General features: G+C 40.1%; 1 protein-coding gene across 5 annotated transcripts; it reads right to left on the bottom strand.

Annotated features, from left to right (window-relative positions):
* Window positions 1-5819: 5819 nt before the first annotated feature.
* LOC119788472 (activating transcription factor 7 interacting protein) lies at window positions 5820-35833 on the bottom strand. Of its 5 annotated transcripts, none has more exons than XM_038292819.1 (15): window positions 35294-35832; window positions 15925-15977; window positions 15251-15385; window positions 14587-15093; window positions 14045-14441; window positions 13298-13476; window positions 13064-13201; window positions 12901-12972; window positions 11966-12045; window positions 10542-10606; window positions 9006-9683; window positions 8813-8920; window positions 8616-8693; window positions 6938-7020; window positions 5820-6759 (listed from the first exon to the last, which is right to left on the bottom strand). In XM_038292819.1, the coding sequence occupies exons 3-15, from the start codon at window positions 15362-15364 to the stop codon at window positions 6301-6303; spliced, it is 2958 nt and encodes a 985-aa protein (XP_038148747.1). In that variant the 5' UTR covers window positions 15365-15385; window positions 15925-15977; window positions 35294-35832; the 3' UTR covers window positions 5820-6300. The 5 variants fall into 5 exon arrangements, with proteins under 5 accessions (XP_038148747.1, XP_038148748.1, XP_038148749.1 ...); XM_038292820.1 differs by lacking the exon at window positions 35294-35832 and adding an exon at window positions 19780-19841; XM_038292823.1 differs by having other exon boundaries at window positions 6363-6759; window positions 8616-8718; window positions 35294-35833.
* Between the last annotated feature and the right edge of the window lie 30561 nt (window positions 35834-66394).

Raw genomic sequence — 66394 nt, 5'->3', positions numbered from 1 at the left:
TCATGTTCAGATTGGACTCCTTTGATAAGATGACTGGAGTCTGGTGTGCTATTACTTGGTTGGAAAGAAAACCTGCAGCCACACGGCCCTTTCTGGAACCACTTTGACATCCCTGCATTAGAGCAATGGTCATGTAGCTAGGGGCCTCCCAATAGAAAAAAAGAGAGGGCTCAGCGAGTGTGCTTCTCAGCGGCAGGAGATTGGTACTGAACACATCTCTGTCCGTTCTCCTCTTGAGTAAAAATAATCAAACATCTGTTATCTCTTCTTCCCTTGGTTATTTGATAAGCATATGGGTGTTTAAACCTAACGTTATAACTAAAAAAAACGAACATTGGTTGTCCCGTTTGCAAATCACCTAACGCCAATTATGGGGAAAAATAAATAAAATATGTAAACTGCACCTGTTGGGTGAGTCAACAAGTGAAGGTTCTTGGGAAGTGGTGGCATCTGTTATAACACTGAAAACTTCCAACATTAATCCAGATCAATTCAGAATTGAGGATTTTAGTCTGAGTTAGCTAAACCTGCTATGTTAAACAGGCCTCAGGGCTAAGAGAAAATATTTTCTTTTTTCTTTCAAAGCTAACGCAATGTTTCTGTTCTTTAGGAATCTATAAGTGTTTTATAACTAATTTTTTAGGGAAAAGATTAAGGAGCGTATGTTCAGCCAGAATTTCTTATTTTGCAACTACTTTTTTATATTTTTGTTAATTTTAGTCTTTATAATACCAGCATTTCCACATAGCTCTACTGTATCTTTTTGTCCCATCAGATTATTTTGTAAAAGATAATTCTTCTGCTTTAAATGGTTTCTTAGTACTTGAGTAGCCTTTGTACGTTTTATACTATTAATTGTAACATAACGTTTTCTACTATTAATTGAGCAATTCATTGATTGGCTTTTTATGTTTACTTTGGGAAAAATATGATAATTTTGGTATTGTTACATTTATTTTTGTACCACCTTGACTTCCTCTGGTGGATGGTCATTAGAATGACTATGGTACTTATAGTGTCTTGCTTTGTGTTAATGCAACTTAGACTTAGACAGATTTATTCTGTCATTTTGTATACACGATTGTAAACAAAAAGAAATTTTGTTTAGAACAGCTCTAGACAATTTCATATTTTAAAGTGCAGCCTTGAAAACAGTAATAAACACAAAATAGTAATACAGACATATGACTGTTTATTTACAGTTCTAACATTCTTTTTTTTTTTAATAAATAAAAAAAACAATTTTACTCAACACTCAGAAGTCTAATAGCAGTGGGGAAGAAACTGTTATGGAATCTGCTGGACCTGCATCGAATGATTGGAAGCCTCTTCGATGAGGGCAGCAGGGAGAACAGTCCATGGTGGGGGTGTGAGGGGTCATTGATGATGTCACGGGCTCGGGACACTCAGCGCTGGGATGAAATGTATTTTATGAAGGGAAGAGGAGCCCCGATTATCTTCTCTGCTGTTCTTTCTACTCTTCTCTCCTTCTCTCAGTCTGAGATGCTGCAGCCTCCACACCACAGTGAGACAGCTGATCAGAACGCTCTCTATGGTGCTTCTGGAGAAGGTGGGGAGGATGGGTGGGGACAAGTGGGCTCTCCTCATCCTCCGCAGGAAGTAGAAGTGCTTCTGTGCCCTTTTGATCAGTGAGGTGGTGTTTACATTCCAGGTGTGGGTGTCTGTGATGTGAACCCCCACAAAATTGGTGCTTTTGACCACCTCTACAGCTGAGCTGTTGATGACCAGTGGAGTGTGGTTAGGCCGGTTCTGATATCTTTGCACCAGTCCACCAGCTGCTCCACCTCCACTCTGTAGTCCAGGTCGTTGTCGTCTCTGATGAGGCCCACCACCGTGGTGTCGTCTGCAAACTTCATCATGTGATTGGTGGTGAACCTGGGGACGCAGTCATGTGTCATCAGGGTGAACAGCAGGATGCAGCCCTGAGGGGAGCCTGGACTTAGGGTGATGACATCCGAGGTGTTATGTCCGACCCGGACTGACTGAGGTCTGTTGGTGAAAAAGTCTAGTAGCCAATTGTGGAGGGGTGTATTGAAGTCCAGCAGTTTCAGTTTTCCCATCAGATGCTTTGGGATGATGGTGTTGAAAGCTGAACACAGCAAACAATAACATGCTAAAAGGCATGCAGCTGTTCATTAGTTTGTCTGTGCTCAGCATTGTCATGGCATGGTGTTATGCAGCCTTAGACACAGCTGGGTTTTGATAGATGATGCACACCTCAATGACACAGGCTGCTTTGCAGCACAGGCGCAGCAGAAGCGGAGAAGAAACAGCACGCAGAGTTGCAGCATCTACATCCACGCGGTTTGGCGAGTGCCTTCAGATGGCACTCCTCACACTGAGGTCAGAGTTTGTAAAGAAAATGATATTTGGGATGGTTATGCTCTGTTATCTTCAAAAATAGTATTGAAGGGATTTGCTTTAAAACATAAAATAAATATTTTGTTTTAAAAAAAGCAACACAGTTTATATAGTGCCAATTAAGATTAACTGAAGGGACTTTAAAAAAAACTCCAATCATGCAGATTTTAATTCCAAACTGTTCATATCAGTGCAGTCAAGTTCAGCTTTATATAAAAATCAGATTCAGTCTTCTAAGAAAACCCAGCAAATTCGATCCAAGTCCTCCCCTGCTACCTTTGTGAGCTCCACAGAGGACGCCATCAACTCAGCTCTGCACCCAGCCATCACTCACCTGTAGAAAAAAGACTCATATGTGAGAATGCTGTTCATTGCCTTCAGCTCAGCAGTCAATACAATCATACCCCAACAGCTGATATGGAAACTGGACAAACTGGGCCTCAGCACCTCCCTCTGTAACTGGCTGCTGGACTTCCTGTGCCAGAGACCGCAAGCAGAGCGCGTCGGCAACAACACCTCGGCCACTATCACGCTGAGCACAGGAGCTCCACAAGGGTGCGTGCTAAGCCCTCTGCTCTTCACCCTACTCACACACGACTGCAAAACAACCCACAGCACCAACCACCTGGTGAAGTTTGCAGACGATACGACCCTGGTGGGACTCATCTCCAACGGCGACGAGACACACCACAGGACAGAGATGGACCACCTAGCCTGCAGTGACAACAACCTCCTACTGAATGTCAGCAACACAAAGGAGATTGTTGTCAACTTCCAGAAAGGTCCCCGCCGACTCCTGCCACTGACCATCGATGGCGCTGCTGTAAAGAGGGTGAGCAGCACTAAATTCCTAGGAGTGCACATCAGCGACGACCTCTCCTGGACCACCAACACTGCATCACTGGTCTAGAAAGCCCAACAACGCCTCTACTTCCTGCGGAAGCTGAATCATGCCAGTGCCCCACCAGCCATCATGACCTCCTATCACAGAGGAATCACTGAAAGCATCATCACCAGCTGTATCACTGGACTGACTACAATGGGAAAGCCCTGCAACCAGTGGCGGCTGGTGAAAAATATTTTTGGTGGGGCTGATATAGCCTAGTGTATGTCTCCAACTAATCCGGAATAAGAATTCAAATAAACAATTGGACAATACATACAATTTAACAGTAATGATTTAATTTACTAAATAATAACAGTAACAGTGATGATTTGGGTCACTGTGACGGGGTTCTTTGGCCTCCAAGAATCCAGTCTCAGTCGGATTACCGGTGTTGGTGATTTATTGAGCTCAAAAACTCAAAACAGGGTGCAAAAGAAACTAAACATGTACAAGATACTCTGGGCCTCAGCCTCCCTCCAGTTACCAGCAATGTAACAAAGAAACAGAAAACAAAAATTGCCGCTTTTCTTCCCACAGCCCTCATTAAATAGTTTAAGCCCCTACCCTCAGGCTCTCTTATTTCTGATTCCTTCTCATAAATCAGTTTTGTCCATATATTACCTCCACAAACAATTGATGTACAAAAACAAGTAATTTTTACAACTTAATTCTTTTACACAGATTCATTGACTTATTCAATTACACCAAACTGGGTTTGAACCCAGCAAAGACGCAGCCAGACTGAAGATGACAAGTCCCCATAGAATAAACACGTACACCCCCCCCCCCCCCCCACACACACACACACGGCTAACCCCACTGAAATATTAAGTGTGCACCCTCAATATGCCAGCAGGTAACCAGGAACAGCTTGTGTGTTTTAAGTTCATGGAGCTACTGGGCTCAGCGCGAGTGTATTGGTCCTCACAAACATAGTATAACAGGAATGTGTGTGTGGCGCGCAAAGTTAGAGAGGTTGTTTTAAGCGACGAGGTGGATTCGTCACAGTCACAATAACCATGACATGAAATGTTCATATCCTACAACAGGGTTGTTCTCCTGGCAAACGGGTAGATAAATAAGGATCTCACCGAATTTGGTGGAAGCTGCATCTCGTTCGTTACATTCGCCATCTTCCCTCTAATTGTCTGCACCTGCGCTTGGGTTCAGAAGCCTGTTAAAGCAGTATTTTCAGCGCCCCAATACCATAAAGTTCCGAGACGCTGATTGGCCATTAAATTCACCTAGCAATAGTACATGATTGACAGATTCTCTGCAAATGTGGGTCAGTCTGACCAGCGCCCCCAGAACAGAGACGGTAGGAGTCTGTCTGTGGAAATCCACAAATGAATGACAGTAGATAGGGAAATGTAGTTTATATAATTTGTTTTGCTTATAGGTACACAGTCTAGAGAGTAAAACTGACATTTGTGAGTTAATTTCTAAAAATATATTTTACGTTTCTCTCTTCTTATCAGGGAGGGCAGTGCCCCAGCGCCCCCTATGGGCCGGCCGCCACTGCCTGCAACGTATAGTGAACACAGCTGGGAGGATCATCAAGGCACCTCTCCCCTCCCTGCAAGACATCTACTCCAGCCGCCTCACCCACAAAGCCCTCACAATTTTGAAGGATGACACCCACCCAGCACACAACCTGATCTGTCTCCTGCCCTCCGGAAAGAGGTACGGGAGCCTACGGTCAAGAACCACCAGGCAATCAGAATGCTGAACTCCCTCCACCCCCTCCCCACACGGTCTGCTCCAGCCACCAGGCAGACAGGAAGTTAAGACTCCCCCCCCCCCCTCTCTCTCTCTCACACACACACATACACTGTACCAAGGACTGCACCTTACCTGCACTACCTCAGCCTGGAATACACATTGCTGCTTTTATTGCTTTTATTGTAATGTCTATACTCTATATCTATCTTATCTTCTTTTACATGTTCAATGTTAAACATTGAATGTTAAATGTCATATGTTCTTTGTACTGTATTTATTATTGACCACTTATTGATACCAGTCTATCACTGTTACCTGTCATGTCCCACACTTTATGTCAGTCTGTAAAATGTCAGTCTTGTATATGTCTTGTCCTGGCATGGTATAGAGAGAAAACGTCATTTCATTTCCGTTGTCTTGTGCATATGAAGAAAGTGACAATAAAAGCTGACTTGAACCATTCTGTTGCCTCAACTGTTGCTCCTCTACCTTCCTGCTGCCTCAGCTGTTCTTCATTTTTGCTTGATAGCTGCTACCTACAATTATTTTTTTCGACCTCTTTATATGCTCTGGATTTAACTATTCACCATTGGATTATTCCTTTGCTATTCCTGTTGCTTTAGTTTGACCAGACCCCCTGTCCGTAATCCATGTTTCATTTCTATAATACTACAAATCTGGCCTAGCACGACATAGATTTACTTGTTCAACAGGGGTAATTTAGATTAATTCAGACTTTGAAATATTTATGTTATTTAACCATATCCAGTATCTCCACAGAGAAATGGGACTTATAAATAATAATAATAAAAATCACAGGAAAACAAGCTTTAATAAAACCTTTTATTACACTTTTCAAAGTCTGGTTGCCAGACAAAACTTAAAAAAAAGTCAAACTGTTTCTACCACACAAGTATACATATTTGTGCAATCGAGTTTAGATGAATAATCCGGTCACCGGTCATCAACAAAAGGAAAAACAAAACAAGAACAGTCTTGGTCTAACTTACAGGAGTGAAAAAACATAAATATCTGACCTGGTAGAGGGGCAAAAAATAATGGGTCATTTACACAACAGCTTAGGTCACAAAAGAATACATCACGTACAGGAAACCAGACAAAGCCAGGACTTTGCTGGTTTATTTACCAAGTCCAGGTTTTAGCGTAGACATATTTACAGATAGTGTATCTGTTCAGCATACAATATTTGAGATTTTAAAATGTAACGGAGAAAAAATACAAATAAAATAAGTCAAAAGTAAAGGATATTTCAGAATGGGGAAAAAGAACTGTCTTTATTTTGTAATGTTTTAGCTTGAGCTGGAACTGATAACATTTGTGCATTGAGGTTCACAGAAAGAACCAAAGCGGCCGTAAATGTCTTTGGCTCGAACAGCGAAATAGTACGTGGATCCGGACTGGAACTGGGTCAGCGTGCAGGCCATGGGCAGAGGAAGGGCGTTCACTTCTCCTATTTTTTTCCAGTGCTGCTGCGCCGTACCGCTGCTAGAGTTGTCTTGATGGAAGGCATAGAGGTGATAGCTGTCCACAGTGGCGCAGCTTCGATCGGTTTCCGCCACGCTCCAGGACAGCACGATGCCGGATTGACCTGGCACCAGCTTCAGCTGGAGCTGCTGGGGGGGTGAGGTCTGCTCCGCCTCCGGGGGCAAACGCTGCGGCACAGGAGCGATGGGGAGAGGGGGGAGCGCTGTGCTGGAGCTGCGGGAGGGTGTAGTAGTGGTTACAGTGCGGGGCTTCGATGATGATTCCTGCAAAAGAAAGCAACGCTATGATTGGTTGGAACATACAAGGGAAAACAGTTTCTTTCATGCTAGTAAAAAAAATAAAAAAGTGAACTAAAGCATTTCTAATGGATCAAACTATTATACATAATAACTATCTTCATTTGTAATAAAGGCAGCTGTTAATGCAGTGTCTTATATTCACCTGTGGGGGGCGGTGATGCACTGTTATCTGTGGATTGCTTGCAGAGTTCTGATTGGCTTTTGGGGATGATCTGGTTCCTGCGGCTGTGAAAGTAAAAAAACATGTTACCGTATAATCAAGGCATGAGTTGGATACGACACAAAGCTTCAACAAGGAATCATATTCTAAATGTTCGAATCAGCACATCTTTAACTATTAATATAAAGCACCGCTGTAGTTACTGGCACACCTGGTAAAGAAGTGGTACTGCAGCAGCATAATCTAAGACTAAAAGCTCAAAAAATAATAATTTGAGGAATTTTATTCACAAGAATTAAAAAGTTTTTTAAAACAAACAGTTTTTAACATAATGATATATATAGCAAAGCATGCCCATTCTTTTTTTTTTTTTAAGATTTATTTTTGGCATACTCCTCCATGTGAGTTCCACGCGCACATTTTCCACCCAACTCTGAAAATTTGTAACTAAGGGACAGCTTCGCACGGGGAAAAAATGATGAGTAACAGCTCCTACAGGTGAGCGACATCTTGTGAATTTAGTCCATCATGTCACCACAAACAACAACAGATTGCAAAAAACTCTTGGTAAGAAATATCTGTAACACTTTAATGATATAAAGAAGCTATGAAGCCCCCCTGGGGTTGGCCAGAATATTAGATAGAGGGGGACAAGCTGCACTCATTTTGTCTCATTCCCGTGCGGAACGTATGTGCATCAAGCCTATCTGAGCCTTAAGGCCTCCCTACATGTACCACCTGTTCAAACTCAGCTCTACTGCGCAGCCAGAGCATGCTCATTCTAAAGCACGGTGGAGGACATACAATGATGTGGGAAACCTTGTGAGAGTCCATTTCAATGTCAAATGCCAGCGGAGAGCGCTGCCAACATTTTTTCTTTTTTTTTTTTAAAACAGACTCATGATTTCTGTCTTTTAGCAGAATAAAACTATCAGAGCAGAACTAGAACCAAACATGGAAAAGCAGCATTTAGTTCCTATGCACAGCTTATCTGGAACAAACATCCAGAAGACTGTAAAAGTCCTGGAAGCCCAATTTCTTTTAAGCCAAAGTTAAAACTGTTAAACTGTTAGCGGAGGTTTCATTAGTTTAGGTTTGTGGTCAAACTGTTTTATTTGTTTTATCAACTGCTGTTATGCTTTTATCTCTACTTCCAAATATTCCACTTTCATTTTCCTGTTTAAGCACTTTGAATTTAATGGTTTTATACAGATAAACACACCTTGCCTTGTATATATGGGTGAATGAAAAGCAAACCAAAGACTGCTTGCTTCCAAATAAATAATTTTAACTATTTCATTACTAGTATTGTTCTCAATTCTAACACAGAGACAACCTTTTAGTTTTAGCCAAGATCAGAAAGCAACAGATCAGTAAAGGATACTTCCTCTCTCGGAGCACCGCACTTAATTTATGTAAACTGTATGAAGTTTAACCAGAGAAGCAGACAATAGGGTAAAAAAAAACAAACGCTTTGACAACACAGTAAACATACTCAGATTAACGGTCGGATATCTTTTAGATGTTGTGAAAGAAAGATGGATTTGATTTAGGGGTTTTTGTTCCATTTTTTAGTGGAAAAAATCAAAGAGGTCAGCTCTGAACACAGAGGCAAATAGAGAATCATTCGCTGAAGCGGATTATAATTTGTTGTTCTTACTGCTGGGAATGCTGATGACTTGGTTGGATCGGGGGGCAGCTGAGGGGGTCGCACCGCTGGCGTTCTTCACTCCCGTCACTAAACAACACAGGAAGCAGGAGAGCTATTAAAGAACGTTCTGGATGCATCACAGAGAACACAAAACCCAGGATTCTGAAGGAGTTTTAAGCAAAGAAGACTGCAAATCTCCTTTGTACCTTGAACATCGTCGTCGTCCTCCGTGAGGTCGATGACCGAACCTTTGGGCCGTGATGGAGGTGGAGGTGCAGCCGCTTTAGATGGAGTGGCTGCAGAGGCCTGGTTGTCTAAGAAGCAAAGGACAAGGTTAGTAACGGTGTTTTAACGGGAGAAGAAGAGAGCATCGTCTCGCTAATCTCACTACTTCCTCACCAGTCTTGGATGTAAGAGATGTGCCTTGTGGCGTTCCTGGTGCGGTAGAACCCGTCGCTGCAGGTCCTGAAGTTGCAGGTGAGGAGGCGGAAGAGACAGCGCCAGCCACAGACACAGACTGAGCTGGAGCTCTAACTGTGGTCACAGATACCCCGGCGTTGGGCGTGGTTATTCTTCCCGCGCCGCCTTGGTAAACGGCTCTGGCCAGAGAGATCTGCGTTGGGGCTACCTGACCGGAGGACGCCTGCAGAGTGGGGAGGGTAGCGGCGGTGGAGGTGGGGGCTGGTGCTGTGTTGGCTGCAGGAGAAGGCTTGAGGATGAAGGTGGTGGTGGTGGGAGTGGTTTTGGCCTTGTTCAGAGAGGTGGCCGCTGCCAAAGAGGAGACGGGGAAGTTGACGAGCGTTCCCGTTTGGCCGTTCATCGACAGAGGCAGCTGGATGACGAGCGGCTGGCCCGCAGCCACCATGCCGCTCCCGGGCGTTGTTTTCAGCACCAGCGTGCCCGTTTGGCTCTGGGTGGTGATGGCAGTGGCCAAAGTGGAGGCGGCGTTAGAGCTGGAGGTGATCAGCTGCAGGATGGAGCCCTGTGGGACTATGGTGGTGGCGGAGGTGGAAGATGGGGCAGAGGAAGAAGCTGGGGACGCAGTCGAGGCTGGTACAGGAGCTGCAACTGGAACTACTGGGATGAAAAATAAGAAGATCGTCAATATCATTTAGAAAGAATCTTTCATCAGATTATTCTGTTCATGAGCAAAAACAGAACTAAAAACCTTTAGTCATTTCCTATAAACGTTTCCACATTTTGTCACCTAAACAACCACAAGCATGAATGTTTAAAATGCCAGAAAAGAACAGAGTTATAAAGCTTTAAATGTCTTTCTGCATTGTTTATACTGAACCCCTTTTTCCACAGATCGGGTTATTTCTGGTCTAGTGGATTTTCAGAACATCCCATCATAATGTGGCCAAAGCACAGCAAGCTGCACTGATCAGGTGAGGCTCATGTCCTCCCAGTGACATTAAAGCACCATAGTGATGGGAGCTAACAAGGTGCACCATGGCTGCTGGTTGTTCTAATTAGACAATTTTGAGCATTTTCTTCGTCTCGGGTATCTAACCTACCAAGTCCTTTAGTCAATGCTACAATCTTATCCTCAGTGAACTGCACTGCAATGGGATGTGACCATTTCACATCACTGCTGACCTACCCATCCATCTAAAATGACAAGTAATGCTACGACAGGATTCATCAGAGGCAGCTAAGAGGGTGAGGGTAACTCTAGGGGAGCTAAGAAGACCTGCAGCTCAGGTGCAATGTGGCAAGTTTAGCTAAACCTTAGAAGGAAAGCCATTAATCCACCCAGTCTGCAGCGTTTCACTAACTGGAGGAAGCTGCTCTGGTCAGATGACCACAGTCGGCCATCATCCCAAACAAAAACAGGTGAATCCTTTAACTTTGTGGTTATGACTCAACAAAACGATAAAAAGGTTAAGTTAAACAATATTGAGAGGCACTCTAGGGAATGCTGCTACTTACCAGCTGTGCTGGAGGAGGCAACAGTTGCTGGCGTCTGCTTTACTTCAACAGAGGTCCGGACCGGCCTGTTCAGAAAGATTGCTTATGCTTAGGGTTACTGAAGCCATGTAGGTCCATGACAGGATGATTGGGATGGGGGGGGGACATATAAAAAACATCTTGCAGACTCCAGCTCACAGTCAAAGTTCAGGTTTAACTCTACATCAGTTTTTTTTTTTCTTTTTGCTGTGTTTAAAAGCCAGCAGAAGTCTTTGTAAACATGTTAGTGGTTTCTCTAAATAAAGGACTTGATAAACTCTAAGCGGTCACTTCAGGGATATCTCGGCGTCAAAAGAACAAGGTGCGGCTCTCGTCGTATTCTCGGAAAAAATCCGGTCTCCTCTTCACTCGGAGGATTTCGTTGATGGCGTCACGGATCTCTCTCCATCTGTCGGTGGACAGGAACGGAAAGCGACGGTCGATGTACATCTTTATTGTCTGCCTCAAGTTTCTGGGCAGCGCCTCCTTCCCCATCAGTCCCACATAATTGACCTTTGTGACCCACTCGCAGTAGACGTCATAAGGGACCAAGTAGCGGAATATGTAGGACGCGTAGCGATCAGCCCTGGGATTCCCTGAGCTTCTCTGGCAGTTGTGATAAAGCACTTTCTCCAGCTGAGATGAAATAGTGCGGAGCTTCACGTCCGCTCTGCATCTCCCTTCACTGTATTCTGCCAGCTTTCTTGCCATGGCCGTATGGCGTGCTATGTCCGACTCCTTCTCCTCCCCAGTTTCCAGCTCTTCGTCCTCCTCCTTCTTGACAGGCAGTGCAGGAGTCTTGCCAAGAGAGGGCGCCCCTCCCTCTATGGGCACCTCAGGTTGCGGCTCTACTTTCTGCCAACGGAGCACGCTGTTGGGAGGAGAGGTGCAGTTTTAACTACACTCTGCACTGCCTGAAGAAACGCTCAGGTTATCACATTGTAGAACGTCACAAGACCCAGGACATGGTGCAGGTACAAAACACCGGGGCATTGGGGGGATGTTATTCCTAGCAAGTATTAGGAAGTGTTCAAAACTGATCCTGACAGGATAGGAGGATCAGATTTTTCAGTCCGTTAGGTTTAGGTTCACTTTGAATGGTTGTGGTTAGCAAGCCGGGACAATGTCATCTGATGGCGCTTGCACGGTCTCCTGTGTCGTACTGGCTTCAGTCCGGTATTGTCACGTTCTTACAAGAGCCCAAATCATAGTCACATTAATGATCACAGACTGCTTAAACGTACAAATACACAGCTGCTGTAGAAACATTCAGTCACATGATGAACAAGGTCAGTCTGCAGAAAATGTATCCTTTATAAAGCTGAGGAAAATCATTAGTTCATAACTGGAAAAAAAAAATGGACAGAACCTGAGCAGGAAATATCACTTGATCTGAAGGTACTTACCGCTGAGTTTGGGAGTTTGCAACGGTTGCAGTCTTGGCAGCGGCAGAAGCACTGGCAGCGGCGGCGGCCACGGCGAGCGCCTGTGGAAATCAGACAGACAGTCAGCTCTGAGGTCACACCTGGACATTGATCATAAAATCTGTGTGGATCTAGAATATTCCTAAATTGAAGTAAAAATGTAAGAAAAAACTTCTAAGAAATACAGACAAAGAAGGTTTAACAATTTCACAATGAATTCAAACTTTGCAACCCAATAAAATATTCAGCTGTCCCTCAACCAGATGGTGTGCAAGATCCTGAAGCACAGATGTTGCAGTTTTCCATCATGGTGATTCGATTCAGTATCAATTTCCTGACCCAACCATTCGATTATTCTCGATACTCAAGAAAACACCACGATACGATTCAATTCCATTAATTGGTTCTTTTTTTTTCATTTTTTTACTTACGGTTGAGACAATGTTTCAAATTTGAAATAAATCAATGGAAGCTGTAATATCGTTATGCGTTTTATTTGAGACACAATAGCAAATTACAGAAGTAGCAATGTTGTGGTCCACATATGCCTATGAAAACCTCATTCACTGAAAAATAATGCCTCTGTGTTTACGCGAGTGTGTGTGCAGGCGGAAAGAGGGTAGGTTCTAAAGGAAGCGAGGAAGGAGGGCAAAATAGGTTTAGCGCCACCGCAGCACGGGAGTCAGAATTACATCCAGGAGCAAATGGATAAAAAAATAAATCAATACTTTTGCGGATGTGTCGATGCATACGATTCACGGATGTTGGATCGATGCATCGATACAAAACGATAATTATTTACACCCCTATATAATATCCAGCCCTACTTTGACCACTCAAAGGCCAAATGGTTTATTTCAGCCCCTACATCAAACACATCCCCAGTTTAAAGGCCTGATCTGATAATCTCTACTTACCTCCTGTTTTCTTTTGTTTTCTGACATCTGATTAGCCTCTCCAAACTTTTTGGCCATCCGAGCAATCTTGCTCTGAAAGAAAGAAAGAAAGAAATGCTCAGATTCCTATAACTGTGTAACAACGTTGTCAATTTTTGACAACTGGAAAAGTATGTTTACTAACTTGGAGTGAGTGTATTGCAGTTTGGTGTTTGGTGGCACACTCAATTTTGTCAACCCTGTTCTTTAACTCTTGGAAATTTTTGTTAAAGTTTGTCAGCTCCAAGATCTTCAGATGCTCATTCACAAGCTGCTGGACGATCTAAGGGATATCAACGAAAGGAACAGCATTTCACAAACATTATATAAATATATATCTTTTTTTTGTTTTGTTTTGATAGGATAGCTGAATACAAACCTTTTCCAGTTTTTCCTGACTGCCAGCCTTCGCTGTGATTTTCAGCTCCAGTTGGGCCTCCAGCTCCTCATGCTCCACCTTGGGCCTCTTTCCCTCTCTTTTCACAGATGGTGCATCATTTTCGTTTCCTTCTGATAAAGTGCGTTTCAGCCCTGATGCTGAACTCTTCTGCCCTTGATCTAAGAGTGAGAAAAAGAGACAAACTGGTAACTAACCTGCTTTGCTCAGGTATTGATCTACATCCTAAATGTAAACATATATGCTTTGTTCAGATGAGACCAAAAAAAAAAAAAAAAGCCACCTTTTTGGCAGCAATCTAACTCTACATCATCCTGATCAAACCATGCCCAGAGTGACACATAGGGGTTGCAGCATCATGCTGTGGGGAAGTTTTGCTTCAGCAGGGACAGGGGAGACTCTAGATGTGCATGTCTCAGGCTATAAACCGTATATCCAGATTGCTTCCACTTCGCAAATCCACCACACACAAAATTCCAATGACAATGTAGAAATCCGACGGGGCAATGTGAGAAAATGTCAAAAGGGTCTGAGGTGTAAAAAGTTTTGAAAGGCAGTTTCTTATGTGCTTTTGGTAGTTTTTTATACCAAAATTGTCCAGCTAATACATGCCAATTTCCTTTATAGTGACACTTATGGCAGATAGCTTGACTTCAGGTATCTTTCTCTTTAGAAACACAATGAATTATTTCGTTGCCACCAAAATGCAGTGTGTCCACTGTATTATACCTGTGTTACAAGGCGGGGTGGATGATGGTCTGGTTGGTCCTTTAGTTTCTCCAGCTTCCCTTTTTTCCTTTTTAGGCTCAACCTTTACAGAGTCCACCTTCATCTTGTCCTTCAGATTTGACTCTTTCTCAGCAGAAGCTCTCTGATCATCCTCCTCTTTCAAGTCTTCCTCTTCAATTGGCCGTTTTTCCTCAGCCGACGCCGTTGCATCCCTAGATTTAGGAGGCTTTTCTTGTTTTACTGTGGATGTGGAGTCTTCAGAGTCAATGGTGTGTGTCGAGTCATTATCTGCATCCATCGGTTCTATACATTCAGACATTGCAGACGGCTCAGGAGAACGTTTATCAGAATCCTTCTCCAAATCCACAACTGGCTCCTCTGGAGCAGCTTTTTTCTCCTGATTGAGGGCATGAACAACAAATTAATTCAACATCATCATACGCTAGTCTGTTTTATCTCTAAGATTTTAATAAAAATGCTTTAAAAGTGTAAAGTAAATACAAAGAGAACAAAAACTCTTAAAGTTTCTGAGTTTTTTTTACCTGTATTCCATCCATTGGGATCACATCTCCATCCTCCTTAGAGTCTGCAGACACTGGCCCGACTGACTCATTGTGAGGGGATGGTGAAGAACCTTTCTTCTCCTCATCCTCCATCTTCTGGGAATCAAGGGATTCTGTGGGGGGTGGCGACAGCTTAGACATTGCTTCCTCTATTGGGCTTGGACTGTCGGAGGAGCCCGGAGAGGGTGATAGATTTAGGGACAGGAATGGTGCTGGGGAGCTCAGAGACCCAGGAGTGGTGGGGGAAGCCGCCTGGGGGGAGCTCGGGTCGAAGGCGCTGTTATGCTCCTTGTCGCCCATCTTTTGCCCGTCTTCTTTGTGCATGCCATTCACCAGCGGCGGCGGAGACGGGTTGGACAGGCCTGGAGCTGTGTTCAGTAAAGTGCTGTGAAGGCTTTCCAGTTGCAGACGATCACTGATCTTCATGGTTTTCTTGGCACGGAAGATTTTCTTCTTTTCCTCGGTCACAACGACTTCCATTGCTTCCTGTAAGGCAACAAAACCCGGATTAGAGTCAAGAGGCAAAAATCAATCCAGTCTAGGAGTGCAGTTTGTTCCGCCTGAGAGTCTGTGCTGATCTTTGCGCTCACATAACTGCATAGCCTGATCCAAGACACTAGAGGTCACTGTGGAGCTCTTCTACCTTTTTTCTTGGCTCTCTTCCAGAAGGTTCCTTCACAGATCTATTTATTCTGAGCTGATTGGTTCTCCAACAGTTCTGTGATTCAGATCCAGTACTGTAGTGAAATTTAACCATCTGATCCACAGTGTCACTCCTCTACAAATAGAAAAATCAGAAGCAGCATCTCAGTGATTAAGAACCTCTATTTGATTCTGTGAGAAATAATCTAAAATCCTCCTGTGATCCAGTCTTCCTAATTGTTAGTTTGGAGTGGATCATCAATTTCCTGTTTAGCTAAGCCTGGATCCAGAGAGCAGAAGAAAGGACACCGAGTTAAAGCAACAGACGAAGCCCCGGCTTCCTCCCATCCCCCCATTCAGCGATTGGCTGAAGCCTCAGCGAATCAGAGCAGACTAACAGGGGCCGTCCTTGCAGCAGCAAAGAGGTTATGCAAAACGTGGAGGGCTTTCCATACAGGGTTGAATTTTTGCTCTCCACACACGGTACGACTGAGGCTAGTGGCAGTATTTTCATAAATCTCTATTTCATGAGCAAAAATAATTAAAATTATATTTTTTATTACTAAGATTTAAAGTTAAAAAATATTTAGTGCAAGAAAATGCTACATAATTCCCACTAAAAATAATGATGATAACACAAATAAGCAGTGCACAGACTTTTAATCTGGGGCTCACCTTTAATCCAGAGGCTTCTTGGTCATGGATTTAATACCAGATCTGTCGACAACCTAAACAGGGCAGACAGAGAAGATTTTTGAGTGACTTTTCTAACAAACACACATCAAGCGAATAAGACGTAAGCCTAAATTTAGCTCCACTGTATTGAATTGCTCCGTGTACACGCACACACACACACACAGTCATACATCTGGGGCTGGAACTGGGATATCTTCCATCCTTTTTTTCCCTCCAAATTAAAATACATGTTTTATGGAAAGGTTGTAAATGTTTAGAGGCAGCCTCCGCCATACTGGGAACTTGAAAGAAATCGCTTTTCAAGTCTTAATGTGCTTGAATAAGGTATTTAGAGCTTTTAACAAAGTAGCATAGATTAATATCTATCTTCAGAGCTAATTTTACGCTGACATGCATCAAATCCTTTTTTTCTTTCTTTTAATCACTAATGACAAACTGCCTAATTTGGCTTCAGCCCTTTCACGACAGATAATCCTAAAAAAACTTTCAGTGTCAACAATCGAACATCTGCAATCAATGGGAAAAAACATCAAAGGGAAACGCTTTGTGTTGGTTTCAGAGTGGAAATAAGGTTTAAAAAGATGGATCTTATGAGATGAATGAGGTTTGCTTTTTCTGTGTTAAGCTGGCTAACTTTACTGTTTCTGCATTGCTGATCTGTAAGGCTGCAGCAGACTTGGTCATGTGACGCCGCTACAGTCTAACAATGTTTGATTTAGCCTTCTGCACCTTTGCAGGCAGCACTATGTATGTGGAAAAGTACAAGGACTAAGTGTATACTTTACACTGTAAAGCACCAGAGTAGGATGCTGGTGCACACGCTCAACACCCTATACCTTCTCTGCTCTGTTCTCCCACTGGAAGCATGCTCATTGCAATGATTATAAAGTCCCTACTTTAAAAATTAGGCTTTTTTTGTTGCTCTTGAGGCATTGATAATCATCTAAGCACAAAAAAAGTCAGCATGAAAAAGTGGAGCGATGCAAATGGCAAGCATGGTCGATGTTCCACTTCAAATTCCAATCTTATTGCACACTGCGCAGAGCACAATGTCTCCCCTCCCCCATCCGGCCTCATCAACCGAGCCTGGATTGGGTGCAAAGACTCAAAATGGCGGCCAGCTCTGCAGCTCGTTGTCAGGCTGAGCTCTGTAGCTAGCTGTGTGAGGACTCTGTCAGACGGATTGGGTTTCGGCACTGCAAATGTTCAATAGAGATTCTTTGATAATCTTGAGTCAGCAGCAGGCAGAGACAGTTAAATCAAAAAGTATTGCTCCAAACATTTCATTTGGCTAACTTTATCAGCAGCAACACCTGCCATGTAGAAATGTGGCAAAATAAGTTATTGTAGGTCTATGTGTGCCAGCTACTGAACTAAATAAAACCATTAAATATTGTTTCAGCACAAGCATAGACTTCTTTTCCTTCATGTTTCACTGGCTATACAAATCCGATAACATCTGGATATATTACATAAAAAAACAGTTTTAAACTTCTATTGATTAATAGCCTCAACATAGAAAAGATCAAACATGGACTATGTGAGAAGTAGAAAAAAGGGCCTGGATTTTATTGTCCTTCGTTAACAAAAAAAAATCTTCATTATACTGCAACCTTGAAAAATGCTGAATATTAATTGAAAAGCCTCCCTCCACCCCAGAGTGTTTTACACAGACATATTTCCTTTTACAGAATGCTGCAGCATCTGGTATGTGTTATACAGTTGCAGCAGAAACTTAATGTACGAAAAATTCTAAGAAATAATAAACAGGTGCAGTCTGTATGCACACTTTTAAATCTGCTTACTATAATCAGAATTTGTTTGCAATTTTCCTATATGTGGCTGAAGAAAATTCCTATTTGTGGTTAGGAACTATATTATATGAACATTTAGCTGGAGCATTCAATTATTCTTTGCAAAACACTAACTATCTACATCAAGTACAAAAGTGACCTCAATAATCCACCTAGCATCTTATGTTAGCGATTAGCAGTTAGCTGGCTAGCATTATTGATGTCAAAGTCTTTGTGTGACTTCTTTAAAGAATATAAAATACCTCAACTCAGATTTATAAAACTGACCACTTTGAATGTTTGCATTCCATCTTCCCGTTATCATCGACAAGTCTCAGCCGGAATAAACCACTGACACGTCTGAACATCGCCTAGTTTTTTGTTTTTTTTTCACAACCATCCTTCTGAAGTTTGGAAAGTCCAATGCTGAGAGATGCATTGTACTTTGTTTACATAGCTAAATAATGCCGCTACAAGTGTCTGCATTCTGAAGCCAGTGAAGTTATGTCACGTTTCAAGTACATTGTCTGCATTGAAGTGTGTAAAAACTAATAAGGAAGACCAATTTTGATGAAAGGAGGTACTAATATTAAGAAGCAGCTGGTCGATGTTGATAGGATAAACAGCTACCTCAAACAATCGGTGAGCTTCCAATTAAGCAAAGAAGTCAAAACATCAAACTTGGTTAATGAACCATTGGTATTTGATTTTGCCATGTCCCAACTATTCCTAGGGGAATCCAGTGAGTCTGTTACAGTCGTCAAACAACAAGTACACATACATATGAAATATTCAACAGCATAAGAAACTGTCCAGTGGTTGGAAACTGTGGTTAAACCTTGCAGCAATAACCTACGGTACGCTATATGAATGCAAAGACTGGAATTTCCCACAGGCTGCAACTCTGAGCAAAACACACTAACCCCACACTGCTCCCCGGGCGCCACACAATGGCAGCCCACTGCTCCCCAAGGGGATGGGTTAAATGGAGAGAGTTAATTTTGTAGCTCTGTACTTGTGACAGTGGAATGACAAACTACAGACGATATCTCAAACAGGTCTGCTTTTAGTAAAAATTAGCTGCAGTTTGATACCTAGCTTAAATGCGATTCGTTGCTAACCCAACTTGTCGAACATGCAAAGTTCAAGCATTTATCAAAAAGGGAAACATGCTGATCAACATGGCAAACTGCCACAGACTCTGCATCAAACTGATGACACCGAACCAAAAATACTGCATATTTGCACCGTATATATTAATGCTCTGAACTTCTACATCAATGCGTTTTTTGCACAATGTTTCTTTTCTCCCAGACTGTTTACATTTGATCACTGCTGCACTTTATGAAATGGAAATGTTCATTCACTGTCTGAAAGCTGTACCAAACGAAATTTCATTTTGTATACGCTCAGTGTAAAATGACAATAGAAGTTGTCCAAGTCTAAAAAAACATTGTTGTTCTTTGCTTATTTCATTCACAGTCACCTTCTAGAATAATAATGCAAATAAAATGAATTTATACTTCAGTCCAATGGCTGTTCGCTATTTAAATCGTTTAGGTCCGCACACTGTAACCGCACAGGAACTGATGTCACAGATCTGTGAGGGTGAAGCGGATGATTGCATTGACATCTGCCGCCACAAAAACAACCAGTAGTAAAAACAACAACAACAATGCTATTTGCTCTAATAATCTTTCTACAAAGTGACATGTGACGCACAACATACACACAATATCATATGCAACAGAAAATAAGTAGTACGAAGGTTTGATTGCATCCAAATTAACATTTTCCAAAAAACAATGTTTCCTAAAAAAAGAAAAGAATACATCAAAACAAAGTAACTTGTTTGAACACTGTAGTTTCTTTAAAAAAATAAAAACATTAAACACCATAATGTAAAACTTAAAGTTCAAAAAAATGCAAACCTTTTTTATTTCTACTAGATAATATTTTAAATGTTGAGCTGCAATATGAACACTAAAAAAGAGAAGAGATAAGTTACAGTAAAGCATGCTTAAAAAAAAGAAATGGCAACCTTCTGCAGGATGTGTGGGAAAGGGCCCTCCATATTATTTGCTGATTGTGGGAGCAGGGAATAGCCGAGATGGCGGCACCAGAATATAAAAGAAAGGGGGAGGGGCTCAGCTGGGACCGGTCCATGTTGCTCCTAGCAGGGGTGGGTTCTAAATAAGGGTGTGTAGTCAAAGTGAGAGATTTCTGGGTGTTACCTAAGGTCTTTAAAAAAGGCAATGAAAGTTTCCTTCTTAGTGCTTTCTATGCCACACAGCGTTATATGTGATAGTAAAAGTTGTAGAATCATGTTTTTTTGATACAATCTTATATTTGTGCAGGTATCAAAAATAACTCACAGGCCGGATATTGTGTCACCTGCACTTAAACGTGCATAGTGGTGATTATAACTTACAGCCATAGCTAGCAGAGCGCAGAGAGAGGGGAAGTACACTGCACAGTCCGTTGCTAAGCAACACCCATCCCCCACCTCTAGCACAATCTAGCCCACAGTGTGGAAATGCCACCCACCCTGGACTGTACCACTCCGATAAAAAAAAAGGTCAGGGGGATTGGGTTGTCTGTCTTTTAAAAAACTGAAAAGTCAACAGTAGTTTCATGAATAAAAAGGTCCAGAAGAACCCTGAAAAACCTCCCACTCTTTTTAATATGCTTGAGTGATTTTTACTGGACTGAAGGTGTTAAAAAAAAAGCTGTATTCCTTTTTTCCTTATGAGGAAAAAAAGTCCCTAGTCCAAATCGTCTGACATAATTACAGAGAGATCACCTGGACTATTATGTGCTATAACCTGAGCACACATTGAGCGGAGTACTAATCATGTTAGCTTCAGCCTAGTTCTGTCACCCTACAGACTGTCTCTGTGGACTACTGTAATTTGATCTCAAAGGTCTCACAGATTACAGTTAAGGCCAAAAGGACAGGCTTTTAGAGGAGACAGAGCAATTCTACTTTACATTTGGTAGATCTATCCTTGTTCAGTCTAATATTTAAATCGTATATCTCTTACTGTTTGTACATTTTCCTAAAGACCTGATAGCTTAGCTGATGCTTTAAGAGATTTAAGTTATTTGAAGATGAACAAAAATATTAAAATGTGAATAAGGATAATGAAGGTCCCTTTTATTTAGTCCCAGATTTTGTTCATAAATCGGTTTGGAGATCTGGTAATTAACAATGGAACTGAGGGCTTTGGTTTCTGCATCAGACCAACGCACAAGCTTTGCTTGCTTTAACCAAACTCTTCAACCACAAGGCAAAAGAAAAATAAATAAGCAGGAGCTCCTTTCAGTAATCTACTTCATGCGTATGGAATAAGTACATTTAAACTAAACTATTAGCCAAAAGTATTACCATCTGACTCTTTTAGAACTGATTATTTTTAAGAGCTTTAAAAAAACTTAATCTAAATACATTTTCTATGTTTTTTATAGTTTGTTAAATGAGTCATACAAAAAAAGCAAAACACTTTCAATGGGGCAAACCAACGCAACAATCAACCAAGTTGGAGCTTAGCTAACTGCACGACTGTCGCTAAATTGCAGAGGCACACAGCACCTAATCTAGAAGCAGCTACCCAACCCCCCCATCCTCCCACCCTTTCTGTCCTTTATACACACACATGGTCTGTGTGTCTCCTCTGCTCAAACATGGACCATACCATTTTCAAAGGGAGGGGGAGGCAGAGAGGCATGTGGGGGAGGGGCGTCAAAGGCAAAAGACAGAGAGAAAAAAAAAAGACTGGTTTAAAAGACTTTCAGGAAATCTACTTTGATTTCCTGCAGAATGTGATAATAATCACCTCTAGTTTAAACCTAAAAAAAAAGCCTATATTTTAATTACTCCCTTGCACATTAACATGTCATTACAGCAGCATTCACCAGCACATCTATTCTCCCAGCATTCCTTTTCCTTACATGTGTGAGGAAGACATGCCAGATATTAGCCAAACAGTTCCAGGCTAGGTGCACTCAGTGCCAAAAACAAAAAACAAACAAATGGAGCAGAGCAGAGCCTGCCACACTGAGCAGTCTATATCCGCCCAGCCTCCCCTCCCCCCAACACCAGGGAGGGGTTGGTGTTAAACAGGCTGAACCATTCTAGCAGGAGGGTAACTCCTTTCAACGAAGAGGACAAAGACAACCAACATGAAAATACCCACAGGTAGTTAACCCATTGCTTTAAAAGTTCAAATAATAGTTGAACTAATTGATTTTTAAATCAATTAAGTGATATCACATCAAGAACTCCGAAATCACAGAAACACACTAAAGTAGAATAAATGAAATATTTCATTTAAAAAAAATGTATTGTAGTTTTCTTTGTAATTCCCCATTATCAAAAAGAAATTAACAGTTCTGACAATAACAAAAAAAAAAAAAGCAACTAGCTGAACATTCTTTGCCCAACCCCCCTCCTTCTTCTCCTTTTTGCCACTGCAGAAACACAAAATGGCCACCAGTGTTGCTGCGAGCAGCATGCAGAGCAATAGCAGGAGCAGATCATGTTACTGACTCCGCCCACAAAAACCCCAGCAACAAGAGCAAAACGCTTCAATCTTTTCACTTTATCATGATCAAATAAATTTAGTCTGTTTTTAATGGAGCCCATGAATTGAGCACATGAATTGTGCACGCTCACATAAAACTATATATATATATCTATATATAGAAATATATATGTATATTTTTTGCAATCTTTTACCTAATTTAATCCCAATCTATTAATGAAACGTGAGATAATTGGAGAAAGGAGTGTTTTATTACCCATTCAGATAGGTTCAGGTGTTTTAACCAGGGTTTCCAGCAGTAAGCCTGATCCTAAGCTGTTTGGGACTGAGACACACAGCACACACTGTTCTTCCTTCTAATAAACCAAATTAGTAAAATAAATCAATAATAATGGATTTAATGCAGGGAATCTTACTAGAAGTCTAAATGCAGTGTGAAAAACAAAAAACTGGCAGCTATTGAGGGCAGACACTGCATTCCAACTACACAGCGCAGCGTGCGCAACTCTGCCCTTCCCCCACTCTGACTGCCTGCATCTGGATTCACTGAAACTCAAAATGGCCACCTGGTCTGCTGCGCTTAGCAACACATTTTCCAACAGAACCTGATCTTCAGCAGCACTGTGGAGCCTGGAAGTGGTGCCTACCTGCCGGACTGTCACTGTAAATGTACAACCTTGAATGCGCTGCAGCGTGGTCATGTATCCAAAGATGCGTGTGTGAATTTAAAAGGACTTAATTGGCAGCGTCAAACTGTACCAATTAAATGCCCTTAAAATGCCAAAAACCTCCAACCAATTCCTGCTGAGATCGCCTTTTTTCTTTTTCTTTTTGGAACAACCTTTATATATTAATAAATCTGGGGTCTAAAAGTGATTGAACGAGCAAGGAGACGTCCCTTTCCCAACCAGGGGAGCGCGTGACTCCGGCCCAGTGTAAAAACCAGACCCGTCAGTAGCTGTGAAGCTGAGTTCGGCTGTCTCTCTGGTGACTGAACATGTCCAAGCGGGGACTCTGACTCAGCCTGCTACCTGAGCATTTAAATTGATGTTAAGTGTTGAACAGAGGACTACGTTTAGGATCCTGCAGTTCCAGCTAACGCAAACAATTCTTGAAAGGTAGATTGCTCTCATACAACCCAATACAATAGAATCATTAAGTTGTGCAATTTCTGCATTTCCATTCAAAAAGTTGCACTCGTTCATTCATCAGGCATATTCATTAAACTCAGAGATTGCTTTTTAAGCAGCTATTTCTGTTTATTCTTATAATTATGACTGAGAGCAAGTAAAGTTTTCTAGCAAAACACAGGACCAATAGAAATGATTTTTGATACAGAAATATCCAACTTATTGAAAGATCTAAAAGCACAATATCTTAGTGGGGCTCTTTGTGCATGAATTAGTGCGTCAAGGCTGTGTTGCATGGAGGTGTTCATGGAATCCAAGTTGCTTTAATAATAGAGTTCAGTTCATCTGCATTGTTGGCTTTGGTGTCTCTTTCTTTTGTCTAAAAATATTGGCTTTCATTAAGTCCAGTTAGCTGCTCAGCAACAATAGTCATTAAACCTATGTAACTATGCAGAAGTCCAGGCATTTTTATCAATAGATAATTATATTAATATGTGTTGTAGCTAAAAGCTTTGACACCATCTGGAGTCCAGATGCTATCAATCTCCCCCAAACGTTTGAAGGGGTTTTACTTTCCAAATGCAAATGGGACATCCCCACTGAGGGACAACTAAATGTATCCCTCTTTGACTCTTCAGGTTGCTCTTTTTCTTTAGTACCTTTTAAGTAAATATATTTTCTTCCTCCACTCAACTTTTTATTATCACGCTTGGATGCAGATCTCAACTAATGTCCACTTTTCTGTTTTGTGGCTTTCCATCTTTGTGGAGGGGTCTCTTTACTGCCTTCCCCATGGATGTTTATGTCAATCATGGACAAATCCATAACAGGAAACATTTCATCAACTCATACCATATTCAGATTCCTTAAAAAAAATGTTTTGGGGTTTTTATTAGCTGCAATATCCACATGTAAATGTGTAAAACATATTACTGTTTCGTTTTGTGTCCTGGATTTATTATAACTTTCATTTTTCAAAGGGAATTGGTTATTTAGAAACACTTGCATATTCTGCTGTTTGAAAGAGAACGGATTAAAGAAAATGTGATTTAGTGGAAACAGAATTCTAACTCACTCTTCAATACTTTTACTTGAGTAAAAATAGAGGCGGCACATGGTTGCGTTTCAAATTTTTTATACAGAAGCTGTAATAAAATCCTATCAGGTGGAGTACCACCCAACTTGTTTCATTTTATGCTCTTCTGTAGGAACAAGAATCCTGTTTTTACTGCAAGCAAAAAGCCAGGGAACATGATGGAGAACGCAGGAGCTTATTTTCCCCCTTCTGTAATATTCCCTACATGCATCTGTTCGTGTGTCATTCTCTATATATGCAGCAGCACTTTTTACCCTTTCCATATAAAACCGTTCCGGTAGCGAAACCGTGTGGATGGAAAAAATAATAAATTTTTAAATTTAATACTTATTTCAGTATCATATCTTTTTAAACAACCCTCGACGCTTGAATCATTACAGTTTATTTATGAAATTTATCTATAATAAGTATATTAGAGATAAAATGAATAATGAAAATGTAAAAGAAAAAAGAACAGACTAGGAAAATAAACTGATAAATTTGCCTGATTAGGCTGAAAAGCAGCAGTCTAAAACCACTGTTCCCTAGCCTACTGTTGCCAAAGTGTTGTACGCGTGATTTGCTCCTGTTGTGCAAAAGCGAAAAGCAGCGGCAGCAGACTGAAAGGAAAAAGGGGAAGAAAACTAGGAGGGGGAAGGGAATGGGGTGGGTAGAGTCTGAAGGTTCCATGTGAACCCAGCATATGCACATGGTGATTATTATTGTTTAGCCATGTGCTACTGACAGAGGCTTGTATCATGGCTCGGGAAAAAAAGGGGGAAAGTCTGCTAAGTATTTAAGCCAATAAAACAGATCTTATCCTAAATCAGGTTAACTTTGCTTTCCTTAGGTTATATGAATAATTTAAGGTCTTGGTTGACAGATGAGCCCATAACCCTAACAGCTATGATTCTAGCTCTGGTAGGAGTTCATTGGACCTAGAACAATCTCTAATGTGTCCACTGTCACACTGAGACTAAAGCTAGGACTACACAGTCAGAGCCTAAGTCCACAGGCAGACACACAGCGCTATCACCCATCCCCCACACCTGCAGTCTGCTCCTCGCTGGAGGTTTACTGCCAAGCACGGACGACACCATTTTAGCAGAAAGGTGTCCTCATCGAGGAGCGAGAGACCTGTAGGAAGGACTGACAAATTCCAAAATGTTTGAACCAATGTCACAATAATGACATACAACTAGTCTGGGTTTAGGAGGAAATCATTCCCAGTAAGTTTAGGGTCACTTAAATATCTACATTCTACCCCAGAGCCTCGAAATGATAGCTCGTTCTCCCTGAGCTGTTGGATGAAATTTTAATCATCTCTCTGTAGCTAAAATTCAGCTCTAAAACTTTCTAATCTCTTATTCACATGGATGTAATGGTTTATTCTGCAAAACAAATTCAATATTTCTGCCTCTTCTCCTTTCTGAAACACACACTGTGCTTTTCTCTGGGAAAAACCTGGCAACTCATAGCTAACGTCGATTCATTTCACTGCATCAGTTAGTTTAACAAGTTAGCCTGACCTACATGCTCCCAACCCCCTGTTTTTAATTTGACGGACTGCTTGCAGTGGATGCTTTTAGCAGAAAATGGCTGCCGCAGCTGCTGAGTGAGTCCCTGTTATGGTGAAAACAGGAGCACAAACCTACCTATGGCTTTCTCTTGTCGACCCAAACCCTCCAGCTCTTGTCTTCTTCATCGCTTCCTTACATCACATCAATTTGCCAACTTTATTTTAATAACTTAAAATTAACAAAATTTTACTTAGATCAGAAAACGCATGTTAAGGAAAACTTCCCTTCTCCAGGAATGTCTAATGAAAACAAACTGGATTAAAATGCAAAAGTATTTTCTTAAAAATTGAAGTACAGAGAATTTACACATTTAGACAAATCAAATTTGGCACGTTGCACACATAGTCACATGAAATATTTTGATCACTAATAAAAAAACAAAAAAAAAACATTTATCTATTCCTAATTTGTTATTCTGATGCTTTTTAATCATGAGAATATACATATGACCAAATTTTTGTATTATGCTGGCGACACTTCATTTTCGATACACTAATGTACCTTTTGATTTTGTGTGAAGCCAACGTACAGTAAAAGTTCTCCTAGCATTGTCTCGAATCTAGCAAAGATGCGGTCAGCCCTGGCTGCCGTTAGCCTCAAAGGTCCGCTGGTTGCCACGGTCCTCTCAACATCGGAAATTTTTATTATTATTACGCATTAAATCGGTAAATGGGTCATATAGTGACGCTTTAAAGTATAATTGTTAATTCCCGCCTCATATGATCTTAAAACCTACTTTTATTGACCAACAGCAACGGAAAAGAAAACTTTCAACTTTCAATGGAGCACTCCATTCAAAGATGCTGCTGCCGCAGTGCATGCTGGGACAGCGGCCAATCTCAAGAATGGACAAGTCTGCTCGGATGCATACTAGGGGTGGAACGGTTCACAAAATCCACGGTTCGGTTTGGTTCACGGTTTCCGGTTCCGTATATGTTTATTGTTACAACGAAAAAATTTTTTTTTTATAAAAGTTATAAAATTAATGAAAAAATAATTAAATTAATGAAATTAATGAAAATATAAAAAAAAATGAATGAATTGTAATTATTTTTAATGTTCCGCGGAAACTATGGATAATTTCCGCATGTTTTGCTGCTTTGAATTTAATCATCTGGCGCATGCCCTCTACGGTCTCCAAGGAACACAGAGCGGAGCGACGGGAGCCACAGGGGAGGCTGTAGGCTTTGCTTTGTGCAGGCGGTCTGGAGCGCAGCGGGGTGGAGCGCTGACGGATGTGGGATTTCGGGGTTAGCATGACATGTTGGTCATGTTGCTGTTAGCATAAACAAAACGTGTTGCACAATGCTTGCACACTGTTGCACTTTTATCCACAACTTTCTTTCCGCCGTCATCGTAGGTCACTCTAGATGCAAAGCGCCCCCATACAGCAGACCTATAAAGAGCTGCTGGCGCGTCTTCCAACTCCTGTTCTTTCCCACTCGCCATACCCACACAATGCTTCACAACAACTGATTGTTTTCTGCTACACCCGGCTAAGCTGCTTCGCTTCTTCTTCTTGTTTACTACTGGTTGGCTTTGGTCACAGTACCGCCACCTTCTGCTCTGGAGTGTAAACGCTTCGCCTATGAGAAAAAGGAGCAGCGCATGAACCGAACGCAACACACGCAAACCGAACCGAAACAGTCGAACTGAACAGTTCAGACGGTTTTCATAAACCGTTCCATCCCTAATGCATACTCGGTAAATAGGGAGGGGTGAGAACAACATCTGTTCTCGGTCTGCTGTTCTTGTGAATTGGAACAGTGAGGTTGATGGCGTTTCACATGAGAACGCACAAGTACACACGTTGAGAAACGGCCCAAGTTTGGATCTTTATTAATGAGGTAATGAGCAGTGATGTACATCAGAGCTGATAGCTTGGAGTCTCTGCTCTTTTTGTACTGGGCGAGTATGCAACTTGATGAATTGTAACAAAACAAAGCAATTTTGCCAAACCACCCAAGTTAAGGATGGGGATTTTCTCAATAATTTGCTAATATGTCAAATGGAGTTGCAATCTCAAATAATCAGTTTTCTAAAGTCCAGTTGCTGTACCAGATATACATCTACTGCCGTTCCTGTAGTACAGCAGTGTTTTAACAGTAGCAGCAACGTAAACTAGGATGACCCCTAACTGTAGTGTTTCTGGTGATGATTAAAAACGTTTTTCTAAAATAGATATATCTAAACAGTCAATTGTGTCTTTTTTTAAGGGAAAATAATTGTAACTTATATCTGGCAGCAGTGCAGTGTTACTTTATGTCTCATTAAGATAGAAAACGTTAATGTGTTATACCTGTGCATTTTTTAAAACCAAAGTTTACCTCGATAACTTTCACATCCCAAACACTTGATGCAAGCTTCTGGTTAATTTTCTAGCAATGTTGGGCAATCGCATCATGAAACAAAATGATTCAGTCAACAATGAATGAAACCTAAAGCTCTAGATGTTACAGCTATAAAGCACACAGATTGTTGAACTTGCCCTACCAGTACAATTCCACATAAAGGTAGCACACAGCAAAATCTCAAGCTGAAGACTTGACTCAAATTGTTTCTTCATCAACCAAAGAATATCCATAAACAAATTAAATTTCAATTGTTTTCCCATCACAAATGTACTTAAACTTTCTTCACAAGACTTCGGCTGTGAGTTGAAGACCAGCTCAAGAATGTGCATGAAACACACAAATAAGGGACAATCTGCTGCAGTTTTATCGGCACGAATCATGTGCTCTTTCTTAGCATTTGCTAACCGTTGATTAGCTTCTTCTTTAGTGACCCTTTTGGATTGGTTGCACTGGCCTTGTTATCATAGAGAAGCCCCATTAGATTAATATTCATGGAGGTTATAGCCAGCACTGCTTACCTGTTCTAATAAAACTGGTTAAGCGTTCCATTTTTGATTTGATCTTTTGAGTGCACATAACTTTTGGGAAATTTCAATTTAACAACAAAAACAAAACAAATAGTTTAATTCCAAATTTTTAAATTAGTAAGTCTGTGCTCTGTAGCAGGGCTAGGCCAAGAATTGCATTTGTAATATTACATAATGTATATTAAATGATTATATAAATCTGTAATTTGTATAATCACAAGTTAACGAAAAGCAGTTTTTTTAAATGCAGAGGCACTCTGTTTTGGTCACATTAAATTTAACAAGAGTAATGTTACGTTTACACCGATCTCTGATCTGATCTGTATCATCAGCGAAGTGTCCAACTTCAGCAACTGCTGCATTTGCAGCGCTTTCCGCGCTTCAGATGCTCACGACGCGCTGCATGACGTTTTGCTAGCATGGAGATCTCTGAATGTGAGTAAAAATATATTTTCCACACAATAGTAAGCAGCACCTTACAGTAAACCACTGCTTGATATACTGAATAATGGAAAAATAGAAAATGAACAGCTGATACTGTGGAAGGTTGTGCTTAAACTGCAAAAATCCAATCAGTGCCAGACAGAAAGTGCTTCCTTAAAACCAGAAGACATCGACAGCAGACAGTGATGTGGTCAACCATCATTTCCACTGTCTTGAGTGGGTTGAGCACCAACTAGTTTTGACCAAACCAGTAAAACAGTTGGCCCACCTCCTCTCTGTATGCAGACCTGTGGCCATCCTAAATTAGACTAATGACATAGTTTCTTCTCAAGGATGACAGTGTGGAAGGCTGAGGTCAACAAACTGGTTCCTGGAATATTTACCTGAGTGAAGAGTAGGCCAAAATTAACTGCATCATCTGCACACCTGTTTGCCTGTCAAGCAAACAACTGGGGCCCAGCAGGGGGCATTCTTCAGATGCTCAAACAACATTTCACTAATAGATTTTGTGACGAGATATCAGGGCAAGAAGCTAGTTGTTATTTAACCGAATGATGCCACATTTCTTGTTGACCAGGACAAAGCTGGAGACTTGCTGAAGAATCAAGATTGAGGATTGAGAAAGAGACATGGTTGGGTCCTTAAGCCTTCATATTATTCTGACAGCAAAAGAGCCTGTAAATATATTTGTCAGAGATTCTACATCCAGAAGATTGGAAGTGTCAAAATTAGAGGTATGCAATTTATTGTCAGGTGTAAATATCTACAATCAAGCCCATATCTTAAACAGCTAAGGACTACCAGCTGAGGATTCTGCTCAGGGTGGCGGGATAGTCACTTCTGAAAGAGGGGGGGGCTGTTGTTTCAGCTGCTGTCTCTTGCCCTTTCCCTTGTATGATCTCGTTTTCTCACTTAACTGTGAGGTTGAAGGAAGACCATTTTTTTAGGACTTTCCAGTGAAAAAAAAACTTGTAAGGTTACCTACGCAGCTCAATATATTCTTACCTCAGATCAATGCATATATATGCAGCATTTTGCTTTGGCCATTTCGTTTTCTGCACCAAAATTAGCATTTTTAAGAAGCCCCTTTATTTAATCTTCATGCTGCACTGCTGCATTGTAGACAGTTTTTGGCCATGACCTTTTAAGCAGAATCTGCCCCACCTTTCCTTTTTACTACTGTAGTGGGATTGGTTATCCTCCCGCAGCAGAGTGTCGCAGTGAGCTTGTCACAGATATCTTTGATTTATGCCCAACATTGAAGCGTGGTCTGCGCTATGTTATTCCACGCCACAACGCAAGAGAGACAATCAGGAACTAGCTATGGGTCTAGATACGGCCAAGGCAGTGAGGAAGTGGGGGCAAGTTTTTGCGACAACGGAGGGACATGAGGGCAAAAAAGAGCGGGGATCCAGGTGGAAAGAGGGTCCCAGTGTTCTCACGCACCTCGCTCTTCTAGCTGGTGCAACTTCACGAGTCATGTTCCGCAATGGCGGTCATACAAACAAGACAAGCCGGTAAGATGCCAAACAGGAAATACGCATAATGTAGAGCGGATGTAGATTTGACCAATCAGAGGCCTTTTGTCTGCGGTCATCTACAATTTTGGAAAGGTGCAGCAGAGTGTTTGTGGAAGGGGCGGGGGCACATTTACGTTCACTGTGACACACGCAGACGACCTGGTTTCTGAGTATAAATCGGGTTTTAGGCTGAAGTACATCAGCCGTAGCTTAGTGATTTTTACGCCTGGTGGAGGAGGCGGTATCTGGGACACTCCCGACATCACTGGGTCCAGCATTGGTTTTGAATTGTGTTGTTTTAACAGAAGCAGGTTCCTCTGATACAACAATAGATTTGCGATTTTATCCAGTAACCCATATTTGGAACATTTTAAAGGTTAGAGACATTAAATATGATAACCACTAGTTGGCTTACCCAAAACAAAGCTGTGTTCTAAGCGAAGAAGAAGAAAAACGAAAAGATGAGTGTGCACCACCGAGTATCAGAGATGTTCTTCGGCTAAATCCGAAAACATCCAAATTAGTAGCTAGATGTTGCCATGATTTTCTAAGTGGGAATTTCCTACAGGATAAAAACCAGATTTGGGGGATGTATGAGATGATGCGCTATTACCGCAGTGAAATTCAGGCCCTGTTTTTATAACTACTTTATGAAAACAAAAACACATTAAGATAAATGTTATGTATTTGCCATCAAGGTTAAACATATTGAAACATTTTCAGACCATATATATCGCTCAGCTCTATTAATGACTAGTATTGACTAGTGACAAATGTTTTATGTGGGACTATTTGTTCACCTGTGCACTACTGTAGCTAGCCAACATTAGGCAACAGGTAGCATTAGCTTTCCTCCATATGTCTTTTATTTCATATTAAATAACAGACCATAACATTGGAGGGACAATATTTTTGGATATTAAAAGCTTTTATTTTGTTGGTTGGCATGCGCTTCATGCGCAGATTAACATCCAGCAGCCATTGCATGATATCATGTGAAACCCATAAACTGCAACCCCCTCCATTTGCCATCCAATGTTAATTCTTTAATTTTATTTGTTAATAAATATTAATATAATCTGTATTGTCATCAACTTTTAAGACCTCTATCTTTTAATAACTAGTTTGCATAATTTTGTCTGATGCAGCGTCTTGACTTACTGCTCGACGGGGGTTAAAGAAAACAAGGAAAACAAAGAAACAAATCAAGGCAGTTTTAACATTGAACATCAATTTTCATCTTTTGCTAAGGCTTTTGTGGATTTCTGGTTCCTTTACAGTTATTTTTTTTTTTTTTTGCAATCTGTGCATGCTTCTAGACCTCACAGTACAACAGCTTAGAGTGCTTGCCGTGTACAGTAGAACTGATACAATTTGCAGGCAATTATGGATCAAATCAGAACAGACAAGAGCCAGGGTAATTTATCCTGAATACAAATTAAGACACATACTTCTCATGATGACAGTAGAGCTGAAACAATTCATTGTGATTAATTGATTATTAAAATAATCAATTAATTTAGTAATCCATAATTGATTGATGGACTTTATTGATCGTTAACTGTAGTGTAGAGACTCTAAAAAATGCCTATAGCTGACACAGCAATCCACTTAGAGCAGTAATTTATCAAAATTGTAAAAAAAAATATGCAAACATCTTGCATTTAAGATTAAAAAAACTTTTTGTCCAGTCAATCCGCTCTATCCAGAACTCCTCAAGAGGAAAAGTTTTAGTTTCTCCTTGTTTAATACTGTAAAATAAATTATTTAAGGAACATTTAGCTATCCGACAATTAATCGATTAGATGACAGAATAAAAACAAAGTAGTGCACAGAGTACTGAGTTATGTGTAAGTTTAGAAAAAACCCCAAATCTTTCCAGATATCTTATGGAAAGGTTTTTTCAAAGGCTTTTTTCATTATTAAAAAAGCGCTTTATTCGAAAGCGTGTAATGTTAAGAAACACAAACTATTGTACAATTTACTGGATTGATAATATTCCTATCTTGGTTTATAGCATTATAGAAACAAAAAATGCAAGAAAAATAGTTTTTATTCACTGTGATTAACTATAAAACTGTTTCACCCTGATACATTCAAAATGTGTCTTGAAAAACATCTGAACATTTATAAAATTTATATAAAATGGAGACTAAATAAATCTGACAAAGTCAGAACTCATGTATGTTAGTCTTTGAAAAATGTAGGTGGTGGCTTTAAGGGCTGCACCCACTGCCACAGAAGAAGAAAAAAACGCAATGAATTACAAGCGCACCATGTGAGCAGTGTATGAGAGATGTGGGGGAGGTGAAACAACTAACAGGGCTGTACCATCTTCCAAAAGGTAAAACAACAGTCCAATTTAGATTCACTCGAGAACCAATCAGTTTGAAGTACCAGGACTATGAAGACGGAGTTCAGTTGTGAGAACTGACTCTGTGCTCTTTCACTTTAATGTGGTTCAAAGGCTTTTTTTGAGCATAAGCCACTGCTGTTCCCATGAGAACCATGTAGTCACAAATTTACACATAAGAAATAAAAATCTACCATCATAAACAAACAATATGTATATATTAACATAAAATAACAGACAAAACTGCTTGGCCTTAGCTCTACCATAGAGATTAAGCCCCACCCACTTTTCAAGGCAGTGTGCTTCATGGAAAATTACTGGACTGTACCACTTTAGTCCTAAAGGGGGGCCTCAATAGCATGCAGTGACATGCTACTCCTTCCTCAAATTTTTTTTGCCCATGTTTACTTCAACATAGAGGCTTTTAGTTGTTTTTGATTTTCTGTTTGTGTATATTAAAATACATTAAGATGCACCCTTTGTTGACTTTGAACCAAAATATAGAGAAACATGTTTTCACACATGAATTGGGAAAGTTAGAAAAAAAAAAAAAAAAAAGGAAAATCACTTATTTTTATACCCCATCAGTTTTAAGCTAGAAATGCACATGCCAACTCTGTTTTTTTTTTTGCTCTTTTTGCTTAACTGTAACCTCTGCAGTGAGCTGGTTAGGATTACAGCTTGGTTTTGAACCGACACCTCTAAACCGCAATACTGACTTCACAGGACCGAGTCTTTACATTTTAAAATGAAGGACAATTATATCAGTTATATCCAGCAAAACAACAAACGCTGTAAAGGTAAAGGTGTAAAACAACAGAGTCCATAAGCAATCCTCCACAGTGCATCTGTTGACAGATAGCTGGCATACACGAGTATGCGTTAATGTTTCAAAAAATAATACCATGACCAAGATTCACCTCATTGTAAGATTATATAATCAAATACAAAACATTTAACTGTGAAAACAATCAGTTATCTGCCCCGCACAGGTAGCAAAAACTGCCCATCTGCCCAGACTAAATTTTTGAGTGATAGGCTCCGCCCCAAGCTTCTAAGTCAAAACAGCCAAATTATAATTTTATATTCATTAAATTCAATAACAACACATGTCATCTAGAGGCACTTTACAAAGACAATTCAACCAGATCATACAGTCAAATTAGTAAAAATTTTTCAATCTAAAGAAAAGCAGCAAATTGATTCGACTTATTGACTCGAAAGCAATCCTTCTAAAAAAAAGACAAAATATCTCTTAAATGCAAATTAAATGTAAAAAAATGTTTTAGAAGAAATTTTATCTCCAAGAAAAAAGAAATGTGATTAACGTCGAAGCTACGACGTCTACATCAGTTTATTGTGTCATGACTGCAAAAAGTTCAAAAAGATTTGAAAAACACCTAAAACTGTAAAATGTCCCAACATATAAATAACTGTAAAACTTAGTTGAATAAAACAAAACTAACAAAAGCATATGCCAAAAAAATATTTTCTTTGGATAGGCTCCAGCCCCAAATTCCACCCCTTTTTCCCCCCTCGGCTATGTAACAATAAATACACCAAGTATGAAAAGTATATATATATATATATATATATATATATATATATATATATATATATAAAGGCATTAGAGGAAAATGGCAGTTTAGTAGTCCATGTTTTTCGCTAAGCTAACACTTTGTCGTATCTGTACTTTACAATTCAAACATAAAATCAAATAATATTGAAAAAATAGACAAAAATAACTAATAATTACAAACATAAAGTTGAAAGTAAAAAAAATATTTTAGTTTTAATTATCTTTTTAGTCTGGAGGGTAACACTGCTAGCTTAAATTTCCTATAACCGCTATAGCTATGACAACTTCTGCAGATCGCTACTTCTTTTACCAGAAAAAAAAAAACTAAAAAACTATGTATAGTCAGTCTATAACAAACCAACACATTCAACAACAAAAAAGTGCCCTTTGCATAAAAAAAAAAAGAAAGAAAAAGTGAGGTTTAATTAGCATGCAATGCCCCTACTCACCGACTTGCTGTCTTAGCGATGGTCCGTTAGGACTGCGGTCTGTCCGTTGCCGGACCGATCTGAGAGGCAGGCGGTGTGGATGGAGCTGCAGGACTGTGCAAGGGGAAAACGAAGCTGCAGCACACCGACTTCTTTTTTTTTCTGCTTCTCTCTTGGAGAAAAAACTCCTCCTCTTTTCGCACAAACGCCCCCTCCACACACTCACAAAAAAAAAACTAACGGCTGCGCTGTGACGTCAGCTGTCGGTGGCGGGAGCGGGGGATGGTCGACTGGGAACGCCGAAAAGAGGTCCGCTTCGAAAATCCTCACGCGACCTGATTTTTCCCCCCCACTTTGTTTCTCTCTATAAGCCTCCTCTGCTGGTACCTAAAACCCGAACAGGTATGTATGATCAAGCTCCCGGATGTCACGGATCGGTTTCTACTAGTTTATCCAGCTGAACTAAACAGCAACCTCAGCCTGGAGCAACCGGCAGCTGCAGTATGGTAGACACAGCCACACGGAGCAGACTTCAGCTAGGAGCTGCTCTGTGCTAGAGAGGGAGGGAGGGAGGGGTGTGAGGAGTCCACACAAACAATAACCCCAGGATGAGAGGGAGGGGTTTAAATAAGAGGAGGAGCTAAATAAAGAGGGAGGAGCTAGTCCAGCAGTTGCCTCTAAAATGTCCTATAAACTGACTCAGACACTTGTGGTATTATTAGGTTGTATGTACTACATTACACACCTGTGGCTGTGATTCACTGTTCTTGGGTGATTTCCCAAGATCTGAATGGCTTTTGAGAGATATGAGGGTTTTTTTTTTTTTTTGTCAAGGTCATTTTTTTCTCAAAACAATCTACGCTCGAGAATACCTCTGATTTTCATGAAAAACTAGGTGAAAGTCCTTTTTTTTTTTTTTTTTTTTGAGCTGAGTAAGTATCTGCTTACTTACTTACTTACTTACTTACTTAATTATCAATTAAGTCTGCTCACTCCGAACTGATGGAGGAGCACACTAGAGCCGGAGTAAAAAATAATGATTTTTGAGTCAAAGCCTTGAAAATGTTAGGTCATGGATGTTTTTAGGTCTCTCTCATGAGACAGTGACAACATGTCAGCCATTTTGTTGACTCACTTTCACACAAAGAAGTGCTGTAGTTCCACAGGCGGCCAGCAGAGGGTAGGCAGTGGTGATCCTCTGATCACAAGCATGAAAAATAGCTTCAGTTGGTGAACATCTATTGTGAGGTGTCTCTTAGCTACTCTATTTTACATATTCATACAAAAAAGAAACTCAGTCTCCCCTCTCCCTTGGCTGATTACTTCCCTTGGCTGATTACTTCCCTCCCGTGCACATTGATGGAGACCAGCCCAGATAAGATCTGTGATGTTAGTCTGATATGAAAAATGCTTTCAAAATGCACGAGGCTCCGAAGCAATCAACAAATCCAGCTAGGGTGCACTGCAACACATTGCTGCTAAAGTTACAGAGCAATGAAAAGTGTGTAGCTTGTGTCATGTGCAAGGTTTATTTTTTTGTGCGTCAAGTTCAGTAATGTTAAGGAAAATCCTCAACATTAAATCCTCCTTTTTTTTAGATTTTATTTTTTATTTTTTTTTACAGAATACAAGCTGCCTCTATTCTGCCAACCATATCAGCAAATTGTTCATATTTGATTTTATTTTTTTTTTATTCCAGTTATGTACAAAAATCCAATCTTCCTGTTTATTACTTAAGGGGATTTTTTTTTTACTGAGGAATGCTCATCTGAATAAGTTGTATTTTTACATGTTTCATCTAAAAAATTTGTCTCGCTGTATCTTTTGATGAGGTTCTTGGTCTCTTTTTGAAAATTAATTTAATGAACTGTCATAACTCTTTTAACCAGCGGAGGGCACTAGAGCACATAAAAAAAAAAGCTAATTGGATATCACTAAAAAAGGAATAGGTAGACGACGTTGATGCTCAAATCCTGTGAATGAATCATGCAGCCAACAAAAAATTATTTCCTGTGGCAAAAGTTTGGAAACCCCTTGACCGCATGCATTGTTTTCCCTTTTTGGTGTAAGGTGGAGGGAGGATTGTAATTGGGGAAGATATTTCACTCCATTCCTTATTTTGTACTGATCAACCTTTTAATTCAGGGGCGTTGCTAGGCACAAAGCTTTACTGGGGCACTGGCCCCCTAGTGCATATGCCCCTCCTTCCATACATAAATACAGACAAGCACACTGCCCAACCCTGATACATTCCTACCAAAATTACCAGTTGAGATATTAATGAGTATAAGAGCATATTTGTTTTAACAAACATGAACATTTTCAACATTGCAGCTATAAAAAATAAGACATCAACAACTTTGACAAATAAAAAGTTTCCTTCTACACATTCTAAAGTAATCATTAATTCCTAGGTTACAGAGTTTTAGTTCGGGGGACATTTTAACTCATCCTGAGCTAAGTTTACTTTTATTTTTTGAGCATTAAAGTGTACCTCCTATTTATCATTTTTGCAAAGTGGTCAATCACTTCACTGTGACTCAGCTTAGAAAGTTCTTCCTTTTCAACTGATAAAATAGCAAGATGATGGAGCCTGTCTTGTCCCATTGTGCACCTCGGCCAAGTGTGGAGCCTTCTCAACACACTGAATGACCTTTCACAACTCCAGCTGTAGACTGGGATTGTGAGGGAGATCTGGATGACCTACGTTAGTGTGGGGAATACAGTATGATGTTATCAAGCAAGTTGAAAACACACTGCATATCCTTGATAACAAGGCTTTCTTTTTTAACCAGGAAAAGCTCAAACCATTTTGAATTAAAATGAACGTTTTTTTACTCCAAATTTGTGCTGGGGATGGTGGGACAACTACACTTGTTTAGGACCATCATGCTTTCCCCCTAAGTCACTAATGTCCCCTTCTTGTTTGTGGAAGCTGGTTGTTGCATCCTCATCTCCTTCATGGTCCTGTGTCTCTCCTGTCCTTCACCTGTCTCTCCTGTCTCTCTCCTGTCTCTTGCCTGTCAGTCTCGCCTCCTCCCCCCTTTCCTACTCCAGCACCTGCATTCTCATTCTCTACAGCAAACATAAAAAAACGAAAATTTATAATTATGTAAATATCTATCATATTACTTATAACGTTCCTAATGTAACTTGTTACATTAAATCACTAATTCATTACGGGACCTTACCTCCCTCTCTCTCATCTTGTTTTACTGCTTCCCTGTCTCTGCTTCGTGTGAGGAATTTCCTGATATCCATCTACAAACCAATGCAGTAATTTTCAGTTAGTAGCCTATAAATCATGTGGTTTCACTGGGAAAATAATACAATTGACAGGTAAGAAACATTACCAGAACTAAAAATGCGTCGCGGCCGCACAGTGTCCCATCCAAAACAGCTGAGAGCAGCGTGTTAATTTACCTGCAGTTCATGCAGTGACATGCGCTGACGTGGGGGAAGCTAATTCATCCTCAATTTGGAGTTACCAACACACTTGCTGCGCATTTGAGTAGAAATATACGTCTCCTCCCGTTGGAATTATCTAAATTGATGCATTAAAAAAAATTTAATACTGTTGCAAATATTCATGAGATTTATACTGGGGCACAGCTCATTTATACTGGGGCACGTGCCCCAGTAAATGGGGTCTGGCGACGCCGATGTTTTAATTCTTTTCATATAACAAGGATTCAGCTTCTCAGTCTTTATCGCCGCATAAAGTGGTATAAAGAAAAAAAAGGGCTTGCAGCAGGTTGATTATAGCTCACAATCTGCTCTTATTTGATGGGATCTATACTGGGATTCCTTAATTTTGTTTGGAAGATTCCAGAAATCACAGGTAAGTACATTATAACTACATTTTATTACGAAATACAAGCATCTCTTTTTATAGCACAGGTTCCATTTTCAACTCTTATGAAAAAAACAAAAAAAGTTATATGATTATTAAGAGAAATGGTATTTTACTTAATTTCACTTTTAAATTATATATATATTTTTTAAGGTATTGAACCAAAAAGACAAATATGAGACTCACTCTGTTTACTAATCTTTTAAAAAATGATTTAGAAATCTTTAAAAAAAAAAAAAGAATCTGCGCTGTACCTCAGTAGTAGATCTGAGGTCATTTAATGCATCAGGTTCATCAGCAGCAGATTTAGCAACTTCACAACCAACAATAAATATCACGCAGTGTCAGAAACTTGATGGACAACACTTTCGGTGTGACTGCAAGGATTGCTTCCATCTGCATCTTTTAAATTCTTAATTTTTCTCTTTTAAAACCCCATTTAAAAGAGTTTTCCTTCCAGCACTTGCTGGGTATCTCTACTGGCAATGAGTTCTAACCCCCTGTCATATTACTTTGAAATACAACTTCTAATTTTACAGGTCAATTTTGAATTCATGCAAAAACACAGAAGAAAGCAAAAGCAGCAGCTATGCCACACCATAAAATGTTTTTAAAAAGGACAAAGGTTTGTATTTGGAATTCAAGAGTTGTGGCATTGAAAAAGAAAATACATTGGTTTCATCTCATGCTTCTTCCAGAATACAACCATTTACCTGCTGTATCTTATTTCAGGATAAAGTCCCCATTTAAAAAAAATGCATGAAGGTATATCAGTGTTGGAAATCTGGTTTTCATATTACAAGTGTATTATAGTGGCACCACACAAAACTAAAGATAATTCAAGATAAAACCCAGTTTTTAGAGACCACACCAAACTAGCCTGTTATTCTGGTCATTACTTCTTGGAAAATAGTTTCCTAGAGTTGTGGACCCAAAGCTATTCTGTTTGCAGCATAATTGTTCGCACAAACACTTCTACAATTGCGGCTCATATCATTTTGAACCAGAGTAATAAATATCCACATTGCCTGACTGATCTATTATGCTTTTAAAACTGGTGGATTCAGGTATGGATGCATTCAAGGTAGGTCTTCATGCTGCATCCACACCCCGTTTTGGAAAGAAAGTTAACACTATGGCTTAAATGGTGCTCACAGCAACACCTGCATTGTTTGGTGCAATAAAGACTTAAAATATACAAACAAAGTTATTTTATTAGTTTTAGGTTCTTGAATGTATGTCTGCTTCTGTCTCCTTGAACCCTAGTCGGTCTCGGCATATGCCCGCTCTCACTGAGTCTGGTTCTGCTGAAGGTGTCTTGTTAAAAGCGAGTTTTCCTATCCACTGTCGCTACAAGCATTCTTGGTGTGAATAATTGCCTTGGAGTCAGTGGGTGCATTCGAATTCCTGGGCTGCGTCTTCCAACGACCCAGTCCTTACCCGGACTGGGTCTATCGAAGTCCATGAAAACGGGAAACCAAAAGAATTTTGGCTGTGAATTCAAACATACGCTCTATCACTTAGCAACCATGAGAGTTGACACATAAAGCAGGAAAAGAATGAATACCGAACTTTTCAAAACTGTGGCCGTTTCTCAATAAATGTACTTGTGCGTTCTCGTGCTCGTGTACTCGTGAAACGTCATCAGCCTCAGCCCTACTACTGTTCCAGTTCACTAGAACAGCAGGCCAAGAACGGACAAAGTCCCCGAATGTTGTTCTCGCCCCTCCTTATATACCCAGCATGCATCAGAGCAGACTTGTCAGTTCTTGAGATTGACGGCTGTCCCAGCATGCACCGCGGCAGCAGCTTTCAATGGAGCACTCCATTGAAAGTTAAAAGTTCTCTTTTCTGTTGCTGTTTTTCAATGAAAGTGTGTTCTAAGATAATGTGAGGCAAGAATAATATACTTTAAAGCGTCATTATATGGTCCATTTACCGATTTAATGCGTAATTAAAAAAAAGATTTCCGAAGTTGAGAGGACCAGGGCAACTAGCGGACCTCCGAGGCTAATGGCAGCCAGGGCTAACTGTAGCCCATCTGCAGCAGCCCTCTCTCAGCATAGATGAGGTGATTTTTTTTTTTTGTTTGTTTAATTTGGCAAAATGTTAATTTGAGTTGTGTTAATTATTCCTCCACTAAATGAAAAAAGTAATAATTTATTATTATCTAGAGACAGGAGGTGAAATGCAGCTCTAAACGAGCCGAGCATGTGATGACGTCATGAGTACGCTTCTGTTCCAATTGACCTAGATTTATGCTGCTTGCTCCCGTTCTCACCAAGTCCATACTTTCCTGTGTTCTTCTCAAGAGCATACTTGGTTAGGACACGAGTCCGTACTCGTGTTCTAGTGAACTGAGAAATGGCCTGTTTCTTTTTCAATTTTTTTCTTTTTTTTATTGTACAATGAACAAAGACTACACTCAAGAGAATACAGAGTGGAATAAAGGTGACAACCAACGGGAGCATGAACGAATAAAAGCCAGAGTAATGATATAATCCTCAGTCAGTTAAACAACATGCTGCTGTCATTTGGCACATCTCTGATGTTGCTGCTATTTTCAAATATTATTACTGTAAAAATGTCCATAGCTGGATATTGGTTATTTATTCTCCATGTGCACAGTTTTTTTTTTATTATTAAAACACTTTACAGTACAGTATTTTATTTTTTATCTATTAACTCTTCACTATTATGTTATTCTTATACATTTTTCTAAGGTCCACATTAGTGTGACCATTTTTTTTTTCTATCGTCTTTTTCCTGCTGTAAGCACCAGAATTTCCCTATTGTGGGACAATAAAGGCCTGTTCAGTTTGGAAGACTTCTTCCGACAAATGCACCCTTCTTTTTGCTCGTTTTGAAGGACAGGTCTGCTGTATCCTTCATAGCCTTGGGTATCCCAGGATTCATTGCGAGTCCAACAAAGTCGGCTGCTCCGTGATCAGAGGAAAAAGGGAAATGGTGCCAAACACTGGTGAATATTGTAAGTGAAGTTTAATATAATGCAATTAATAAAAATAGTTGTTTAAATGGTTGAGTCATATATGTGGCAGATGTTTGATTTATTAAAAGGTCTTATCTATCCCTGTGCAAATGGGTTTGTCTGACATTTAAGCACGGATTCTAATACATCTGCAGTGTGGGGACTATAAATATGATATTCGCGACAACGGTACTGCTGCTAAAACGAAAATGTAATTGGCACCCAGAACAGCAGTGAGAAGTTACAGTTGCTTGGAGACAGAGTGTACAGGCACCGAGAGCCAGAGAAGGCTGGACCTGTGTGAATAGCCAAAACTCCTCCAGCCTCTGTATTTTCACAGACCTTGAAGGACCCAGTCCGGATAAACCGGGTCCATGTAGGACACAGCCACTGAAATCAAACACAACCAATGACTGAGATTGAATGGGGCTTGAAACTATTGCAAACTCCTCAGCAAGAAAATTCGACATTGGCTGTCCTAAAAGAAACCAGATGACGTCATCCCCTAATTTGCATATTTAATGTTATCCAGCTGCAGGAGATGCAGAATCCTGCCAATTGTTTTATTTTTGGGGAGCTTTTTTGGCAAACAATGCAGCTCAGAGAGACAGGATAGCTGGGAGAAAGAAACTTGGTGATTTTAAGAGACTTACAGAAATAAGTAAGGAAAAATACATATAACTCATCTAGTTATTTCCTCCCTCCATACAAACTGATGACATAAACGCACCATTAGTTGTTTGCCATCCAGCAAAAACAAAAAACTTAACACAAAGAAGAAAGCAGCGGTGCAAAAACCCATGGAGGAGCAGAAGGGGAGAGAATGAGGCTGTAGAGTGAAAATGCAGTTTTTTTATGTGAGGCAAATGTGTTGGTAAAAATGTATTTTCATGATTCACTTTTGCAATCCAGGAAGGGAGTAACAGCAGCTTTGCATGCGCACATTTAATTTCATTTGCAATCTGGATGCAAAGTTGAAAGGCTGATGATTGGTTCGCACCTAACGCGATTTCAACAGCAAAAAAGCTTCCGCCGCTTCTTTATTGACGCTTGTCCACGTTAAGGTCACACATGCCTCAAGAGCATCTTTGACGTCCAGTAAAGTGTCCAGAAGCGTCTGATGCTCGTGCTGTTGCTGTGTTCAATGGCAGAGTTGCTTTCCTATATTTGCTGTGATATTTGGGTAAAAAGTATTTTTAAAGTTTTTGTGCGCGAAACTACATTTGAAAACGTCGTCTGTGCAGTCAGATCATCAAGATTACAATCCTGCCTTAAAATATTTTGCGATCAGAGCCACTCAGATCCAACACACTGGCGGTGCGCTGTCACTGGGAATCCCCAGCAGCAGCTGTCTCAGACCCACGGTTTGTGGTAGTTGTTGGCATTCTTCAGGTATGTAATACAAACTGCAGGCACCAGATTATTAAAAGCAAACTTATTTTGCCGACATTTTTCGATATTTTAAGTTAATTTAGGCATTAATAAACTGTTTCAGAGGAGTGATCATAGCAATCTGCATCAGCAGTGCTGTGTCCTCTACCTGCCAGCTCAGAGATCAGCTTCTCTGAATAGTTGATGTGGCATGTCGAACAGCTAAGGTAACATTTTTACAACTCCAGCAGCTGCTGCTTGTGAAGCGTGTCACACATCACCTCATGAGGTGCTGCTTCAGCTGCCCAGATGCTGCAAGATGCGCTGCTCCTGCTGCTCGAGGCGCACTGCAGGACCTTTTGATGCGCCACAACCACTGACTTTGCATGTAAACCAGCTGCTTCTGCTGCTTCAATGGCATATGAATGTAACATTACTCTATTCTGCAGCACAGGCAGACTACTCTGGATGACAGCGGACATTGAGAGAGAGGGAGGACAGAGTTTGGCACTTCTATGTCACCAAAGTTACCATCATCACAGTAAAATAAAGTCACTCGATTTGGTGCTAGGTGCTTTTTTGAAATAAAGGCACTAGAGGGGTCTGAAAAGAAGTCACATTTAGCAACAGGTTAGCCATTTAGATATAGGTTTTTGTATTTTCAAAAAATTAGCTCAAACATATATTGAATGCTTTCCTATTGTTGAGAACACATGAGTACCACAATACACTGATATTTATATTGATAGAGTTAGATGCCTTTTAGTGCTTTATTTATAAAGGGATAAGAAACATTAATGTAAAGAAAAAAGATGAATAACAGCCAATATCGATGCCAACAGCAATATATCATGCAACTTATACTAATTCAATTCCATCCATCCATCCAGGACAATATTGATGGATGGATGATTTCCCTTTAAGATGCATTAGTGATTATCCTCCTTTACAAGCAGAAAAAAAATCAAATTTAGAAAATTGTCGCACATATCGTTGACAGTCAAAGTCTATGTAATGAATGTTATATTTTAAAAATAATTAATGCACTGATTTTACTCTATTATTTGTGCTTTAATTCTTGTAGGTTTGTTATATTTTAGTTTTAAGTCTGTGTCCTGTGAGTCTGTCTGGCACAGCTATTTCTGAGTCTTGAGAATTACAAAATATATGTTGAATTTAATTATAGCATAGCATATCTTTTATCTTGCAAACCTTCTGGTGAACTTGGAGATATATGTTACTGCATGTTGCATATCCCAGTAAATCTGTTCCACCTTTAAAACTGCAGCTATCACTGCTTGTGTCTATGTTCTCTGCTTAAAAAGATTTACGAACCTGTCTACTATAATAATGATGCCAGGGAAAGTAACTTTCAAGATATCGAAAAGCTCTGCAGTCTGATTCTGTCTGTTTGATAAGAAAATAACCGATATGTGTTTATTATAACCTGTAACTAAGAGTGATGGTCCTCTGTGAAGCCCAGCTAAAGAAGAACACATTTTAACTGTTTTCTCAAGCTTCTTGCATTATAATACTAACTTAAATAAATGTACAATCTGTTGCATTGTCTAAGGAATGGATTTTTGGTGACATCTCTAATTTTCTTAACCAACCCGTCTGCAAAATTTTACTAAAACATATATCGAATTTGCTGGCGGTTAACTTCAATGAGTGCTGCTGTGTCTCTCCTCCAACCACGTAGCTACTCTGTACGCAGTGAATAATTCATTTTATGATTATTCAGTTTATTTATATTTATATATCTCAAGGCACTTTACAATTCAACCAGATCATACAGTTAAACTGATTAAAAGTTTTCTATCTAAGGAAAACCAGTTGATTGCATTGACTCATTGACCCGAAGGCAATCCTCACAGCATGCTTGTAGCAACAGTGGAGTGGGAAAAAAAATCGCTTTTAACAGGATAAAAACCTGTCATCTGCCGAGGCTGAATGGGGTTCAAGGAGACAGAAGCAGAAGGAAAAGAGATACAAAAGCAACTGTAAACCTGTAAACCAACACATAGCCAGGCAGACGAGGTCCCAGCCAGCTCCGGTGTCAAAGGATGAAGAGAGCACATCCAACCAGTCACAGTTAGAGAAACAGGACTACACTGAAAAACGGGCAGATCTCTAACATCTATAAACAAAGGTGTTGATGGCAGCAGCACAGCTGATATTTCTCTCTAGGATGGAGTCACAGCCAAACAGGAACAGACGAGGTGAAGCTACTATGAGAAAAACCAGACAGAGCATAATGTTAGAGATTGAAGTAATAGATTCTGCAGAGTGGGAGAATAGAGATAGAATGAAGCAGAATTATGAAAAATGGATCCCTATGTCCTCCAGAAGTCGAAGCCTATAGCAGCATAACGATAGAGATAGCTCAGGATATCCTGAGCCACTCTAACTACAAGCTTTATTAAAAAGGAAAGTTTTAAGCCTAACCTTAAAAGTAGACAGGGTGTCTGCATCACAGACTAAAACTGGTAGTTGGTTCCACAGAAGAGGAGCCCGATAACTAAAAGATCTGCCTCCCATTCTACTTTTAGAAAATCCAGGAACAGGAATAGTGACCCCAATAATATTATGTCTCTAAGCAGATCCGATGAGGTTACACCGATAGGCATGACTCAGCAGCATTGCGAGAGAGAAAAAAGAAACTCCAAACGCACTGAACACAAATAGCTGCACCCAAGGGGGATATACCATTAGGCAATACTAGGCAGTTCCCTAGGGCCACAAGTTCCTGTGGGCCCCATAAAACTCTGTTTACATGTATGATTAACACAACTATTACTTATTTGTGCACAATAATTATGTTTTTGATAATAATCCTTTCACTAAAATGCCATCAGAACGCTTATAATATTAAAGGGGTCATAGAATGCAAAGCAGAGTTTCCATTGTCATAGATGAATAACGATAGTTCAGTAGGTAAAATGCACGTACAGAGAAGTTCAAACCCCATCAACACCTCCTTTCTATGCAAATCTCACAATTCTAAACTTCCACCATAAAACAGGCGAATTCCAACAAAGCCCTGAGTTGACGTAAACTCGGGGATGTTGCCTTATTTAGTTCCGGTCTGTACTTTTGTCACACCCCGCAGGGGGCAGGTATGAAGTGTCGCCTGCTGGGTCGCTGACTGAACCGGACCTTAGCAGAGAGCCATGAATGGCCCATCGTCAGCCAGAGGAGGGGGGCTGGAGACCGGTAAGGCAGGCAGGGGGGAAGCACGTGGCCGCCGGTGTCCAGGCTACCGTCACCGGTTTGGGTTCAGTCGCTCTGTCCCCCGCTGGCTCCCTGCCCCCTTCCGCCGTGGTTCCCGGACTAACCCCAGAGCTCACAGCTCTGCCCCGTAGTCGACCAAAATCCCGGACGATTTTGAAATTACCCCCGGACATTTTGTTTTAGGTATGAAAATTAGGACATGTCCGGGAAAAAGAGGACGTCTGGTCACCCTACCATATCAACAATTTTAATGTTTCAGTGAGCGAGTGCTTGTTACTATGATATGATGCGTCTTTGCTCAGCAGCTTCACTCATTGTAAACCAACCAATCAGCACAAAGCGTATCTAAATATTCATGAGCATACCATAGAAGGAAGAAAACCTGTCCTTTCATTCTAGGGCTGTCAACCAGGCTTGCATTAGGGCTCATAGAACAGCAAATATGTCATTTTCAGCCCAACCAATGTTAAACACCCTATTCAGAGACCTTAGGGACCAGCATCAAATACCCTATAGAATCATTCTATGACCCCTTTAAGTGCATCTCAACCACCACCCCTCTTCAGTGTCCACCACATCTTTTAGTTATCAGGCTCCTCTCCTATAGAACCAATTATCAGTTTTAGTAGGCCCCAGCCCCCCTCCTCCAGTTGGCTAAAGTAATTCAGCGGAAAGTGGAAAAAAGCGGAAATTATCGGTGGAGGACATAGGAACCCCTATTTCATCATTCTGCTTCATTCTATCTCTATTCTCCCACTCTGCAGAATCTGTTAGTACAATCTCTAACATGAATCTCTCTCTGCTTTTTCTCATAGTAGCTTCACCTCATCTGTTCCTGTTTTAGTGTGACACCCTCCTGGAGAGAAATATTAGCTGTGCTGCTGCCATCGACACCTTTGTTTATAGATGTTGGAGATCGGCCTGTTTTTCATTGTAGTCCTGTCTCTCTGACTGTGATTGGCTGGATGTGCTCTCTTCATCCTCTGACATGTTAGTTGGCTCAGAGCTTGTCTGCCTGGCTGTGTGTTTCCTGGACGGGGCTGCCTGTTACAGTTGACTTTGTATCTCTGCTTCTGTCTTCTTGAACCCTAGCCAGCCTCAGCAGATGGCCGCTCCCACTGAGCCTGGTTCTGCTGGAGGTTTCTTCCTGTTGAATGGGAGTTTTTCCTCTCCACTGTTACTACAAAAATGCTTAGTGTGAGGGATTGCATTCAAGTCAATGAGTCGATGCAATCAACTGGTTTTCCTTAGAAAACTTTGAATCAATTTGACTGTATGATCCGGTGAACTGTGCCTTGAGATGACGTGTTGTGAGTTGCCGCTATATAAATAAACTGAATTGAACCGGATCAGTCCATTTGCTGCACATGTTCAGAAAGGTCCATACAGACAGCCGTAAACCATTTGAAAACAAAACGATGCAAAGAGCAGTGTTGCCAACTTAGCGCTATTGTCGCTATATTTAGCAAATTTTCAAACCGCTCTGGCACCTTTACTTCAAGAAAGCGCCTAGTGCCAAATCTAGCAACTTTTTTCTGCTACTGGAGACTTTGGCAACAACATATAAAAGCACTGAACTCTGCTCTCCAGAGCAAGTAGATTCATAACCCCTCCTCCTGCTCTTTATCTTGTCTGCTGTCATGATTCATGCAGCTTTTATTTCATATAAATGAAAAATAGATAACAGATAAGCAGATCATGACTTGTCTACAGTGAAAAGAAGGACTGGGTTATTTACTTTTGCCGTCACCTTGGAAACACAGGAAGGAGCAATCGGCTAAGTGAGCTTAGTGCTTTGAAAAAATCTTTTATTCCTTTTGAGACAGCATGAAAAGTCCTTAAAGAGAGTACAAAACATATAGAGTTTCTGTATCTGTATAATGGGTCTGTTTTATGTGTTGTCTTCTCAATTCAGAGGGCCCCCTGCCTGTCTTTGCCTAGGGCCCTACATTTCCTAGGTCTGCTACTGGCTGCACCCGTCTCCAGTTTCTGTTGGCTAAAGTAAATCAGCGGAAAGGGGGGAAAAAAATGGAAATTATTGGTGGGGAATGTCCACGCCAGGCCAAATTTGGTGGGGATATGTCCACACCAGTCCTTCACAAAGTTACGCTTGTGATCAGTGGTATTATTATTATGTATCTTAGCCTCGATCAGAGCCTCACAGAAAATGCAGATGATACCCTGAGGTACAGCCTAAGCAGTTTCCCCAACAGCCGATCTCACTTATGACATTACTCTGAAGTATGAAGGAGTCATTACACAGCAATCTAATTTTTCATGTGTGTTGGTTTTGGGATTCACTTAAAACCTGCCAGGAAATCTAGCTTGATTATTGGCTTGTTTTGGTTTGCTTGTTGTTTTTTTTTTAAACAAAAGTCTGCTTTCTATAGAGCATGATTTTGGTCAACCTCCTTTGGCATAAATACTGAAATTGAGCTATCAATAGTCATCCTTGCTATCACACTCCTGTCTTATACCAAAAGTTGCAGTTCCAACAAACATGGACTCGCCTGCGGGCTGTGTCCGAAATTAACGCTCGCCACTCACCAAATGCGACAAAATTTTTCATTTGGCGAGAGCACTATTCACCACAAGGCAAGTAAATGTTTGAACCACGGCTGTGCTTAGGTCACATTTTTTCTTTTTTTCTTTTATTTTGTAAAGTCTCACCTCTGTCCCTCTGCTGCTGTTCCTCACACGGCAATAGACAGACGCATGTACATAGAGCACGCCTCCAACAGCCCATCATTTTTAACAACTCCACCGCCAGGCAAACTGTGGCAGTATATAGTTGGAGCAACTAAACCTTCTAAAAGGCAACGAGGAGGAGGGGGGAGCGAGGATCTACAGCCCCCAGAGTGAAGAGAAAGTTAATAGAAAAATGGCCCTTTCAGCTAGACTTTTTCGCTAGAAACTGGCTTATTTATAATGATGCTAAGCTAATGATCTGCTCAGTATGCAGCAAATATGCAAAAGAGGACAAATATGATTAATTTGTCCCTGGCTGTGAGTCTATGGAACTGGAGAGCATCCGTGAACTCAAACCCAGTAAATGCCACGTTCACTGGATATCCTCAAGCTCAATTAAGACAACCCATGCCACAGCAACTGACTATATCAACACAAAGACACAGATGAAGATATTTTTTACACTGCTCATGCCACTGGAAGAAAGGCTATGCTTTTATTTATGGACTATTTAAAAAATGAAAATGGTCTCCTGTTTTTTGAATGGTTTTATTTATGGTCACTCTATCAGATAGAAGTATTTTGCACTATTTTGAATGAAATTTAATGAAATACTAAAAGTATTTTGCACTTCTTTTAATGAAATTTAATGAAATACTAAATAACTTTATTTAATAGAACTACATTACTGTAACTTTGATTGTATAAATAAAATACCAGGTGACGATTCCTTTAACCATATCTTTTCAACACTTCCTACGTTTTATACAGCAGTTTCTAAATACTATGCTAATAGCGGATACAGGCAGGGGTGTATGCACCCCTGTTTTAGAGACCAAAATACATTTTTGCTGCCCTAAATCTTAAAAATACTTCCTTGTTTTAAGATTTACAGCCAGTACCTGTCACCTAGAACTCGCTGACCCTGAATTTTTTTTGACCAATGTTTTTAGGATATAATATATAATTTGTCTATATTCCTGGGATGAGAATTAGGCATTATATTTATTATTTAAAGTGATGATAACTCTCCATCACGTCTCATTGCTGTTCTGGGTGCTAATAACATTTTCGAGGAGCTTCAACAGCAGTACTGTATCAGATTTATTGCCCCCATACTACAGATATATTAGAATCTCTGCTTAAATATTAGCCAAAAACCCATTTACACCGGGATAGATGAAAACATTTCAAAAAACCATACATCATCTGCCACATATCTGACTCAATAAAATTGAAAACTATTTTCATTCATTTCAGATGGAATTATTTACGTACTTGTGTTATATTTAACTGCACTTCCAATATTGGCCACTGTTCTGCGCCAAGTACATTTTTCTTTAAGCTACAGTGTGTAATTTTCAGCGACATCTAACGTCCAGACTGCAGACCGCAGCAACATGAACATCTCCCCCCCCAACAGTACGGCGAGCGTTACGGGACAAAATGTCTTCCACGACGTCCGCATCACCTACCTTCTCAAGTGATGATGTTTTTTTACATAGATAATTTTACAGATAGTATTTCATCAGTCTGTGTAGGGTATAGATTTCATGTAGACTTAAACAACTTGCCGTAGTTACTTTCGAGTGTAATGGGCGATCTCGCAATCGCTAGTTTGTTGGCTCTGCGCTGCTGTAGCGCAAAGATGTCTGCCTCCATGGCTACGAGACCCGCTCCTATGTAATTATAAATAACGAATTCTAAGGCCACGCAAATATTAAGGTTAAGAGGCTGAGCTCGTAGATGATGATAAATAACATAGTTATGTATAATATATTACATTTCTGACTGTATATCCCTGTAATTATTACACACTGTAGCTTTAAGAGCATGAAGCAGCCAGCTTGCTTGGACTCGCAATAAATCAGGGGATATCCAAACCTACATAGGATACACCGGACCCATCCTTCAAAAAGAGCAAAAAGAAGGATGCATTTGTCGGCCTCAAAACTAGGAGTCTTCCAATCTGAACAGGCCTCAGCATCACGCTTTGACTTAATCAGCCTACGTATCTGGCCTTTGGAAGACGCAGCCCCTGAATTCAAACTCAGCAAACATGACGTGATCACTATATAATGTAAGGCCTATGTAGTGTAAATATAGGCATATATATAAGATTTGGCCTCTTAAGACCCACCACCTGATATCGGGTTAATATGACGTCACGTTATTTTCCGCATCAAATATCACGCTTGTATTTAAATAAATCCCAACAAGCTGTACCTCTTTAGAATTATTCAACACCAAATAAAACAACCATTAACTCAATTGTAAGCCAACCATACATTACAAACACCAATGACTAACAATCTAACATCAATTTATGATTCATTACTTCCAGTTCTAATCTTCTATACCTCTTCTGCCGGCCGAGTTTTGACCGATCATGGTAAAAATTGTCTCCTTTTGTCCATAAGACTCCATAGTAAGTAATATCCAGCTGTATTTTCTATAAAATAAACATGATAATCCACCGAAGGTCATTTTTTAGCCATGAAAATTGAGAATTGAAGGGTAAAAACACATAGTCCATCTCCTTGATGATGCTGGTCCAACATTTTAGATCATCTACAGTGGGGCCAAACAGTACTAAGTCAGCCACTGATTGTGGAAGTTCTCCTACTTAGAATAATGAGAGAGGTCTGTGATTTTCATCATACTAGGTACACTTCAACTATGAGAGACATAATGAGAAAAAGAAAATCTAGGAAATCAAATTGTAGGATTTTTAAGTAATCTATTTGTAAATTATGGTGGAACATAAGTATTTGTTCACCCACAAACCAGCAAGATTTCTGGCTCTCACAGACCTTTAGATTTAAAGACCTTCACAGATCTTCTATAAGAGGCTCTTCTGTCCTCCTCTTGTTATTATTAGCACCTGTTTGAACCCGTTTTCTGTATAAAAGACACCTGTCCACAGCCTCAAACAGTCACAGTCCAGACTCAACCATGGCCAAGACCAAAGAGCTGTCAAAGGACACCAGGAAGAAAATTGTACACCTGCTCCATGCTGGGAAGAGTGAATCTACAATAGGCAAGCAGCTTGATGTGAAAGAATCAACTGTGGGAGCAATTGTTAGAAAATGGAAGACATACAAGACCACTGATAATCTCCTTCAAACTGAGGCTGCACGCAAGATCTCATCCCATGGGGTCAAAATGATCATGAGAACAGTGAACAAAAATCCCTACACTGAGGGACCTGCAGAGAGCTGGGAACAAAGTAACAAAGGCTACCATAAGTAACACACTACACTGAGAGGGACTCAAATCCTGAAGTGCCAGACGTGTCCCCCTGCTCAAGCCAGTACATGTCCAGGCCCGCCTGAAGTTTGCCAGTGATCATATGGATAATCCAGAAGAGGATTGGGAGAATATCATGTGGTCAGATGAAATCAAAATAGAACTTTTTGGTAAAAACCCAATTTGTCGTGTTTGGTGGAAGAAGAATGCAGAGCTGCATTCCAAGAACAACATACCTATTGTGAAGCATGGGGGAGGAAACATCATCCCTTAGGGGCGTTTTTCAGCAAAGGGGACAGGAAAACTGATCCGTGTTGAGGGAAGAATGAACGGGACATGTATCATGAGATTTTAAGGCAAAACCTTCCATCAGTGAGAGTCTTGAAGATGAAACGTGGTTGGATCTTCCAGCATGGCTATGATCCCAAACACACCGCCCGGGTAACGAAGGAGTGGTTCCGTAAAAAGCATTTGAAGGTGCTGGAGTAGCCTAGCCAGTTTCTAGAAATCAACCACATAGAATATTTGTGGAAGGAGTTAAAAGTCCGTGTTGCCCAGCGACAGCCCTTAAACATCACTGTTCTAGAGGAGATCAGAATGGAGGAATGGGCCAAAATAACATCTACAGTGTGAGCAAACCTGATGAAGACTAACAGGAAACGTTTGACCTCTGTCATTTCCAACAAAGGTTATGTTAGAAAGTACTGAGTTGAACTTTAGGTATTGACCAAATACTTGTTTTCCACCATAATTTACAAATAAATTCTTTAAAAATCCTACAATGTGATTTCCTGGATTTTTTTCTCATTTCATATCTCATAGTTGAAGTGTACCTATGATGAAAATTACAGATCTCTCTCATTATTTTAAGTAGGAGAACATGCACAATCAGTGGCTGATGAAATACTTTTTGGCCCCAATGTATATAGCCTGGACTTGTTTACCAGTCGGTCTTCTACCAACATCAATCATAACTTCCACCCTAACTATCAGATTACTTTAGAAAAGCACCTCTTGGTGAAATAAAACGAATTTTAACAAATAAAAAATCCTGGATCTGCCCCTGACTATGACTTTTTTTCTTTATTGTCTGTATCCTTGATTGATGAAATGGTTCTTTGGAGAATGATTCAAAGAAAAGAACATGTAAAATAAAAAAAACAATATATTTTAACAGTTCAAATGGTTAGCAGTTGTATAAATTAAGAAATCATTTCCAATAAACAGGAGTGACAAAAGACGGTGCTGTTGCTGCTGCATGCACGAAACATTACTGGTTGAGCATTTACACATACACAGAAGAAATCAGATAACTTGGGGAAATGAGATAACCACTATGATAGAGCTAATACGTTTCTATGTTCTATAGAAATAAGTAATACATTTAACATTCTCCAGTCTGTTATCACATTTTATACTTGCTATATGTGTGCTTGGAGTAAGACTGGAAAGGGAGACGCACACAGGCAAGAGATTCTCAAGATATCTTGAGTATTCAAGAAGCTGATGAAGAATGCAGTCATTCCCATTGACACTAGAATCCATCTCTGTTTATCTAGAATTTTCCAATTTCTGTATGAGAGAAGGAGATGCATCTGGGCCTGGACAAAAGAGGCAGCTTTTGTGGAAAAAACTGCGCCAACCTGCACTTTGGCCATAGCTACCAGCACACAATGTAGATTAAAGAGTTAGGAGGGGCCTCACTGCTTATTTGGCCAGCAATTTTCCAGTTCACAAGCAAACGTGACAGGGGACTACTGCCAAACTGATCCTAATCAAATCCCTAATTTTCTTACCATTTCTTTGGATATGCACATATGTTAAAATAAATGAGGTGTTTACATATACGAGGTATTAACGGTACACGGAACATTTCTAGCATGGGTATTGTGATTTTATGGGTAATATGAGACCAGCCATTGTCCAGATTTGTTTATCATATTTTGATTATGAGCATCATTTCAGAGACCAGATAGCAAAAGTATAAAACTCTACCCTGTCTGGGGCAGTTCTCTTTCAGTGACAGGTAGGAGATCAAAATTGTAGCTTTTCATATGAAGAATTTGGTGGTTTAGAAGGTACATAAAGTAGATTTATAAGGAAATATTTATTTATTATTTCTTTGTGAGTACAGTGCTTCTTGGTAATAAAACACATACCTTTGGGGAGCTTGTTTTTTCAACTAAATGGACCCTTATTTGTAAGTTAAATATTTGGGGGTGATAAAGTCTTCTACTAGAATTCTCCCTGGTAATGCAAAACAGCTTTTAGTAAAAACATTGAATGGACGGAGTGGCATCTACCTAATAAAAAAAAAAAACTAGTCTTATTGTCAGTAAAGGAATTCCCATGTTACCCTACCTTGGCAATTCGCTTATTCTTAGTGACCCAAATCCATCCTCCAAAGTTAGGATCTAATTTCAGTCAGTGCAGAATATTTTGATTCGATGTGATAGATTTACCTTCTCTCATACCAGAGTGAGCCTTTGTGATTGCAATAGCTAAAATGCTAAAGATATCTGGTCAGATTACACTGGGAAATTTTATTACATTTTTTCCATAGTTTCTTAAGTAGAAACATATAATGTGCTTTAACAACCAATTATCTCTTCTGCAATCTTTTCTGCTTCCAACAGACAGTAAGTACATTTTTTAGGTTCAAGTTCCTGATTATGCTGCTGTTTTCAACTCCACCTGCAACTAGGTCTTAAAGAGACAGTACTTGTGCTCACATGGGAGGATCCAAGTTTTGATGTTGTGTTGCAGACATGTTAGATTATGGCATGCTTTCTAGTCAAAGGTGCTAAAACGTATACTCTTTGAGATTTGATGTAGAAAATTGTAATACTTGCATACAATATGAGTTATAGAGTACACCTCAAAATCCTATTACTTACATATCAACACCAAGTGCCAAAAATATATTGGGTCACATGAAAGGGTTGTTTGGGTCTAATTCTAAATTCAAAGTGCAATGAATATGAGTCACTTTCAAATGTTAATCATGCAGAGGCTGATTAAAGCTAAACATTGTTATATGAGGTGAGTAAGCCTTATACTTGCCAGACAACCCTTGAGTCACAGTCTCAAGTAATTAATACCATAATCTTTCACTCTGTTGCAGCCGCTGCGTTATGCTATCGCTATAATTCAAGCAGATCTTGAAAACTAAACTGTTAAAAATATAAGAACCAGACTGTGTAATAGAAGTAGACTGGAGGAAACTAAGGAGGCCAGACAGACGCAACAGGCAAACTGAGGATTAAAGGTAGAGAGCCATTGTATGCAAAGTAGTCGGTTTAACACCAGAAGGGACTCGGCTGTTGGCAAGGATACACAAGAACAGATATTTTCGCCAAGAACAGTAACTTGGCACAACCAACGAATCACTGGTTATCTGTTAATGATTAGGGAGACATTACTGGACAATAGTTTCTAAACCAAAACTAAAATGGGAGACAGTGAAAGTTTGCGACCACTTGTAAATGATTAAGAGTATGGGCTGAACAGCGCATTAAAATATGGCATATTTTCTTACTGGTAAAGCAGTGGTATTTGACAGGACTAAAGTGAAAGAAATAACACAAGGACTAACAAACTATAAGGGGCTAATATGCAATTCTTTTGAGAGTGCCCCCTGGTGGCCAACCACCACCAGGGGCAGGGTTGAATGCATACACACCATGGCATGTACCATTGCCTAGAACATTTCACAAATAATTTCTTACAAACTCAATTTGGTAGAAAATACCTCTAACAGTAAGCAAAGCAAACCTTGCATTTCAAGCCACGTTGAATCCATGAAGCTTTGCATTATAGCCACCTTCATCCAGTTGCACTGATATACTATCATACAGAGATCAACTTAGTGCCTTGCCCACAGGCTAATGAACATGAGACAGGAGGACTCTTGAATCAAACCCACAACTTTCACAATGCCCGATGACCCCTTTTCCTACCGATCCACAGTGGCCCCTGCTGACTCCATATGATAGTTCATAGCAATACAAATATTCTGTGTCACAAAAGTATGAGTGAAATTCATGAAACATTGAAAAAAATGGGTATCGTAAGTAAAATTATTGCATTAAGCTGAATTGCCCGGGAAGCCTTACATAATTGTATAAAGGCAATAACTAACAGCAGACCCTACACGTAAAGGCACTGATTAACAATACCAAGTCAGAGTTTCAAAGTATGTTTCATTATCTTATCTCATAGGCATCAGACCAAATATTCCAAAGATTCATGTGAAGCAGAGATTCCTTGTCCCGGTCTCTGTGGCACACTGTCCTGCACATTTTAGACATTTTTTTTTCTTTTCAATGATCCAAAAGTATTTTACCTCATCAGGCTGTTATCTAGCTCTGCAGAGAGACTTCTGGCAATTACCCATCAGGTTTAATCAGGTGTGTTGAAGCTGTCAGCAGGTGGCAATCAGTAGGTTCAGGTTGAAGTTAGGGAAGAGTCTTCCAAGAAAACTAAATAAAAAACATAATTGTGTCAGCCAGAGCAGTCTGAAATAAAAGAACAAAAAACTTAAAGCTTAAGTAAAGACAATATTTTTTTATTGTGTCTTAATTGAGCAGTGTCCAGGATAATATATTAAAAACAAAACCTTAAAAACTGCTTATAAATTTCCTGCAGCAAATCAGTAAAGCAACCAGCATTGTCAAAGTTGTTGATATGATTTGTTTATGATGCAAGTTCTTCCTGATCTGTTCTAACATGGTTGTTCAGCTGGGAAGTTGTGTTGAAGAATAAATCATGAAAGGGCCAAAAGGTTTGAATGAGTTTTATATTCTATACAAGAAATCAAACATTAAGATGGCATATTTTAAAGTCACTATTCTCCAGTTAATGATGAATTGGAAATCATTAATCATTATTTCAATAATCAATTAATCCTAATTAATCCAATAAATTGTTTCAGCTGTAGTTTTTATCAGCTTGTTCATCTTCATTTGCTGCAAGGCACACTTCTCCCCTGCTGGGATTGCACCTAAATAGAGCACATTGATATGCTAACATTCAAGCTAGTATATCAATGTATTCTGTATGAAGTAAACTAGTTTTCCCCTTAATGTTATAGTGGTTACAACAGACTATGGCAGACCATTTGACATTTAGTAGTTTGACTGAATATGTATTTCTGAAATCTTAAAAAAAAAATTCTTCCTTGTGAAAATGAACATTTCAGACACCCAAAAAATTCTTCATATCAAAGATAAATATTCTGGATGTCTAAAAATGGATTTCAGATCTCCTTAATCCTTTTGACACTGGTCATGATTTTTAGCAACGGTGTCTAAGGCAGGAACCTCTGCAGGAGGAGACAACAGTTTAGTGACCATGTCTTTCTGGAGGAGGATGATAATGAACGCGTAAGTCACCAATCTGGTCTTATAGTTCAGTCCGAACCCAGAGGGTGACTTTGGTTCCAGCCGGTCGCAGCGGAGAGAGTCCCAGATGGTGATGTATCTGTGGTTGGCGGACAGGGAGGAGATCAGAATCGAGCAGATGAAGGTAGGCAGTATAATCCAGAGGGCAAAGCCAAAGCTGGTGTCGGGTACCTACTCGGTAGTCAGAGCCAGGAGATAAAAGATACAGAGAGGTACCAAAGGTTGTCAAGACTCCTGTCTGTCTGTTTGTGTTTTCTGTGTTTGTCTCCCTTCCTCCACCAGGATGCGCCTGGTTCTTGTCTGCCTCCTCACACACCTGCTGATGGTTACTTCGTTAACGGAGTGTTCTTAAGCTGCTGACTGCCACTACCTCCACGCCAGAGTGTTTGCCAGTTTTGGGTACTCTAGCCAATATGAGTTTTGCTGAGTCAAACTGAGTTCTTGTCAACCTGAGTTTTAACATTGTTTGTCTTTTGCCTCTCGGCAGGAAGTCATCCTGCTAACTGGATTTTTCGGACCTTCTCTCCCTGAAAGGATCAACTGAGCTACAAACTGCGCTGGGGTTCAAACAGGAGGTTTGGATCCACTTTCCCAAAGAGATCGTTTCAGCTTCACACTGAGAGAGGGCTTAATCTCCACTACGACCTGTTCAAGTACCGCAGGAAATCAGTTAGGTTCAGTTCAGTAGCTTTTATTTGTCCCAGTATGGGCAATCTGAGTGGCAGTCAGTTTTCTCCGTTCACCTATTAATAACCGCATTCTGGGTAAACCCTGTTCCGCCCTCCACCGAATCAGACAAACACTGGAACTACAGCAGACAAACTGGAGTCAAGGATTCAACAACTTCTCTGGAAACGTGAGTCAGCAACCAAATCCTCCTCTCCAATTTCACCAGTCAAATTTCCCATTGAGCCTGAACTAACCGCTGTGTATTTCCCTCACTTTTCAGTTCCGGTTGAGCAGTGTTCAGAGCAACACTTCTCTCTGAATGATCTCTTCAATAAAACCTGTTAAACCTTTTCCCTGGTCTCCCTGTTTGGTCTTCTGCACTTGGGTCTGAACCTTAGTAAAATCATGACAAAGGGCAATCCAGGACGGAGTCGGGAAAACAGTTCCAGGACCTGAAGACAGGTCAGGCAAACAGATCAGAATGGGGACAGGCAGGCTCAGAGATCCAGAAGCAGAACAGGTCAGGATCAGGCAATCAGAAATACAGGTAGAGGGGCAAACACGGCTTTACCAGACAACGGCAGAGGCAACGAAGGACATGAAGGAGCGTAGTCTGCCTGCCCCCCTGATCAAGCCACAGGAGAGCCTGGTTGAGCAACTCTCCCGCACCCCTTGGAAGAAGATAGGCTTGAAACAACAAACACCAGGAGAGGAGTGAGAGATGAACATCAGAGAGAGACTAAGTGAGTTCAAGAGGAAATCTGAAGAAATACAATAATGAACAGTAAACTAATATAAGCTAAAAGAACAATGTATCCCATTTAGGACGCTCTGCATTACGGACATTATCGTGGTGATAGTGAATATATTCTGTAACCCCAACCTAGACTGAAAATAAAAAAAAAATGTACTGAAGAGGAATGCATACAAAATGGAAAAAAAACGTAGGCGTAGTTGGGGCCCTCCACTTTTTTCCAAGGGAGGACTTCCCCCATGGCTAAACGGTTTTCCCTGCCAAGTTCAGGATCTTTTGTTCAGAATCCCAACCTTGAAAACTTGAGTCAATTTTCTTTTCTTCACTGTTCACTTTTGTTCGGAGAGAGGATTTGTTAAGATTTGGTATCATACATCTGAAAATGGTTAAAAAGACAGTCAGACATGGCTATCAATAAGATAAATATAATTACTTTTAATGTTATTGGTCTACTCAACCCAATTAAATGAAGTAGGATCCTATCAAAAATTGTGAGAGGAAAGATGCTAACATAGTATACTTACAAGAAACCCACCTAAACAAAAGTGAACATTAAAAACTAAGAAGAATGGGTTTCAACCAATTGTTCTTCCCTTCATACAAATCAGGAGATAGAAGTGGAGTAGCTATTCTAATCTCAAATAAGATACATTTAAAAAAATTATACGAACTGGCGGATAAGGAAGGCAGGTTTGTGCTTGTGAGAGAAAATGTTGGAGGAAACCCTGTTACACTATTTACACTATCTGAGAGCCCCCTGTGCAAGCTCTGCGGGGAGAAAGGGACCATGGCGCATATCCTGTCTGGGTGTAAAATTGCACTTGCCCAAGGAAGATACAGGTGGCGCCATGACAAGGTGCTCATGACACTTGCCAACACCCTAGAGCAGGAGAGGAAGAAGAAACGGCAGAAACATCCAAAGGCAACATCAATCCAGTTCGTAAGGGAAGGGGAAAAGCCACCAACTGCAGTTACAGCAAAATCTAGTCTACTGCAAAAGGCCCAATCCTGGGAAATGAAGGTTGACCTGGGCGGAAGGTTGAAGTTCCCACAGTTTGTCCAGACATCCCTGAGGCCAGATGTGGTACTGTGGTCAGAAGAAGCGAAGAAGATCATGCTTATTGAACTGACTGTCCCATGGGAAGAGGGGTGTGAACAGGCCTTTGAAAGGAAAAGTGGAAAGTATCAAGACCTTCTGCATGAGTGCAGAGAGAAGGGATGGCAGTCATGGTTGTTCCCAGTCGAGGTCGGTTGTCGAGGGTTCCCGGCCCAGTCTGTATGGAGAATGTTCACAGCCATTGGATTGGGAGGGAGGGAAAGAAAGGTTGCAGCTCGCAGGATGGGGGAGGCAGCGGAAAAAGCCTCATGCTGGTTATGGAGTAGGAGGGAGGAGGTTAGCTGGAAGCCAGGAGGAGGAGATGGGCAGTGACTTGGCCACCACTGCCGACCCACCACCGGGAGGCTGTAGTGGTTCAGGGTCGAAACAGCCAGTGAACGGTGGATGCCACCTGATGACATTGATTCCTCCTGGCCAAGGCTACATTCACTCAGGGTGAATGAAAGAGAAGCATCTTCGGATGTATATGTATTATGCTCCTCCGGGAAGCAACATTGACTTTTCCAAGAAAATAACATATTGGTAAAAGAAACACAAGGTGTTCTGGTTTGTAGATGGGACTTAAACATTCGTCTGCCACCTTAGATGGATTGTTCCAGGGAGAAAACCCACCAGAAAGAACAATACAAAAAAAATAAATATACTTTTTAAGAATGTGCTACACATATGGAGAGATTTTTACCTTAGTAAAAAAGATTATACATATCATTCAGCCACTCATTTAGTATACACGGGAATTGGTTATTTTTTGACATTTACAAAAGACAGGGACAAGATGGACAGATGTGAGAATGGAACAATAGATGTGAGTGACAACTTACCTGTATATTTAACACTGGAACTTGGCTTACAAAAAAAAATAATAATACATGGAAACTAAATTCAAGTTTGCTGAATAACCAGTGGTTCAAACAGGTAATACGTAAGGAAATTGTTTTCTTTTTAGATCTCAATGACAATGTAGAAGTATCTCCTCCAAAATTATGAAACACGGTCATGAGAGGGAAAACTATAGCAATGTCATCACACCTAAAAAAATTAAGAAATAAATAATCTGAAGAATTACATAAAAAATTTGAATATCTAGAACAAAAACAAAAACAAAAATACACCAGAAATACTGGAAGACTGAAAGAGAGCTAGAAATGAAATTAATTAAATGACAACACAGAAAAGTATGAAAAACCTCATGTTTCTTAAACAAAGACACTATGAAGGCGGATCAAAATCTATGAGAGTACTAGCATGAAAACTAAATAAGAAAACAGCAGGAAATACAATCTATAGAATCAGAAACCCTAAATTGAAATTGTTAAAGGAAAAATTTAAGGACATCCAGAAAGCATTTGAAATATTTTATAAAATCCTATATTCAAAAATATCTAGAGGAAGTATAGAGAAAACTGATGAATATCTGAGCTCACTGGTACTACCTCATATGAACGAGGGACAGAATAGAAAAATGATATCAGACATAACAGAAAAAGAATTAAAAAACACAATAAGTAGATTAAAACTATGTAAATCACCTGGGTCAGATGGATATACAGCAGAATTTCAGAAAGAGTCGATTTCAATCCTCCTCCCTTCACTAAATTGGACCCTGAAAAAAAATCAAACACCACCGAGCTGGAAGGAGGCAATCTCAGTAATACATAAAGAAGGCAAAGATAAACTGGATTGCATTTCATACCGACCGATATCTGTATTAAATATAGTTTACTGACTTTATACTTTTACAATGGCCAGACGATTGGAAGAATTTCTCCCCTCCCTGATAAATAATGACCAAACTGGCTTCATATGACAACGTCAAACACATGACAATATAAGAAGGACCCTTCATATTATAGATCACATAAAAAATAAATAAATTCAAAGCCATTGTTATAAGTATAGATGCGGAAAAAGCTTTCGATTCAGTTGACTGGAATTTTCTTTTCAGGGTTTTACATAAATTTGGACTACATTAAACAATAATAAAAACAATAAAAGCGTTGTATAACCCCACAGCAAAAATGAAAGTTAATGGATATTTAACAGACAGAATTACTTTAGAAAGAGGTTCTAGACAAAAGTGTGCATGGTCACCGCTACTCTCTGCACTATACTTATAACCACTGGCCCAATCGATTAGAGAAAACAAGGATATTAAAGGAATATTTATCAAAGGGATAGAGCATAAATTGGCTTGTTATGCAGACAACATATTAATCTATGTGGAGCAACCGACCCACTCCCTCCCAGTTTTGATGCAATTATTCAAACACTTTGGTCAACTATTAGGGTATAAAATTAATATCAACAAAACTCAGTTGCTGTGCTATCATTATACTCCACCGCAGGAAATCCAAAACAGGTACCCCCTAGCTTGGCACACTGACCATTTTAAATACCTTGGAATTACCATACCAAAGGACATAGAAAAACATAAATTCATATATTTAAATATAATTATGTTCAAATGCAAAAAAAAGATTAAAGAGGATATCAAAAAATGGAATCTGATTCCTTTCCCAAGTTTTAGCTCAAGAATTGACTCAATTAAGATGAGCATACTGTCAGACTGTTATATTTATTCCAAACTTTACAAATTGAAATAAATCCAAAAGTCTTTAATGACTGGGACAAACTTTTATCAAGAAATATTTTGCAAGGTAAGAGACCTAGAATTGGATATAAGTTCTTACAACTGGAAAAGAAAATGGGATGCTGGGGGCTACCTTCCCTTAGAGATTATTAATTAGCAGCACAAGCAAGAACACTGGTACACTCGTGTGACCCAACATTTATTTGCACATTGGAAAACCACTGAAACAAAGGCGATACCTATTCCTATACAGGCAATTCTGGCTGATGCAAATCCAAAAAAAACATCAGAAATAATTTAGATAACCACTGGATTAAAACAACTCTTACAGTGTGGAAAGCATTGCAAAGGAATCACCACTGGGTGCACAATGATGAACAACAAAATCTTAAGTGATTTTGAAACACTCAAGAGAAAATACTCTTTGAACAAACAGGATTTTTACCAATATTTCCAAATAAGAAATGTTGTTAATTTAAAATTTAGGCTAATTACTGACAAAAATATAAACCTAATGGATTTTTTTATTATTGCCTATAAATCAATAATTAAAGGGAAAATTGTTTCACTTATCTATAAAAACCTAACGGATCTCAAAAACAATTCAACCCAACATATCGAAGCAAGATGGGAAAGAGAGGGCAATTTCACAACAGAGGAGGAATGGGCAATAATGTGGAGATACCATTGGACATATAATGAATCTCTACAATGACAAGAGTTTGGATGGAAAAATCTGATAAGATTTGTTTTTAATCACACCTGCTCAAAAATGCCACTACAATAGAAATTCACCCACATGTTAGAGGAAATGTAGAAATCAAAACGCAAACCATTATTGTTTCTTCTGGGACTGCCCGATTATAAAAGATTACTGGAAAGAGATAAATAATGCCTTAAAAGATATTTTCAAATAGAAGATCAAGCTTGTGTATTTTGATATAATTTCTCAAGAAGCCTCAAAAAGAAATAAATATTTAATGACTATTTTATTAACAGCAGGTAAGAAAAACATTACAAGAAAATGATTTTCACAGGTCACACCAACTTCACAAGACTGAACAATTCTGTCCGTGGTGGCAGATTTGGGTAGACTATGCAAAACTTAAAAGATCTGATTTCAATTTTAGAGACCAAACTTGATTAAATCTCCTCAACATGTCAGAAAACGGGACAGATGGACTTGGTATTCAAAGTGAGACAGCCAGTAAGAAAGTTCAAAACATTTATTAAAACAAAAACATAAACAGACCGAACAAAATTGAAGCTTCTGAGGATCTGCAGCCCGTGGCGACTGCAGGATAGGGGCAGGGCACTGTCCAATCACAGACACTGGTTTTGGGAGAAACACAGGTAAGTGACCACGATCATCTGACAGGTGATGATTATCAGAGTGAGTCACCTACCTATTTTAACAGCTCAGTCCAAGCCCTGAAAGGGGCACAATTCAGCTGCTGGACTGTCAACTGATGCGGCAGGCATCACCCAGAGTGTCCCCGGTGCTGCAGCCCCGGAGGACTTGTGTTACGACTGGCTCAGGGGCGTAACAAAAACATGAAACCATGCCGTGGTTAAAGCGCGCAAAAATAAGTCTTTATTAACAAAACAACCATGGATTGTGGAAATCAGTATCAGTGGTGTAATGTAAATGCTTGGATGTGTTGTAGGAATGCATATGGAGATGTTGAAGTGCCAAAAAAAAGACGAAATCAAAGGTGCAACAGAAGGGAAACTGAGGCCTGGCCACCAAACATCTCCAGCGGCAGAGTGGACGCTGCGGAAAGCCAGCGACACTGAAGACGGGGACAGCCAGGTTAAAATACTCTGCATGCTCAATCACCAGATCCGAGTCACCTGCAAAGAGGAGGAGCATAAAAACGGACACCAAGACACCTGCAAAACAGCCCACAAGGCCCAGGGCCGTAACAACTTGCAAGAAGCCAATCAGAGTCAGGAGAAAACAGAGCAGACGGGAACAGACAGATCAGACAGGTTTCAGGCTTCCAGGAATCTTAGAGCTCCCAGGCAGGTTATGAGTCTGATGGAGTCCAAAAACGTGACCACGTGGACACACACAGAAGCAGACAGGCTCAGATGCAGTCGGGCAGGCTCAGTGGATGAGGGTAACAGCGACAGGACATGGAACCACAACTTGATGCATCCTGTAAGCCTGGCTCCGAGAGAATAACGTTAGAGATTGAGCAGAGTGGGAGAATCGAGAGAGAGCAGAATTATGAAATGGGGTCCCTATGTCCTCCAGAAGTCTAAGCCTATAGCAGCATAAGTACAGAGATAGCTCAGGACAATCTGCACCACTCTAACTATAAGCTTTATCAAAAAGGAAAGTATTAAGCCTAGCCTTAAAAGAAGACAGGGTGTCTGCCTCACATACTAAAAATGGTAGTTGGTCCCAAAGGACGGGAGCCTGATAACTAAAAGATCTGCTTCCCATTCTACTTTTGAAAATTCTAGGAACCACTAGTAAACCTGCAGATTGAGAGTGAAGTGCTCTGTTAGGAACATAAGCAACAATCAGATCTCTGATATAAGATGGAGCTTGGTCATTTAAGGCTTTATCTGTGAGAAGGAGGATTTTAAATTATATTCTGGATTTAAAAGGAAACCAATGAAGAGAAACTAGGATAGGAGAGATATGATCTCTGTTTTTAATTTTTATCAGAACTCTGGCTGCAGCATTTTGGATCAGCTGAAGGCTTTAACTACAGTTTGTGGACTTCCTGATAGTAATGAAGTACAATAGTCCAGCCTTGAAGTAAAAACAAAATGCATGGACTAGTTTCTCAGCATCACCCCAGGACAGGAGATTTCTAATTTTTGCAATATTCCGAGGATGAAAGAAGGAAATTCTAGAAACCTCTTTTATATGGGATTTAAATGACAGGTCCTGATCAAAAATAACACCAAGATTTTTTACTTTATTTTCTGAAATCAGATTAATCCCATCCAAATGAAGTTACTGACTAATAAGCTTCTTTTACAAAGACTCTGGTCCAAAGACTATACCTTCTGTTTTGTCTGCATTCAGAAGGAGAAAGTTACAGTAAGAGTCATCCAGGTTTTTATGTCTTCAAGACATGCTTGTAATCTATGTAATGGGTTAGCTTCATCTGGATTTATAGACAGATATAGCTGGGTATCATCAGCATAACAGTGAAAATTAATCCAAAGCTGTCTAATAACTCTAC

The sequence above is a fragment of the Cyprinodon tularosa genome, unplaced genomic scaffold (genome assembly GCF_016077235.1).
Source record: "Cyprinodon tularosa strain WSP-4 unplaced genomic scaffold, ASM1607723v1 ctg318, whole genome shotgun sequence".
In the NCBI taxonomy this organism is placed as follows: domain Eukaryota; kingdom Metazoa; phylum Chordata; class Actinopteri; order Cyprinodontiformes; family Cyprinodontidae; genus Cyprinodon; species Cyprinodon tularosa.
The sequence above is the reverse complement of the archived record's forward strand: the minus strand, read 5'-3'. Positions and strand labels throughout refer to the sequence as shown.

Coding starts and splice junctions, on each gene's coding strand:
- LOC119788472 (XM_038292819.1), bottom strand. CDS start 15,364: ATGGTTAAATTTCACTACAGTACTGGATCTGAATCACAGAACTGTTGG. Junction 15,094..15,250: donor GAAGAGAGCCAAGAAAAAAG/GTAGAAGAGCTC, acceptor GTTGCCTTACAG/GAAGCAATGGAAGTCGTTGT. Junction 6,760..6,937: donor TGCATCACCGCCCCCCACAG/GTGAATATAAGA, acceptor TTTCTTTTGCAG/GAATCATCATCGAAGCCCCG.